Genomic DNA, 67,782 nt, shown 5'->3' with positions numbered 1-67,782 from the left:
GAGACAAAGTCACAAAAAAAAAAAAAAAAAAAAAAAAAAAAAAAAAAAGCCAATGTACCTAAGCTCTATGGTGTCCACCTCATGGAATGGCCATCTCCAACCAGCAGAGAGCTTTGCTTTTATTCTTTCTAATAAACACACACTTGGCTGCTCCCCACCACCTGCTGTTCACTGTTTTATAGGTTTCAATCTTCATTGCCCCAAACAAGGACCTGGGAGCTAGACGGATCCAGTTACAGTCTGAATCTTTTTAGATTATGTGAGCTTTTCCATTTTAAATGCCCATTACTAGTAAAATTTGTTTTACAGTACTCCAATTAGATTCCCTATGGATATCCTTATTATCCAGGATCGCTTGCCTTTGGTGACATGAGAATTTGGTTAGAAAATAATTCTCAGAGGTCAATGTAAATATTCAAGTTCGAACACCACACAAAACCCTTCAAGGATTTTAAAATGACATTTTGATGTAGCAAGTGTGGATATAATTTTCAGGTCTTGATGGTCATCAAGCTGGGTCGCAAGGTCTCTGATATTGAAACAAGGAACTTAACTCATGTCTTTGCAGTAGGGTCACAGGATCCCATCACAGAAAGAGTATTTCCAGGACATGTTAGTTAGGGCCTTGGGAATGGATTATTAAACAGAGATATAGGACGTACTCAAGACAGCAATGTAGACACTGAAAAATGAGATGTATTACAGTTTAGAACTGGGAGCATTTATACCTCTCTTGAAGGGGTGGAAAGGTCCAAGAGAAGGTGCCTTCCCAAAGAGTATTCACCCATTTTATCGGTATAGGAAGGGTTTTTAAAATAGGTAATATGAACATTTTTGGGGTTCGCTCAACCTGCTCCTTTATCTTGGGGTCAGGCTTCCATTCTTTTTTTTTTTTTTTTTTTGGTACCAGGGATTGAACTCAGGACCTTGTACTTCCAAGGTAGGCGGCGGAACCACTGAGCTACATAGCCGGATCAGGCTTCCATTCCTTTTACTTTTGAAATTAGGACCATTTGTGGACTTTTAGTATTCCTAAAACATTTTGGGGTGTGATGGGTCTGGTAGACTAGGAGTCTAAATTTAACCAAAGGAATCTGTTACACATTTCTTTGGGTAACTTCACCTGGTTCCTAGATGTCGTGGCCTTCTTAAAATTTTTAATTTTTTAGTTATGATTTCCTTGTCACCTTTCTACATATCTTTTATGTCTTCTGTCCTACCTCATTTCCCTCCTGAGACTTTGCTCCCTTATTCCTAAGGAGGTGAAGAAGGCCCAAAGGCCCAGTTCCAAGCTGAGGAGGGGCACCGATCCTGCCTTCCCGGGAACCAAGTCTTGTCCTGACTGATCTGCAGCAGACATAGGAATATTGGATTCTGACTTTGAAGAACCATTACTTTTTGATGGTCTGAAAGACAGAGAAAGGGCATACAAGACAGTAGCCCACAACAATGGATCACACACACAAAATAATTCCAATGCACAATATCATTGCCAGAAAAATAAGAAATTTTTTTTCCACCATGTTGTTCCAGAGAACCAGGATGTAGTCAGTCACTGAAGGGCAGGGCAGACTCTGACATTGCACCAGTTTGTGATTGTGGATCTTGTAATGCAGAGGAGACATTTGCAGAGTTGTCAGGAATGGGATACAACCTTCTGTTTTGATAATAGCACTTCTGTTAGAATATCTAGAGCTATTCAGTTTTCTAGAATGGCTTTTCTCATCATTTTTTTTCTTCTGAATTTAGTAATAAAATACCCTCTGCAGCATCATTTAGAGCTTTTTGTCTACAGTTAGTAAGAGATTCAGTGTGAACCATTACATTCTCAAATCCTATTTGGGGGATAAAGATAGAAGCCAACAATCATACCAGTGAAAAACAGATTTGGTCTATCAATGACACGAGCCTGAGAGTTAGCTGGTTGATCTATGGTTTTACTGCAGCACCCTTATACCCATGGGTATCCTAATATACATCTTTTTATCTATCTGGAGGCAACCAAGGCCATAGCTTTGTGCCACAGAGACATTGAACAGAATTTGGGGCTGGCATCTTATTCCAGCCCTTATTCTCCAGTAAGTGGCAAACAAGTCAGTATCTTCTACAGAATAGTGTGACTACAGCCTTGAGTAGGAATCCATCCCATATTTCAAGTGGCTCTGATCCACTTATCATAAGTACATTTTTTGCTATTCTCAATGAAGGAGTGCTAGTTGGCCGAGTTGCCCACAGTAGCTGTCAGTGGATGAAAGTTTATCTTCTATTATGAGAGTTTTAGGAGTATAGGGTAGATCAGGGTCTCTGTATTTCAAATCTGAGTATGAATTGTCACTACAGAACAATTTTCCCATGGCCCTTTTGAAGGAGAGTTTCATTTATTGGACATTGACAGACCCAGTAGCAAGCTTTAAATTTGTCACCGCACTTTGTTGCTGTTCTATACATTTTTGAAGCTTTATCCAATCATCTTCCTGTGCTGGAGATGCCAGCCATGATGGTCTAGAAGCACTAGAAGTGAGCAGTGTCCACAAACTCAGCATGATCTTTGTTGTTTTTCGCATAATGCTGGGCCCAGTCAATAAGCTTTTATTTTAGCAGACATAGTGTGACTGTGAGAAAATATACTTAAGATGAATAAACTTACCTAATTTATCCTGAATCAGTCTTTTATTTTTTTCTGAACATGGTAGTATCCAGAAGTCTTCTGAAGGCTTGCAAGAATTTTGGTCGCAGGTCTTTGTTTCCTTGACATGTCAATTCTATAAAGTCTTGCTGGGCGTGGTGGTGCACACACCTGTAATCCCAGCACTCGGAGACTGAGGCAGAGGGATTGCCCTGAGTTCAAGGCCAGTCTGGACTACATAGGGAGTTCAAGGCCAGGCTGAATTATAGATTAGATGTCCCCCCAAAACTTCATGCAATCATAGCTGGAGCTATTTTAGAGGTGGCTGAATCTAGAGTGTGTGATTGATTCATGCTGCAATGCTAGGATTGAGAATGCTAGGATTAAGGGTGGGTGATTACTAAATCAGTCCACTGATTTATTTGGCACTGCCCTAATCCTGGTAACCCAGATGGATTATAGAAGGGCAGAAAAAAACTGCTTAGGTCCCTTGCTTACTTTGCTACCTTCTGCCCACCATGAACTGTTTCTCCTCTGCAATGTCCTTCTGCCATGCCATGTGCCTTGGAGCCAGCTGACTATGGACTGAAACCTCCACAAACTCTGAATCAAATAAACCTTTCCTCCCATTGGGCATTTTGTCTCAGCAATGAGAAAATTAACTGATACATTCATTGACTTTATTTCTGCATCTGTGATGTAGTATTTGACTGCTTCTTACAGCTGTACAAGCTTTAGACTTCATTAACCAGGGTTCTGTCTGAATTCAAGATAAAATAGACTTTGTATTTTCATCAAGTAAGTAAACTTTTAGGTGTAAAAAAACTATACAAAAACTTTTTCATAAGCGCTTTCCCCCCAAAACTCTCTAGACATTGAAAAATAACTTGCCTTTCCTCCTGTCAGTCACTGTAAACTCCTTTTACTTTCTGCTTTTATCAGTTTGACAACTCTAGGTACCTCATATAAGTGGAATAATACACACATTTATCCTCTGTGTCAGCTTGTTTCACTAAATGTAATCTTTTAAGGTCTGCTTATGTGCCAACACATATAAAAACTTCATTCATTCTTATGTTGGAATAATATTCCATTGTATGTGTACACCACATTTTGCTTATTTATTTGTTGATGGACATTTGGGGCTGATCCTACCTTTTGGCTATTGTTAATAATGCTGCCTTGAACATTAGTATACAAATATCTATTCACCATCTTGCATTCAGTCCTTTTGGATTTACACTTAGGCATGGAATTATTGGGTCATATAATACTTTTATGATTATGTAATCTTTCGAGAATCTGCTTAACTCTTTCACAGTGCCTGCATCATTTTACAGCCCTCTGTGTAATCTGTGAATTCAAATGTCATAAAGATTTTCCTCTAACATAATATATAAAATAATAATTACCAAATTACTTCACTTGAACCATTAAAATTTACAAAATAAATGCCTCTATCGACAAGCTCTCCTTGAAAGAACAACTACAAAATGAGTCACTAATCTGAGTCCTTTCACATTACAAAGCCAAATGTTTGGTGGTTAGAACTAGCCAAATTTATGTTCAAATAGCCACTGTACAATGTATTTGTTCTATAACTTTGAAAAACTATTTAGCCTATGCAAATTTCAGTTTCATAGGGATATTCACACCAATCTTTTGCAGCTATGTGAATGAGAATGCAAAGGGTTAAACAATAATGCCACACAGAATAAATGCTCATTGGTAGCTATTATTATTATTACTATTATTTATCATCATCATCATCAAAACCAATAATAATGACTATACTGGGTATCTTCCCCAGGGGCTCGGGCATGGCAAGTAAGCACTCTTTCTCTCAGCCACATCACCAACCAACAAATTAATGTAAGAGTAGAGAGAGGCAACTTTGTGGAAGATGAAGAATATATATAGTATTGGAGAAGTCTGACTGATTAGTGGATCATCTCCAGTCACTGTTTTAAAATCAAATCTGTTTGCTTCATCAGAAATGTCTTTCACAGGCCAGCGATTTAGCTCAGCAGCACAGCACCTGCCTGCCAAGCTCAAGGTCCTGAATTCGATACTTGGTACCAAAAAAAAAAAAAAAATGAAAGAAAGAAAGAAAAGGTTTTCACAATCTTGAGAAAAAAAATTTATCCCAGAAACAGTTTATTGAAGCTTGTATTTGGATTCACATGACGGTTGATGTTACTACCCTTTACTTTTCAGAAACCAAGAATCAAGTTACATGAACAATTATTAGATGTAAGTAAAAGATACAGTAAAACTCTTGCAGAGGAAAATAAAAACACTGGGGGTGTCCAAAATGGTGCTTCTGTGGCAGGATATACCCTGATCTGATCAAAACAATTGCTGTACTTTTGGATGACATTTTGCAACACTTGGTGAAGCTGGAGAAGGGTCGATCACATGGTTGCAAAGGGCTCAGTAAACCAACATCTCCAGCTATGTTGGTGGGAATTTGGGGCCAGAAAACACAAATAAGAGGGCAAAGGCATCGAACTGCATTGGACAGCACTTGCAGGGCACCTTGTGCTCCCACATCCACTGTGGCTTATGTCCTACCAAAGAAAAATTATTGCATGGCTGGCTAGGAGAGAGTAATACTTTACAATAAAAGCTTAACCTATTTTCAAAGAATTTGCTGGATTCATGGAATGCTTATTTCTTACGTAAAATTTTAAACATTATCTTTTCCGGCAACTCTTCAATGTTGTAGTATAATCTCAAAGGGAACTTAGTAACACAGTTACTGGCATATGCAGACAGGTGATCTTGTTTATATGTATTGTGTTTCCGATGAAGCTGAAACAAGCAAACAAACAAACAAACACTAAAAGATATAGATTCACTTCTATAAAATAGTTATGTATTTTTTCAGGAAAAAAAAAAGATTTCCTGGAAATACACAACACGCTTATGAAGGAAGGATATTTATTCCAAGTAACTATGACAGAAACAGATTTAGAAGACTACAAAGAAAAAAAACCCCAAATTTCCACCAAATATTACCTCACACTCACACACGCACAATTACACCATCACCACCACCCTTCATAATCTTTTTATTTCTCCAGAGAAAAAGTAGAACATGAAGTTCACCCTGAACAACAGATAGAGGTCAACATCAGTTCACTGGGATAAAAATCCATCAGTGTTTATAAACACACAGACCCACACATAAGCCTAAACTTCCACGTACACAAAAAACACACACAGTCACGAATTTTTGCATGATAAATTAGTAAATACTTTGATTTTAGTACTTAGATAATATAAACGAATGAGGTAGGTGGGAAACCCAACCATGTGTGATGACCTCAAGACTCTCATCTCCTCCTTACCCTTGAAGGTTCCTGAGGAACAGTCCAGTAAACACATTCCACACTGTACAGAATCCATAGGCCTCGGAGAGAGATGGAGGGTGGTAATGGGAGGAGAATGAGGAGAGAGATGGAAAAAAGGAAGGAGAGAAGAAGGAAGGAAAGGAGGGAGGGAGGGAAGAAAAAGAAAGGATGAGGCACACTTGGGGTTAGGGTTTGAGCTGGCAAGCTGGGTGAGTTTAGGAAAGACACATTTTGCCCACACAGAGCTTTCCCAGACTTGCCCTGAGGCAGTGTTGCAAAGTGGGTAATCATTTCTCTGCCAGGCATTATTAATGGAATGAGTGAAGTCCCAGATCTGACTAATGTTTTCTTGGCTCTGTTACTTTTTTAGCACAAACATCGACATTTGCAGTTTTAAGTGTGCTCCTCAAAGAATCTTGAAATTCTTGCCCCCCACAATTCCTTGATGTTTACTACCATATTTAGGAGTTCTTGACTTCTGCCCCATCCAGCACTAACTCTGGATTTTAAAACCTTATAGCTTTCAGAACCACATTCCAAGTACAGCTACCCTACTGGCATAGAGAGTCTGGAAACTGGAATCTATAATCTAGGCAAATCCAGCAGCACTTCCAGAGCTTCTGAAGCAAGTATCTCAACACTTGAGGCAGCCTGTGTTCGGGGACACTCGTCATCAAGAGAAGAAATGGTTCTGAGCAGTCACTGGGACTTAACTGATCCTTGGCATGGTAACGGAGTAAGTGAAGTTCTGAAAGGGTTAGTGATACAAAGAGCGCTGTGTGTAATTAAACTGGAAGAAACATCTAGTGAGGCACCACTGAAGACTGATACTGACCCCAGGAATGTATAAACAACTAAAATCAAAAAGCGTTATTGCTAAACATCTAGTATCATTTCATTTTATCTACCTGTTCACATTCTGTACCTTTCATTTTACATATTTACACATGAAATTGAGGTCTGGAAATTCTAAGTAACTTTCCCAAATTAATTGACAGAAATGGAAACGAACATTGTATAATAGGTCAGTGGAAACCCAATGAGGTCAAGAACATTACACAAGTTAGTAAAGATTTAATGATGGAATTTAACATTCCCATAAACTAAAGATATGACTGTGGGATCGAAGAACTACTAGAAAGGAATATGCTTTAATGTAAGAAGCAACTTCCTGTGTCTAACCAGAGTTGGAGCGAACACTCCTCAAAAAACGTCTGTCACTACTCAGAGCTCCCCAGGAAGCTTTCCAATTATAAAATCAAGTTCCTAAATTCCCTGAGATTAGAACTGGAGTTCTCTGATAACAGAGAAGACTATTCTAATCAGGACAGACTGATCATTTATGTTAAACTGATAAAACTGGGTTTCTAAAATTATATATTTTTGGGGCCGGGGATGTAGCTCAGCAGTGCCCTCCACCTGCCTGGCAAGCTTAAGGTCCTGAGTTCAATCCTTTGCACCGCAAAATAAATGAATGAGTAAGTAAATAAATAAATGAAATTATATATTTTAGGACTCTGGACTCAGAAAAATAATCCCTCTTCTTTTCTTTCCCTCCTTTGAAACATGTTACTAAACATGTCTGTATATATATAGCTATCTTAGAATGAAGAAAAAATAATGAAGCTATTAATAATATATAAATTAGTATATGTAATAGAGTATGCTTGTAATCATTTAAGGAATCCGAATATACTATTATAACCAGCTAAAAAATGGTTCCTAGAATTTACTTTATTTTATTTTTTTGGTACCGGGGATCAAACTTGGGTCCTTGTGCTTGTGAGGTAGGTGGTGGAACCACTGAGGTAAATTCCTGGCTAGTTCCTAGAATTTAAATGCCAGGGAGGTTACCAACTTATCAGTACCTTTCTTAAGCCAAAAGTGGAAGCTTTAAACTCACTCAAATTGCAATGATGGCAGACAGCCACCCCCAGTAGCACTTCTGATGGAAGCGCTGATCTCCAAGGAGGGTGAGCAGAAAAGGTCAACAGCCCTGTTAGTCTAAGGCTGTAGTTAAGAGCAAATCTAGGTAGGGTGGGGATTTAGCTCAGTGGCGCAGCGCCTGCCTCGCAAGTGCAAGGTCCTGAGTTTGATCCCCAGTACCAAAACCAAAACCAAAACCAAACAAAGCAAACCTGGTTGTTCAATGGTGGTCAATGTGCCCAATGATGGAGCTATGTGCACACGCAGAGAAAAGGATGAGTGAAGTGTAAAAGCTGGAGCTGGGCCAGATTTGAAATCAGGATTTTATTACTTGCTCATCTGGACTGATCCTACAACTGACTTTCATGACCTATTCTTTTTTTTGTTTTGTTTTTTGAGACAAGGTCTCACTATGTAGTGCAGGCTGGTCTCAAACTCACGCTGCTGATCCTCCTGCCTTGGCCTCCTGAGTGCTAAGGTTACGGGTGTGCACCACCATGCCCAACCTATCTATCTTATTTTTCATCAATCCCAAACACATCACTCAGATTAATACAGCTAAAACACCTCTGATCATCTCCCTGTTAAAATAAAAACAAGAAAGATTTGGTGTTTTTCTATGGCTCATAATATAAAATTGGAATCTCTTGGCAGAACATTCCTTTTGAAACTGTATTTACTACCTCCCTACGCCAACCCAAATTCCAGATGAGAAACAAATGTGTAGACTTTTTTCAATTCAATTGAAATAAACCATGAAGTATAAAAAAGAAAGAATGGAGGAAAAAGATTACTACTTGTGGGTGGGTACACGTTCCCTGACAACTTGTAAATGTTCTAAAAATTAACATTATGTAAGTTCTTGGCAGCACAGAGTGGCCACATCAGCTATTGGAGATGAAAAGTTCATTATACGTAGTGTGGTGGCCAGATGGGCAGGACGTGGTGAAGGAGGTTCCACCCTGGACTCTTCCAGCCACTTACAGACAAGAAGACAAACTAATCCATCCACTGAACAGGAGCATGTTACTGATAAATGGACCCAGATGGACAGAACTCAGCACAGAGTGTCCAAGACAAAGACCACTGCAGACATTTGTGAAATACTCAGTTTTGTTATTTGAAAAAATAGAGGAACTTGTAGCTCCTGATGGACTTGGGCAAGGACATCTAGGCCAGCCCTTGGGTCCAGAGACTCTTGACAATGGGAAGCTGGAGGATCCTGATTCACTGGGCACCAATCTGCTTTCTTTTATAAACAGGCTGCTGGCTGTACAGTGCATGCTGAAAAGTAGAAAAGGCTTTCTATTATGCTATCACTTTGCAAATGGAATAAGCTTATGGTTTTGCAAAGTAAGAAACCAAAATGGCAGCAGGTTGGGTGTGGTTCAAATGAGTTAGCTAAAGCCTTTCCCTCTCTGTGTAATTAAACCAAGGTAATTTGGGTTCAGTGTATGAATTATAATGAGTTCTGAATTAGTAAGATCCAAATTGAAAGCATTTTATGATGAAAGGATGCATATTAAGGTAATTAGAGCCAAAACACAAAAGCTAATTAGAACACCTGAGGTATGAAGCATACTAAAGCTCCTCTTAGAGCAAAGAACTCATGAAGTCCATTGCTGTTTTTTATTTCTGTCTCTCTCTCTCTGTCCCTCTCTCTGTCTCTGTCTCTCTGTCTGCTCCCCCTTGTCTCAGAGATGGTCTCATTGTGCAGTTCAGACTGGCCTTGAATTCACTGTGTAACCTGGGCTGGCAGCGAAATCACAACAATCCTGGGCCAAGGGATGTGGCTCAGTGGCACAGTGCCTGCCTGTCAAACACAAGATCCTGAGTTTGATCCCTGGTACCAAAAAAAAAAAAAAAGAGGAACACAGCAATCCTCCTGCCTCAACCTCCCAAGTGCTGGGATTACAGGCATGCACCACCATCCTTGGCTTGTCCTTTCTCTTACTAGACAGAATCAAGGCCACTACAAATTTCTACTGCAGTTGCTGTAGTAATTGTACCAAGTTACATAACATTTCCTCCAAACTGCCAACAGCATTACTGAATAAAGGAATAAAAAGTCAAAATGCATCAGAATAGACTGAATTTTTTATAATCTCAAATAATTTCCAAATAACCTAATTTCACAGAATATTTTTGCTTACTAAAAATCAAAAGAAATGTATGCAAAACCACTTTATTCTGCTATATCTGAAATTAAATCTTTATCAAAACATTTATAAATCTGCACCTTTTGTTTGAGCCAAGACTTTCTGCAATTGTGAGCAATACCAGTGCTTTCAGTTTATCTTGATTAATTCTGCAGTTACAGCATTTTGGATTTTAAATTATGAATGTTACTACAGTAGAATTTGGCTAAAGCAGGTCCTGTGTAAAGCAGCTTTTCTTTTCTTCATGTGTTTTCCTCATATAAAGGAGATACTGGATTATGATGGTAAGGAGCCAGGGTTCTGGAATTAGCTTCTTATTTGAGCAATAGGTTGGCCACTGAACTTATACTGATTACTGTCTGTGCTTCAGTTTTCTTACCTGTAAAATAGCGATAATGCTAGTGCTTACTATCATTCACAGGGCTACTGCATTAAAAATACACCCTGGGCATTGTCAGTAAATCACTGTCATTATTTGTTCTCCTTATCCTCTTGTTGCTTTTCGTTTGCATCTTTAATCATGCAGTCCGATCTTATAAATACTGCCGAGTTAATACAAGTATTATTTAACACTTATGATTGTGGAGAACTGACTTTGGTAAGAGTAACATTTTTACAAGAAAGACACTGAACTTACTTCAGTACATAGTCAAGTATTTTGAGTACGATATAATTACTCTGGCAAAATTTGATATTTTTGTTAATGCATATTAGGTGTAAAAATTAATGGGCTGTGACATTTGCATATATATGCACAGTATGACTTTATTGTGCCAGGGTGGGATTTATACATCACTGCTCTGCTCGAACACACAACTACTGGGATTGTAACCTCTAGGCAGCAGTAAGGAATCAGAGCAGTGGCATTTAAAATGAAGGAAGAAATAAGTGGGGGTGTGGCTCAGCAGCACAGTGCCTGCCTGGCAAACGTGAGGTCCTGAGTTCAATCCCAAGTACAAAAAAAAAAAAAAAAAAAAAAAAAAAAAAAAAAGAGACAGTTTATTTGGAAAAGGGAAGAAAAAGAGAAGATAGACAGCTATCTCGGGAGAGTATGCACTAGAAAGGCAAATACCTCCAAGCCCTCGTCCCTGGCTTTTTAAATTTAGGACTGATTTTTTTCCATCTCCCACGTGGCACCTGGAAATTGTGGCCATCTGATTGGCTCTCTAGCTGTCTTTGACCCTAACTCAGACACCTCAGTCTGCATTTTTTTTTTTTTTGACCATTTGATTCCTTCCTGTCTCTTTGTAATGGATAAGGGTGTTGAGGGAAACCTCCTAGAAAGGTAGTTTAGAGTTAATGATAAGTAAAGAGGACATGTGTGTATCTGGTATAGTATGATGCTAATTTGAGAATATACATACATTTACACAGTATAGGTGTGCAGTGTCTTTTTTGTGTTAAATAAGGGTCCTTAGGTGCCTGCCCCTTGCCTCCTTTGCATGTTATCAGCGGTGGAGAAGGAGCTGGTCTTTTATGTTTCTGGCTTCCTCCGTGCTTTATTAACTCTTTCTGATAAATGCTTATGGTGATTACATTACCTGGCACATTTCTGGGCCTGGTTTCTCTCTCCTTCTTTGTCTTTCTATTTGCTCTAACTGTAGAGTGTAACTGTAGAGGCAGAAGTTGCTTTTAGTCAGACTCCCTATTAATTTTTTTAAGAAAGCCTATTTTGCCCTGCCTAGGAGCGGTCTTTCCCTATAGTCTCATTGTATCCACTCTTCCTACTAACTACCCCCACCTTTTAAACAAAATATAAAAAGCAAAATATATTAGAGCACGTCACTCAGGTAATGTTAATTTAAAAGTCATTCATCTTTATTTTAAAGATAATTTTTAGAAGCTATAACTTCATTCAGATAAGCAAGACTTGCTCAAATTAGCCAGCATTCTGTAAGACAGGGTATCATTTTGACTTTTCAATTGTTTAAGTTCTCTCTCTAGGACATCACGAACCTTTACAACAGGAATGTATGTTCTGCTGACATACCATAAGATACAGATTCTTAAATTCTTCTTCTAAAACCAATTTTTTTAAAGCTGTATAATAAAATATAGCCAAAATAAAACTTTTCCTGGATTCCAAAGGAGTCAGTATCTGACTACAAATGTGTAGTAGGGACACTAATATGCTAAACATAATCCTAAGAGAAATGTTTGTGACTAAGTATTAAACAAGGGTTGCGGGAGGCTTTTTGTTTGGACTGCCCTCCTGTACTGGGCCCCCGCAGGCCAGGTGGAATGGAGCCACACCATCAAACTGAAACTTTAAGGAAGCAGGTAGATTCCCAAACAGAGCAGTTTTCCCTGAAAATGAGAAATTCAGAGCAACAAATCATAAAGAGCCCAGTCTTCCAAAATCAGCATAATAAAGAGTCCTTAGTCCTTGAACCCTCACAGGAAAGTTGACCTAGGATGGTCTGATGTTAACCATTCTATTGTGGGGGGGGTTGTTTTCTCGTTCCTGGTAAGAGAAGATGCATGAGACCTTACTTCAGTGTAATAGAAATTAAAATTGTGGCAACAGCATAAATCTACAGCCAAAAACTTGAAGAGAGGCTTAGGAAGAAAAGGGAGGTGGCAAAGGACTTTTGCTTGAAGATCTACAGGGGATACAGTCTTAAAATGGATTGGTCCATTCTATCTCTCAAAAATGAGACTAGCTTTTGTGGCATCACTAGTGTGAGATAAGGGGCTGGTAACTTTCCATTGACTCCTGAGAATGGCATTATTTTGAGACATCTTTCTCTTTTTTGGTATGGGGGATTGAACTCAGGACCTTGCGCTTACAAGGGAGGCAGTGGAACCACTGAGCTAAATCCCTAACCCATCTTTCTCATGTTTTAAGGGATCTGTTCCTAATGTAAGATATGGTTCTTTGGCTATTTTCATCCTTGTGATACAGGGGGAATAGATAGATGTATCTCCCAAACTTGCTAGATATCCAAAATGCATGCTCCTGTTCTCTAAAATCGAAGAATGAATTCTAGGAACAACAGAGATTAAGTTTAGGAAAATTTTATTGAGAGAAAGACAGCTTCTGTCTAACAGAGACAGAAGAGGGATGGAACCTGGGTTGCCTGGGACCCTATTTCCTAGGGGTTTTTTAAGGAGTAAAGCCACGAGGTGAAGCAGTTCAAGGTGGGACAAAATTATAAGGTCCAATAGAAAATTATAAAGTGGGCATGACATGGGACAAAACCACAACCAACCAATGAGATTATAAGTACAGTCACCCAGGTCATATTGATTAAATGGGGATAAAATGGGAAAAGAAGTCACATACAAGGATTTTCTCCATTTAGAATATCAATCACTGCTATTCATTTCTAGGAAAAGTAGTACATTTTTTAAACACTTTTTTTTTTCTTTTTTTTTTTGGTACCAGGGATTGAACTTGGTACCTTGCACTTGCAAGGCAGGCAGCAGAATCACTGAGCTAAATCCCCGGCCCATAATAGTTTAAAAAAATAATTCTAACCTCTTTAGTTTTTATAATACTAACCAGTAAATGTGCCTCAGTTGTTCTCCACTCTGGCTCCTTGATTGTCCTCCATGTTGGCTCTTTGAGGGTGACCCTGTCTAACTGCCTACAAGATATCTAATTAATTTACCTATCTACAATACTTGGATACGTCATAGTGTCACACTGCTGTTAAGGTACATGGTCCTTTAGATGATATGGGGAGAATGTACTACATAATTTTTTTAACAAAGGAGTATAGGGAAAAAGACCATATTTTCACATACAGTGGGTAACCGGTAATGGATTAGAGTCCAAGAATCCCTTCATTTCCTATTTCAAGAAGGTACCTGTCCTATTTCATTCCCACCTTACAAAAAACCAAACATTCTGTCATGCCTATTTCATTTTATAAAATAAATTGTTATTGGATTGATTCTAGAAAGACAAATGAAAGCCAATGAGATTTCTAAATTAAATTTGTCATAATGTTTTTCAATAGTATTTTTAAATAGAAATGCAAAAAAAAATCCCTTCAGCAAAGAAAATCTTATTCTCGATACAGTTTGTGAAATTTGAGGCCATATGTAAATTAGGAGGCCAACAGGAAGTGGAATTTGTGAGTCATTTAAAATGGAAAAATGAAGTGAAACCCTTTATTTCTCAGAATATGATTTGGCTTTGATTCTGCTGGAGATTAGCAGAATGAAAGTGAAGACCTGCCCTGTTACCTACCTTGTTTGGAGTAGACAAGTCCTTCTTTATCCTGCTTATAGAAAGCTTGAAAGCACTCTGCTACTTTCCGCTAGAATTAAAGCCAAATCTTCAATAACACACACACACACACACACACACACACACACACACACAGGCTTGCATATGTAATTTTTTTTGGTACTGGGGATCAATAGCAGAACCACTGAGCTAAATCCCTGGCCCTGTAACATATTCTTTTGTCTTTAGTTTGACTATTTGTCAATTAAAGGTATGTTTTGCTAAACAGGTTCTTAATTTTAACAAATTCTACATATTAGTCTATTCCTTTATTGTTGATACATTTTGTGTTCCAATCTTACTGCCACCTGCTTTATTTTAAAGATGCACCTTTTTCTAGACTCGGACTTGTACTGATTTTTGGGGGGAAGGTCTATATTTACCCCTATACTACAGTAACTTAAATTATTCTAGGCATGTAAGTAATAATGTCCACTAAAGCTAGTCCTCTTACCTTTCTCTTCCTCTTCCTCTTCAACACTACATTGCTCTTCCTGGTCCTTTGAATTCTGAAATATAATTTTATAAACATTTAAAGTCTCTTTCTTTTCTCCTCTCCCTTCCCCTCCCCTCCCTTTTCTCTCTCAACACACACACACACACACACACACACACATGCACACACTTAATCACACATATAAACCAGTTAGGACTCTGATTGGAATTTTATTGAATCTAATGTTTTGTTTAAGGAAAATTTAACATTTTAAAAATGCTGACATATATGCATATTGATATAGGGCAGTAAGTAATCAAAAATGATATAGGGCACCAAGTAATCCAAATAAGCAAAAATAATCCAAACAAGGGAAACGTTATAACTCCCAATGTGCTAGATATCCCAAACTCGAGCTCATTTTCTCTAAAACTGAAGTATGAATTCTAGAAACAACAGAGGTTAAGAGTAGAAAAAATTCACTGAGAGAAAGATAGCTTTTGCTGAGAGAGACAAAAGGCAGACTAGAAAGTGGGTTGCTCACCCACCCCACTAATCAAAGTTGTTTCACAGGGGAAAACCACGAGATGAGGTGGGTACAAAGTGGGACAAAACTGTAAGATTCAGTGGAAAACCACAAGGTGGGCATGAGGTGGGGCAAAAACCCTGACCAACCAATAAGATTACAAGTACAGTCACCCAGGTGATAGTAATTAAATGGGGATCAAATGGGAAAACATGTCATAGAGGAGAAATTTCCAGAAAGGAAATGGGCCAGGGAGATTGACATCTATCTAGAATATCAATCAGTGCTTTCCTCTCTAGGGGAAGTAGGTAAGTGCAGTCCTCTTCTTTTTATTAAGCAAACCAGGAACGTGCCTCAGTTGCTTACGCTGAGGGCCCAGCTTTGTCTAACTGCTTTATAATAATTTCTAACTAACTTAGCTGTCTGCAATCATGTGATACAGGCTTTCACGAAAAAAACAACAGCCTATACAGATAGGAAGTCTTAAAAGTATAGATATTTAGCAGAGATTCCTAAAAATTCTACTGTAGGGAAGGCAGCTCCAAGACACAAAAAGGATAGGCATTATTAAACATTCAAAAGAAATCTTACTAAAAGCAGCTTTTGCCTCTACAATTAGACTCTACAGTTAGAACTAAAAAAGACAAAGGTAAAAAAGAGAAAAAAAGGCACCAGATAACACAATTACCATAAAAATCTATCAAAAAGAGTTAATAAGGAGGAAAAAAACCGCTCAAAATACAAAGGACCAGAGTAATCAGCCCTCCCACCCACCTCTGATAAAATGCAAAGGAGACACGAGGAAGACACCTGAAGACTCCTATTTAATAATACACACATGTACCCTTTACTCAGTCATTAACTCTAAGCTACTTTCCTATAAGGCACCCCCCACTTATCCCTCACACACAGAGAAAATTAAATGGCCAAAAATGTATCTGTAGGCAGCCAGAGAGCCGATGGGATGGCGATGATTTCCAGGTGCCCCCAAGGCGGATGGGAAAAATCGCTAGTCCGAAATAAAAGGGGCCAGGGCCCAGGGCGGAGTAAACCGAAGTCCTTTACTTTAAATTCCACCCCCTTCATTCCTTACTGGTGCTGAGAGTTTACCCTCCGGTAGCTGCGCACTCCGTCCAACGCCAACTCCAGGTCACAATCCAGTCCAGAAATTGGAGTACTGTGACTTTGTTTCTAGCGGTTTTCAAACATCTCTGCAACTGCAAAGATTTCCACTGAAAGCGCTTCACCAAGCTGGGCATAGTGGCCCCAGCTTCGGGGCCAGACTGGGCTACAGTGAATCCCTGTCTCAAAGACTCCCCCTCCCCCCAAAAAGAGCGTCATCAAAGAATACATTTTAAATTTCTATCATGTTTGGTAAAATTGTCCAAAACTTGTAACGAGTCTGAATTATTAAAGCTTGCCTCGAGTCAGCTCGCAGCTCCAATACAGTCGTACTACATGGTCGTGTCGAAGCATTGATTCAAAACAAACAATTATAGCAGTGATTATAAAAATTAAGCAGACATAGCAGCTTATTCTTAAAATAAACAAGTGTAGCTGAGTCCATGTGCATCTGGGAGTTAGAATTATTTCCACCTGGACTGCAATGTCTATTGAAGGAGAAGAATTTTAAAGTGGCAATACTCCCGCTGCCTGCCTCACAAGCGCAAGGACATGAGTTCAATCCCTGGTACCAAAAAATAAATAAAAATAAAGTGGCAATATTCATGTGCATGTCACATTTCCGTAACTGCAGCAACTGGTTAACACTTGAGCCAAGAGAAGTGTTGCTTTTGTTTTCCCAAAGAGTAGCAGTACCACCGAAGCCGCTTGGGATTGTCAGTATACAGTGATGCTAAACATTTTATTGTTTATTCCTTTTCAGTGTTCAACACACAAAGCACTCCCGCGTGGCTAGGCTCACCATCCAGCCTAGGTGTGGCACTGCCTGGAGAACAGCCAGGCAAGCTGAAAAGAACCAATCACACCCTCTCAACCAGCAGGGACGAAGAGATTACAAAAACTGTAGGAAGAATAGAGTGGCTTGTTGATTTATTTCTAGAAATATCCATAAGACGTATACATTATGGTCCTTAAGATTCCTCCTGCTCCTTCTGTAGGCTTGCTTGAATCCTTCTGTATGTACCTCATTTTGTTATTTGCCAATACTGGCAGTGGGATATCTTACTCAGGCATTGCGGAATGGAGACCAGCGGAATTACCAAATTGTACATGTTGTGTTTAGACGCATGATTCTCTACAGTGAGTACCATTGGAGTGCTTCCTGGGATGAAAAATACCTGCTCATTCTATGCACATCCTCTTCAGTCTAGAAAGGAAATACCTAAGAAATTTAATTAAAGTCTAACTGACTCATAATGTAAATGTTAAAAGACTGCAGCAAATGTTACATTTCTGGCTCATAGTTTTAAAAAAGGAGTAATAAAAGCTGTAGTTGCAAGGTTCCAGTATGCTAAGGAATTGTTTAAATTATATTAAATAAAATAATTGGAAAAACAGCATTTAATCTTTTAGAAATCAGACTTTGCACTGACCAAAATATCAAAGTGACTGCACCCGGTATGTTTTCCACCGCTTCCTTCCTTCCTTCCTTCCCTTCCTTCTTCCTCCACCTCCTCCCTCCCTCCCTCCTTTCCTTCTTTCTTTCTTTCTTTCTTTCTTAAATCCCCAGTATACATTTTTTTTTGTACCGGGGATGGAACTCGGGTCCTTGCATTTGCAAGGCAGGTGGCGGAACTGCTGAGCTAAATCGCAGGCCCCCTACATTTCTTAATAATCACAAAATAAGTAAACTAAGCACCCATCTGCTGATTCATGTTTGCTTCTGTTGGTGGACTAATGTTGTCTCCTGCTGTAGTACTCAGAGATATTTGTATTCCTGACTTCTCTGCAGGGAACCAGGAAAGAATCTGAACTCTGAGGACTTGTTGTATTTCCAGCCTGTGACAGAAGTTCACCGTGCAGAGAAACAAATCTCAACTTACACCAAAAAGTGAGGTTGACACTTAGCAGGCACATCACCAAGTTTACTTGTGTAAGAACATAACTTGTCTAGTAACACTCATCTCATACAATTCTCAACTATTCTTAAAATTAAGAAGAGAGTATACAACAATGTATTTTTGTTGGTATGTTTGTGATACATAATAATGATATTAATTTTGGGGAGCTGATATATAAACATATCACATTTTAATCATATTTACTTCCACCTGCATCCCAGCCTCCCCACTCTCCTCTTCAGATTTTCTTCCCACTTCTAAAAGTCTGTTTTCCTGTGTTCTGTAATCTTTTATTTTACTCTTTAAGTTATTTATATTTGGGGTTTCTCATATAAAGAAGACCACGTGATATTTAATTTCTGTGTCTGATGTATTTTACTCAACATTATTGTCTCAAGATAAATGCAGGGCCCGGGATTTGGCTCAGTGGTGCCGCTGCCTGCCTTGTAAGAACAAGGTCCTGAGTTCGATCCCTGGTACCAAACAACAATAACAAAAAGGAAAACTGTCTCCTGCCTCAAGATACTTGCATTTTCCTACAAATGGTTCAAATTTAGCCTTGAGTACTCCACTCATATTTACTTCATCCATTCATCGGGGGATGGGCACATAAGCTTTTTCTAAAATTTATCTATTATGAATTATGCTGCTTTTTTTTCACTGGGTCTTTTATTTTGGGGGATCTGATTTCTTTGAGTTCTTTATATATTCTAGATATCGGTCCTCTGTCCAAGAAGTAGCTGGAAAATTCTTCTCTTTCTTTGGGTTGTTGCTTCATCTCATTGGTTATTTATGTGCTGGAGCTTTTAAATAGATGAATTAATTAATTTCCCCATACTGGAGATTGAAGTCAGGACCTTGCACTTGTGAGGCACAACTGAGCTAAATCCTTGGTCCTAAAGAGCCTTTAAATTTAATATAATTCCATTCATTGATTCTTGGTATTATATCTTGTGCAATGGAGTAGGGGGGAGGTTTATGCTTGAGAAGTCCTTACTTATGTCTGTCTTCAGGATTTTAAAATAAATTCCCGACCCTCTAGATTTTTTTTTTTTAAGAATGGCTAAATTGTATTGCTTTAATGGTTTAAAATTACAGGTTAAAATTGCCATTTTTAATAAGGAAATTGTCATTCACAGGAAAATGGGTGGATCTGGAGATCATCACGTTGAGCCTTCAGAAAAACAAATATCACATGTTCTCCATAGTATGTCGAATCTAAAAAAGATGACAAGAAAATCGAAAAGATACTATTAGACAAGAGGGCGGGAATAAGGGGGAGGAGGGGGCTTTGGGAGAGTGAGGGCTGATGGTATGATCAAATTATATGTATGCAATGCTCCCAAAACATGACACTAGGGAAGGCTGGGGAAGGGGAGAGATGGGGAGAAGATGAACAATGTGCTATGTGCACGTAGAATACTGTGTGCCAAAATGAGAGCCATGGATTTGTATAACCAATGTGCACTCATAAAAATGTTAAGCAGAAATAAATGCTAGCCAAAAGTCTTTTAAAATGATGTGTTATAGGAAGAAAGACAATCAGATAGAAACCTAAAAACCATTTCACATTTACTCGTTTCAAAGCTCAGGTTTACTTACTGCTTGGGAGCAGTACCATAAGGGTAGTGGAGAAGGAAGCCTTTTCCAGTCTCCACAGCAGAGGCTCTCCTCCCTGTCTCCACCTCTTTCCTACACTCCTTCCTCACTTCTGCTATGGGCTGAATTGTGCCCCTCACAATTCTTATGTTGAAACACTACCTTAATTACCTCAGAGTGTGACTTGTTTTGGAGATAAGATCTTTAAAATAATGCCATTAGAGTGGACCTTAATCCAGCTTGATGGGTACTCATATAAAAAGAGGTCAATTGGATATATAAAAGAGACATCAAGAGCCAGGAAGGACAGACAGTGTATGTCCGTAATCCTAGCACTCTGGGAGGCTGAGGTAAGAATTGAACCCAGCCTGGGTCTTACTGAGTTAGTGAGAATTTGCCTAAAAATAAGAAATCAAAAAGGGTTAGGGATAGAGCTCAGGGCAAAGGCCTGTGATCAATCCCAAGAAAGAAGAAGAAGAGGGAGATGAGGGGGAGGAGGGGGAAGAAGAAGGAAGAGGAGGAGAGAGAATGGATGAGAGAGAGCAAGGATGAGTATATACAAAAAAAGACCACGCGAAGAGATTATAAGGCCATATGCAAGTCATGCAGAGAGGTGTCAGGGGACACTAATCCTTGCAGTATTCTGACCCTGGACTTCCAGAATGGAGGATGTGAGGTACTAGGGATCAAACTTGGGACCTTGAGGTTGCAAGGCAGGTGGCAGCACCAAATAAGCTAAATCCCTGGCCCAAGAATATATATTTGTATTGGTTACATCATCCAATCTCTGAGTTTTCCACATGGAATCCCTAGCACACTAATACACCCCTTCCCTAAAGAAGCACAATTCCTTCACCTGCCCTAACTTGAAATTTTCTCTCCTTTGTTTTGCTCTTCACTGATTCCCAAATCATATTTTATTTTTTATGACTCATTTAACATTTATTCAATTCTTTATCTAGAAAGACATCCTAGACTCTTAAGGATTGAAAATTTGACATACTCTCATGTATAGACCCCTTTTTACAGGTGGAGAAAGCAAGATCAGAAAAGCCCCCTGAGAACTATCAAAGCACACCTCTGATGTTGGGGTTAACTTTTGCAGGGCACTGTGCAGCTGAGAGGTATCATCCCCTAAGCAAGCAATGCTCATACAGGTTCCTTCCCTAAGGTGCTGTGGGTGAAACTGTCTGTCCTTCCATGGTGTCTGGTGATGCGATCTTTGGGCAGAAACCTGAATCCACAATTGTGCAACAAATACAGAGTGAGGTACTGGGCAAGGACTGGGGAGTTGAGCAGACACAGATGGGGAAAGCACCTGGGCTCTCTGGCCAAATGACTGGAGTAAAGGGAGAAGGGAAAGAATCAAAAGAAGCAGGTGAGTGCCAGATCAGCAGTACCCAGACTAAAGTTACAGGTGTTACACTCACTTGAAGGGTGATAAGAAGAGCACAGTGGGATTGGAAGTAAGATTAGGTATGAGGAGATTCACATTTCACACTGCATTAGTCCTCTGACAGCCATTAGGGCTTCTCAGCAAACACTGCCATTTCACTTCTCTTCTGAACTGCACCTCCCTGTTGTTTCCTTCCAAATTAGACCCGGCAGCAACCCTGTGACTTCCTTCAGGCAATGTATTGTCAGTAAAAGCTTTAAGAGCCTCCTTCCTCATGGCAACTGATTGGTGAATCTGAAGGTCTTGGCTGCTCCTGAGCCCCTGCCCCGGAACAGCTGTGGCGACAGTGACAGTCTCGCTGCTTGTGGATATCTATCAACCGCCCCAAATAAAAGCTTGGTTGCTAATTCACTGAGAGGTGGGAGCTGTTGGTGCAGCATAATCTAGTTTCTTTACATTCACTTGTCTGTGAGAAACCCCTTGTTAATCTATCCATTGCACTTTTTTACTCAAGGAATACCTTGAAAATAAACGGATAGTATTGCCTCAAGGTGTTTAGAAAAACTGAAGAAAGAAAACTGTCTTAGAACTCGAAAGAGTTTAGAGGTGGCCCACTGTTTCTTCAACTTGTAGACTGCACCACTGAAGCACTGTTTGGGGCATTCTGATTTCCATAGCATTTCCATATGCTAAAATGTATCTATACAGTTTACTTGAAAATATCTGCCATGTGCTTTTTAGGATACCTTAACATGATCAGTAATAAGTAATTAACATTACCAGTAATAAACAACTGGAAAAGCAACTTTATTTAATTCATTATTTGAGTATGTCCTCATAAAGTATTTTTATCTCCCAGTTTTTCTTTCTGAATTAACCAGATAACTTGATGCTTAAATTTAATTTCCTCCCTTTTCTTCCATACATATGGGGGGGCGGGGCTGGAAAACAAGAGTAAAGCTTTGGTATTGGTCAGTTGTCAAACTGCTAATTTTATCACTTACTAGTTGACAGCTGGGGAACAAGTCAGTATTGCTTGTTGAATTTCTTTCCCCGTCTTTGGTAATGTACATAATGACATTTAAGAAGAACCACTTCCGCCGCAGTGCCAAGGTGGAGGCACAAGTGACAAATGTGGGGTAGTCGTAAGCACAGTGCACATGCACCTGAACAACTTTACACTTTGTTTAGATAGGTTACACACACAGCCCACAAAAATCCCTGAATGGCATGTTACTTATTATGTCTGTATAACTATGCTATTTGCAAACACACATTCACACACTAACACACCCCTTGCTTACCGTACCTCTTTAGAAGATTTTGAGAATAGCAGTGAACTTCATGCTCTTAAATTACTGACTGTCCTCACTGAAAATTATTTTATGTAACTCAGGCAGTTGAAGATAGGACTGATAATAACCAGGTTAATGAGTAACGGAAATTCTGCTGGAAAGGACGCATCTCAACAAGAGTGAAGAGTAAATTCTAGAGCCTCTAGAACATTATGTCCATGTAGGAGGACATGAAAATGTACCTCCCAGGTATTCTGAGCTGGGAACAGAGCTGACTGAGGTCCCAACTGCTGTGATGTGGAAGCCACTAAGGCCATTCTCTTCAGAGCCTGCTCCCAATCACTGGCTCTGTGCAGCGGCAGGGTAGCCCATTCCTACGAGACAAAGGACTCTTCCCATAGGTGCAATGGCTGGAGAATCACATAACAGCCCCATCTAACTTTTGATGGAAATGAACAGCAGCTGAAAATATACCCATCATTCTTCCTCTACCCTTGATCCTTTCCATAGGGTCAGACTTGCATTAGAAGTCCCCCCAGGCTCTCCATTTCTCAGCATCTACCCTAAATACCTTCTGTTCTGTAATTAGGGTTAGGGTCAGGAGGTCATCTACAGCACAACCAATACCAATCTTCTGGGGCTAAGTGTAAATTTCAGGTCCTTTAGCACTGAGTCAGTCCCACTGCATCACTTCTAGGGGTAATGCTTTGCCAAAAAGTGTTTTATTTAATTTATTTACACCTAGTATAATGGTGTTCATTAATTGAAAGCTAAGAAAAAACCAGTTTATTTCCTTTTTTTAGAGACCGGGTCTCACTATGCAGTTCAGGCTGGCTTTGAACTCATAGTAATCCTCCTGCCTCAGTCTCCCGAGTGCTGGGATTACAGGCGTGCACCACCATGCCCAGCAACAGGTTTCTAAAATCTAGTGCCAGGGTAAGTTTAGATTGCCCACCTACTGTTAGACAGTCATGTCGGAAAGTTAAGTATATTTTTGAAATTAACTTATTTTAAGGAAAATCATGATAGCACTTTCTTTTTTACTTGTATATATTTGAGGTATATGACATAATTTATATATATATTGTTTATATATATATATATATATATAAATGACTACTACAATTAAAACAACTAACATATCTAGCACATAGTTACCTTCATGATAGCATTTTCTATGAGACTATGTATTGCTATTCCCTTTCTTACTAGTACATTGCAGTGGTAGTGTCATTTCTTTCTCGGTGCAGTTATTACATTCCTTCCAGGCAAGGCATTTACTCTATCCCAGGAAACAAGAGCATTGGATAGATAGTTACACCACTGATTTTAATTTATGAAGAGTACTATTGGTTTACCATCAGCTTGCACTAGGTATATGAGTCACATATATGAGTCACAGTCCCATTCCTACCTAACATTTTGGGTGAACTGAAAAATCTTTTTAGAAGTATCTGTGAACCCAACCACAAGCCTGAGTCAGAGCAGTTTCTTGTCCTGCCATTGCTGTGCATCTCCTCCCAGTTTCCAGGCTCAATCCTAACTCCTTTCAAAGTAAATTTCCAAGACATAAACTCAAATGATTTATTGAGATCAACTTTTATCGACAGATTTAGTTCAACTGGGAATTTTAGGACAAAATGTGGTGACTCCCAACTTACCAAACCCCTTCAGAGCATGAAGTGGTAGGGAGGAAGGGACAGCAGATGTTTATTTTTAAGCACTATATATGACTATGATGCAAAGTCCGAACTATGATCCATGCCTTGGAAGTCATCAACTGCTTAATTTTACTCAGTGTAACACTGTGCTTCAGAGGCTGGGATCTGGAGATGAACAACCAGAACAAACTCCCATCTGTGCTCCTGTACACTGTCAGGAAATTACCTGATTTCTGAACCTCATTCATTCAGCATCAACATCCAGCTACAGTCAAAGAGAGCCAGGCTCTGCTCTAAGGTGTAATATTAGAGAACAAAACAAAAACCCTAATAACACTGACATTCTAGAGCAAGGAGATTGAGAATAAAACAAAAACAAAACAATCTACAAAAATAATACATCAGAAAGTGATAAGAGAATGGGGGAAATCAGGGTAGGAGGGACAGGACAGTGCAGGTGTTTTGGATCTTCCACCCTCATAGAGTTGGGAAGATTACATTTTACAGGTAAGGTGCCTAGCAGTGTAACTGGCATGTGTGCTGGGAACTGTTCACTCATTGTACTCATGAAGGTACTGATAGCTACAGAAGAGGTGAAAACTACCCAAGAAACACTGAGAGTCAGGAAGTACATCAGGCCCAGAACACTCCTTATCTCTCTCTACTCAATTTGCTCTTACAATTTCAGTCTGAGCCTAGAAGACAGAGGGTCAAACAATGGGGCCTCGGCCAACCTCCAGGACATATGTTCCTGTACTGGAGTGTAGGTCTGACTGGTACCATATATCAGAAGCAAAACTTCCTAAATAGAACTTTGATATTTCGGAGGGTATGGACCATATAAAGGGCTAAAGGAACTCATCTTGCCTATGGCTCTAGTCAAATCCTTAAGTATCTCTACGTAACATCAGTCAGATAGGAGGCTGCCTTCTAGTCCCCATGTGTATCACAATAAGTAAACAATAGCTAAGAAAAATGCAGAAGGAATCTATAAAATGAACTCTTGACACAATTTAATATAATAAATGCTTATTAGCCAACATGGTGGTACATTCATATAGTTTCGAGGCCAGCCTTGGCAACATAGCAAGACACCATCTAAAAAATAATTATTAAAATTTTCCTCAATAAAATAACACCGTCTTGTGAGTAATGCAAAGCTGATCATTTCTCCAGTCATACCTAGGCCAGAGAAATATTTTAAAACAGTTTTAGAGTCAGATGGAACCTGGAAAATCTATAGTAGATCAGAAATCAGGAAAGCAAAGCTTAAAACCAGTTTTTGAGAAAATGTATTACTGGAATAGCTTATCTGAGCCAATGTCCTATGAGATGTCCAAACAGTTCTTCTAACCCTTTACCATATGACTAACATTTGTTTGAGTTACAAGATAACTTGCCTGTAGCAGTTTATAAAGATTAAAGCTCACATGATGTGACCAAGCTCACAGTTGTTCCCATGACTCTGAAGTTCAAACAAAAATTTGAATCAATAAAGAATTTGAGGTTGAATAAAGGGATTAATATAAACATACTTAAAACAATTAGAAACTATTTGAAAAATATAGTTTACACTCCTTATAGGCCTGCAGTATGACAACACAGCAAAATCTTCTTTTATCTTTATTATGAAAGCACATGGACCGGAAAAGACAAAGACTAAATAGCAATCTGTGGTTTAGTATAAGAGATTACACTGACGGAAAAAAACAGGAGAAAGGAAACCATTAAGGCAGTGGCTGAGAGCCTTAAAAACAAAGATAAATAAAGTGAAACAATGTACAACAGCAGAGAAATTTGCTATGTATCTAGGAATGTATATTTATAATTCTTCTCTCTACAAATTTTATCTGATTCAAGATATGAGTTAGTGAGGTAGGACAGATAATGAACCCTAAATTTATCATAGTTAGTAGGCAAAATAAATGACTCTGTGACATGCATGTTTGTGAACTGAAAGCCAAAAGAGCTAAAATGTGTTCTTTGTAAGGATGTAGTAACTAAATCATTTGCTTAAATATACATAGGAGTTGCAGCTTCAGTGAAAAGCAGAGAAGAAAGCCCGAAGAATGACCTTTTCATGGGAAATGAAGACAAGGTATCTGTGTCTGATTCTGCTGGTGATTCACTCAGTTTGTGATGTGAGTTACTTCAACTCTGCTTCCAACTAATTTATAAAGGGTTTGTGTCCAAAGCATTTAAAGATTCTCACATTTATAGGTGCTATGTGACCAATCACTACTAATCAACAAAAGCATACATAAGGGTTTAACGAATTCACCAAATTCTCACAGACTCAGTTACAAGGTAAAATGATGGTTTATTATTTTGGGCTTTCTCAAAATTGGATTGTAAAAGTATAGTCTGCGTATTAGTTTCATAAGGCTGCCATAATAAATTGCTACAAGCTGAGCGGCTTAAAATACTTGTGCGGAGATATTTATTACCTCAGTTCCTGAGGCCGAAGTCAGAATCAAGGTGCTGGCAAGGCCACACTTGCTCACAGCCCCTGGGGCAGGATCCTCCTTGCCTCTTCCAACTGCGGGTCACCCAGGATTCCTTGGCTCCTGGTTGCACAGCTCCAACATGTGTGTCACATTCACACTGCACTCCGCCTGTGTGTCTCTGTCTTCTTGTAAGGACACAGTCATGCTGGATTAGTGACCCACCCCACAGGGTGACTGTGTGTAACTAATTATATCTGCAACAACCGCACCTCCTACTAGTAGTACACTCTCATGTACTTGAGATTAGAGTTTGAATATATCTTTTTTAGATACACAATTTGATCTATAATAATCCACAATAACTGTGTGACTTATATTATCTGTCTATAGAAAAAAGATTATCTTTAAAACAAAAAAAAAATTGTTTTAAGGGAGTAATCTCTCCCCTGCAGGTTGTCAAGAGCTACAGGGCAATGCTCCAATTCTTATTTCCAACACTGTCTGTATTATCAGTGATTTCCTGTTAAACTTCATCTGTTTCTCAAGGTTTCCTGCTAATACCTGGGTGCCTCCCACCAATCACCCCTTACCCCTGCAATGCTTTCCTGAAATGCTTCTTCTCAACCTTTGCCATTCCTTTTGTCCTTTAACTTCCTTTCCCTCAGGAAGTTTCACAGTGACTGTGCTCACATAACTGTGAGATTTATCTTCCTCTAAACCCTAGAGTGCTTACTTTCACTGATTTTTAAAATATAGTCATCTAGCTTTATTTAAAAATAAGCAACACATTATATAATTCTCAAAAAGTAAAAAGTCAACCTCTTACCCTTAAGCTCCACGCTCCCTGAACCTCCACATATCACCTCACTCTACTCAGTCCACTCTTCTGCTTTGTTCTAGATGATCTCTAAGGTCCTTGGCAGCTAAAACACCGAGGTCCTAACACAGAGGTTTTAAAGATGAGGGGTAGAGTACTGTGATGATGTGATGTACTCTCGAATCCAACAGAAGCTGATTTGGAAACCCAGACCTATTTCTCCCTTACTCCAGCCACTGCTGTGGGTCCTGGAAATGCAGCAGTGAACACGACTGTCAAGGGTGCTGCCTTGATGGTGTTTATAGTGTTACAGCAGAAACTGACCCTGTAACATACACACACCTGAGTATCTAGTGTAACTGTGGGCAGTGACAAGTCCTATGCAGAAAAATAAAGCCAGGCAAGAGACTGCAAGGGAGGAGGGTATGGAAGGTGTGAGTGGTGTGTTGTTGCTGGTGTTAGTGGTGTGTTGGAGAACACTCTCCAGGAGGTGCTATTTGAGTGAGACCTGGAGAAGGGCATAAGAGACAGAAAAGCAGTTTCTGCAAAAGTCCAGAGGCAGGAAGGCAGGTTGTCTGAAGCACTTTGTTCCACGACATTTTCTTTCCATTTTACTTTAGAGACAGTATTGGGCTGGGGATTTTAGCTCAGTAGTTCTGATGCCTGCCTCACAAACACAAGGACCAGAGTTCGATTCCTAGTGCCAGAGAGAGAGAGACAGAGAGAGAGAGAGAGAGAGAGAGAGAGAGAGAGAGAGAGAAAATAGAGACAGTATTGCATGATCTTTGTTCTTTTCCACAGGTGGATTGTATTGTATTATATGTATGCTCCACGATTTATTTGCTAGACCTCTTTTGCTAGAATCATAGGTTTTTGCCAGTGTTTTGTTGCTGCAAGCAAAAAAAAGCAAAAACAAAAACAAAAACAAAAAAACCCCACACATTTACAGTGAACAGTCAGCACAACCTGGTGCAATCAAACAGATTTGGAGCAGGAAATTCAACTCATTTTTTTTTCTCATCTCACTCTGATTTCTATGATTTCTCACTGACTGGTTTGAGTTCTAGAAATACAGCAGTAAACAAAATAACTGAGGTCCCTGTTCTCAAGATGTTTACATACTGGCAGAAGAGATGGAATAATAAGAAAAGAAGCACATATGTAAAAAGGATGGAGTTTTGGATTGAACAAATGCTGTCAAGAATTATGTAGGAGAAGGGAACAGCAGGGCAGGTGCTGTTTCCGATATGTTGGTGGGAGACAGCCTCTGAGGAGGTGGCCGTTGAGCAGGACATGAGCTATGGGAAGGCCTGGGAAGTGTTCCAGACAGAAAGAGCAGGATGTGTGGAGACCGCAGGAGGAGAGCTCTTGCACAGAACAGTCAGGCAGCAGAATGCGCAGAGTCTGCTTGACCAGATGGAAGGAAACACTGATGTGAAGGCACAGGCAGGTCAGGACCCACAGGCCCTGTAGCTACACAAGATAAAACCTGTTTATCTGTGTGCCGTGGGAAGCCACTGGAGAGCCACAGGCTCTGATTTCCTGTTTTGGGGAGCTTACTTGGCTGTATGCAGACAGGGGACTATGGGAGGATCCGTGGACCCAGGGAGAAGTCTCTGTAATTCCAAGGCTCTATGTCATAAATATGGTGAGAAGTATGCAGGTTTGGGATAGAGTTTGAGCCAAAAGGAATTATTGGTGGCCCAAATGCAAAACAGACAAGCAAACCAAAACAACAGAGGAAAGAACAAAGGGGAGAGAGAGAGAATGTAGGATGACTACTCTGACTCCTAGGCTTTTCCTGGATACCTGGTTGAAAGTGGAGCCTAGGAAAGTAGGGTACAAGGAGCGTAGCTGGCAGACACCAGCAGGAATACAAAGGAGGACACAGTCAAAGTTAGAAACCTGTTGGGCATCGGGACAGAGATTTTTGGGAATGCCTGGTTAAAAAGACAACCTCACTGGCTATTTAGAAAAAAAAAAAAAAGGATTCTTTGGACTACAGATGATTCATCAGTACACTTAAAAAGAATTTGAGTAGATAAAACGACCCAGGGAAAGGGCATGCCCAGAGAAGAGGTTCACGGCCTGGCCTAGAACCCTTCTACATTAAGAGATTGGGAAGAAACGAAGTAGAAGAAATAAGAAACAGCTGTCTGAAAAATAGGGGTAACCCCTAGAGAATGTGGAGTCTAAGGCTCTGCTGTACAGCAGGGTTCACCTATAGTAAGTAAGATTATATGCACATGTAAAGATCCTAGCAGGAAATTTGGCCATAATTAATATTCAGGAAATTCTGAGCAGCCAGGAAACTTCAGGATCTTCCTTGCAGGCATTACTGCAATGGTTTGAATGTTCTTGTCCGCTCAGAAGATGTTGGGACTTTTCCCGCTGTGAACGATTGCAAGGTGCCCACTTTGGGAGGTGACTGGGTCATGAGCACAACTAGGGTAGCCAGCCTTATCCCATGGGAGTTCTCCCATTTACCCTCTTTCTCTGCCAGGGGCAGACGTTTCCCTCCTCTACCCAGAATGCAGGATCCAAGCGCAGACTGACCACATGCTCTCCAGACAAGCTCACTGCTGACCTCTTGATCTTGATCTTGGAATTCCCAGGCTCCAAAACAGTGAAAACTAAATTCCTCTTCCTCATAAATTTCCACTCTCAGACATTTTGTTATGGCAGCCCAAAAGGACTTAAACAGTGACTGCTGGGCTATTTTCATATCTGAGGTAAGACAAGGAAAGGTGATTATATTCATTTATAGCATTACCTGAAGTCACATAGTAGCAATAACAGGATTCATCCTACACAATAGGCAAAATGGGGGATTAACTCTTCATGTTAGAGTGCGGTATGTGTTTGTACATCTTTGTGCTCCAAATAATATATGTAGTGACTAAATATTATGGAAGTTATTTCTTAGATCATCTTCAAAGAAAAATTCCTATTAAAGAGAGTTGCACTGATGGAGGTTGGGAAGAACAGAATAAAATGAGTACTTGAGAGCTAATCTGCTATATGTCATACAGTATAACTGATGATTCTAATTTATTTAAATTTAGTCTTAAAATATTATGAGAAAATGAAGTAACATTTCTGAACAAAATTTAAAATGTTATTAGAAGCAGTATCAGTAAGACGTTTTAATTACATTTCCGTTTCTTACGTTGTCCTCTTGTAAATCAACATTTTTAATTATAAGAACTACTAAATATTAGCTCTTCTCAAGGCATCATAGCAGATAATTTATACACACTTTTCCATTTTCAAAACAATAGTACAGAATGATAGGTGATATTATTTTACAGAAGATGGTACTTGAGGCTCAATGTCTTTATATAAATTGCTTAAAAATATAACTAGTAATTCATAAAACAAAAACGTGTTGGACACAGGTCTTTGCAAATAAAAAGCCCTCATTTCATTTACTATTCTATGCCATTATCATAATATTTTGACATTTAGTCTTCAAGTCCAACATCTTTGTTTTCATATATGTTATAAGCAAATATTTTTTCTGTCTACATAACTTGTTTCAAAACATACAAGGACAAGGAAGGTTATGTCCAATTTTATGTCACCTATGCATTTACAAGATTTACAAATCCCTTCTGAGATTTAAGCAAATACAAAACAAACATAAAAACTTCCCAGAATTCTGAGTCTCATGCTCACTGGGGAGCAACTGGCTTCCAACTCTTGCAATGTACAGGATGAGGTCAGGCCCTGTCAGCCAAATCCACAGTAAGTAGAAGCAGCTAAGTTGTCTGACAGCCAACAAAAGAAATGAACCAACTTCATGACACAGCTGACACAGAGCTATAGTAATAGTAAGTTCAGGATATTCGGAATTGGCCTAGCTAATCCTGCAAAAAACATGGGCAGGTAGTGATGGCTTTGGTACCAACCAAAGTTTAGTCACTGAATGTTCTAGGACCTGTACTGAATGAAATAAAAACAAAGAAGACAACCAAAAGTGATCTCTTAGTTTAGAGATTGCCAAGGAATGACTTCAAATTAAGGAATACATTCATTTTCATACTTCTGATTCTTCCTTCTAGTTATCCTACTTATGTATGATATAATCAAATAGTTCATATTTTTGCAATATGTCTCCAAGTCTTCATGTGGAAGTTATGTCTTTCCCCTTGGAATGCTATGTACACACGTCTCCATTATACAGCAAGGGCCGCTAGTTTTGTCCTCAGGAACATATCTGCCGAAATGCATGTGAATGAGGGAATAGGGAGGGGGTTATTTAGGAAAAATGCTTTTAATAAAAATGAGCTGGAATAAAGGTAACAAATAGAGACCAATAACCCCACTGTTACTTAGCTTTATACCATCTATAGAAGGTTAATTTGTTTTCAGTATATGCACTGCTGAAGTAAGCACAATAATTTCTTAATTATAATTTCATTAATATTCTTTTCTTTTAGTGTCAATATGTGTTGTTATCTATAGCTCATGTCCATATAAAATGTGTGAAGGAAAACTTCTTTTCAGAATAATAGCCAGGGATGTCGCTCAGTGGTGCTGTGCCTTCCTGGCAAGCGCAAGGTCCTGAGTTAGATTCCTGGTACCAAAAAAATGGCAGAAAAATATTTTTCAATTAAATCATTCAAAGTTCCTTCTAAAAGTCTTTGAGGTCATTGAAATCCATCATTGGAGATATAGGAATAGTAGGTAGGGCAGCATACAGGGTCTTTGCTACCTCTCTGTGTCAAATTTGTCCAAGAAAAGTAATGACCAATCCACATTCAAACATTACGATTAATGAATGACTGCAATGGTCGTGCTCACACTCTGCCTCATTCTTTTGGCAAACTGAGACTAATGGTCCCTGCGCAGGCCATGTGTTGGGACAGAGAGGTGGCTCACATAAGTGATGCCCTCCGGACTCAAGATTCATACATACGGTAAGAAAGTTCTGTCAACATCCAATATAATACACAGTCCCAACTGCCAGCTTTTTTCTCTGCACGAAGCACTCAGTTCTTAGAGGAGGTACATTGTCTGCTCAGGCTGCCATAACAAAATTCCATAAACCTGGTGACTTAAAAAGCAGAATGTATTTTCTCCCAGTTCCGGAGGATGGGAGGCTGAAGATCAAGATGCTGGCCAACACCATTCCTGCAAGGTCTCTTTCTCGCTTGTAGAGAGCCATCTTCTTGCTGTGTCCTCAGGAGAGCTGGTTTAGGCTCATGCCCTTGTGACCTCATCTGACTCTATTCCTCCCAAAGGTCCTGTCCCATACTATCACCCTGAGGGCTTGCTCTCCACAATGGCTCTGGAGAGAAGGGCCACCAAAATATGTAGTCGTTCATGAGAGGGAAGAGGGCTGCAGAGAAGAGCGGGATGGAAGTGACACTTGAAGTCAGCCTCAGAGGAGTGGGGGTCACTGGAGAAGTGGGGCGGACTTCCTTACAGACAGAACTGGGAACCAGAGCACAAGAGGGCCAGCAATGGTGAGACATGCCTGGAATCCCAGCTACCTGGGAGGCTGAGGAAGAGCATCACACCTGGACACCTTAGCAAGACCTGGTCTCAAGATAAAATCAGAAAGGACTGGAGAGCTGGGGATTTAGCTCAGTGGTTCTGCTGCCTGCCTCGCAAGTGCAAGGACCTAAGTTCAATCCCCAGTACAAAAAAAACAAAACAAAAAAGTGCTGGAGATGCACATCAGCACTCTCTCTGGGTTCAATCCCCAGTACTGCAAAGCAAAAGAAAATGGTGACACATGAAGAACACCAAAGGCGATAGTTTCAGCACATGGAAAGCAAGGAGGGGTTGTACGGGAAGGAAAGAATGAGGCAGAAAAATTAGGTCGGTCAGGACCAGAGGTTACAAAGTCCTTTAGCCTGATGTTGACAAGTTTAAATTGTTTTTATATGGCAGTGCAAAGCTGCTAAAATTGTGTGTGTGTGTGTGTGTGTGTGTGTGTGTGTGTGTGTGTGTGTGTGTGATAATAAATTTAGTGCTTGGGGCTGGGGAAGTGGTTCCCGTGCCTGCGTTGCAAATGCAAGGGCCAGAGTTCAATCCCCGGTACCAAAAGAAAAAAGTGGGGGTGGGCAAGAAAATTTAGTGCTCTGCCTAACATTAATACAGTTGAATATTTACAACAGAATTTTCAAGTTTTTCTGTTGGAATAATTTCAAGCTTACAGAAAATTTGCAAGAACAGTATAAAGAACTCGTATACTTTTTACTTAGACTGACTAGTTATTTCTCTCGTTATGTTTGCTTTATTATTCTACATGTGTGTTTACATTACATATACATTTAGAACCAGACCCTATAGACATGCACAAGTGTGTATACTCACAAATATACACACATGTACATACTTACATGTATATGTACACAACCATTTCTCTGTACTTGAAAGTTAGGTTCACACATCAATCCCTTAATCTTTTAATAATTCTTTGTGTATTTTTCAAGAATAAAGACCTTTTATTTGAGACAGGGTCTTGTTATGTAGTTCAAACTGGCCTTGAAGTCACTATGTAGTCCAGGCTGGCCTTGAATTTGTAGTAATCCTCCTGTCTCAGCCTCCCTTGTGCTGAGATTATAGGAGTGCACCACCATGCCCGGCCTAAAGACATTCCTTTGTATAACCATGGTACATATCCTTTATCATCTGAAATGCTTATTTTTTTGAGTTATCATTTACCTGGTATTTCATTAAAATCAGGGTTTTTATTAATATGCTTTATCAACTAGGTTAAAACGCAAACTGTACATGTGTGAAATTCAGAGACACAACATCTGATTAATAACACTGTGTCTCTGAAAGGCTAAATCCTTGGGATTTATGGATTTAGAGTATCAGAAGAAACACACAGGCCAAATTTACAGACTTACTGCATCTGTAAGGCTCTGAGGACTCCAGGAGTGAAGAGCTGGAAAGAAAAATAAGCCTAAGCTCAAGGAGACATTGTAAGCATGAGTAACTTGGTGTCCTGAGGCTACAGTTTTCTTAAAAACACAATTTAAAGTTCAATAACCATGGTAGAGTTATCAAACTCAGGAAATTTCACACTGACATACTTTTACCTATTGCAGTTTTATCAGTTGCCGTACTAATGATCTTTATAGCATAATGATTTCTTTCTTGGGTAAGACTCAGTCCAGGACTGTGTATTTCATTTCATTTTCTTGTCTATTCTGTCTTCTTTAAAATAGAACAGTTCCCTCAGGCTTTACTTTTCAGAATACTGACATTTAAAAATAGCTAAGATTTCAAAAGAAAACAACAGTCTAAAAATCTATTACTGAAAAACAACTGAGGTCAGTGAAGAAAAGATGGATAAGAGAGCGCATAAAATCAGGGAAAAAGAGAGGATTGTGCCATTAAGCCCAATGAATGGCGAAAGCCTATTGAGAGGGGAGAGAAAGGCACCTATGCAGATTCTGTTAAGGGCAAGAAGAAAGGAAAATGAAAGTCTGTATCGCTGAGTGGATGGTGATAAGGATTGTAGGACAAGCTGCAGAGTTTGTTTTTGCCTAACTGTAGGTTGAAGGAAGATAAATAGTTGGACTCAGTGAATCTCAGTATTGTACAACTGGAAATAAAACATGAAGTTCAGGGAAGTGTCTAGGATAAGACATAATATAAAGAGGGTTAAACAGTACCGTGGGAACCAAGGCAGGAAAATTGCAAGTTTCTGGGCAATTTAGTAAGTTAGCAAGACCTTGTCTCAAAGTTAAAAAGGACTGAGGATGTAGCTTATTGTGAAGTCTGTGGGTTTGATCATAAAGAGAGAGAGACAGAGAGGGATAGGCGGGGTGAGGGGAGAGGAGGAAGAAAGAAAGATAAAACTAACCTATCTTCTGCTTACTCAGTTCCAAATAAGCTCTGAACAGCAGATTTTAAGAAAAAGGCGAGGAGCAGCCAAATTCCCCTCTAGGCAGATCTCAGCCTGGGGATTTCCCTTGGGCACTTCCCTGAAGAACTGAGGAAGTCCTGGGTCTGCACTCTAGTTCAGCTCCTCCCCTCCTGCTAGGAATCTGTCAAAAAGAAACTGACAGAGCCGGGTGTGGTGGCGCATGCCTGTAATCCCAGCACTCAGGAGGCTGAGGCAGGAGGATCACTGTGAGTTTGAGACCAGCCTGGGCTACAAAGTGAGTTCCAGGTCAGTCTCAACTACGTAATGAGACACTGTCTCAAAAAAAAAAAAAAATTGACAGGACTCTGGGAATATACAATACTCCATACCAGGGCCATATTCTCTGTCCAGAATTTCAAAATGCTCCAGAAGCATAAAGCATTTTGCACCTCATTTGGCAGCAAAACCTGACCTGGAAGAACATGACCTCCTAGGGGAGTTCACTAGTCCCAGTCACGGAGATAAGCATGTTTCACTCCACAGCCATTAGTGTGTTTGATACAAGTGCTGCCTCAGAACTCACTGGGACTGCTACTTAGTAACTGATGATTAATGGACAAACTTTCCCCTTTCTAAAATCCAAAACCTTCTGAATTTCAAACTCATGTGACTGAAGATTTCACATCTGGCCCACGAACATGCGGGTGGAATTCAAAGAGTTTCTTTAGCTGCTGGCATTTCACACTCAAACCACCCAGAAGGCCTTCACTTTACTGTGACCTGCTGTTTTTAATGTCAGGGCCTCTGGGTATCCGATCCTGTCCTATAGCGGTCATCACAGAACTGGCTTACCAGCCTGATCCAAAGTTCTCATCTTCGGGATGTGGTTTTTCCTATTTTGTATAGGGCCTTTCTGAACTGCAGCAGACTCCAAGAGAAGGGCACATCACTGTCCTCCCCTCACTGGCCCTGCAGTACTCTGCCCACGTGCCACGGGACTTCTCTCTTTCATGCTTTCTGCTGTGCTGCTCTGAGCCCAGGGCTATGAATGGAAGTGGAAAAGGAATGAAAGCAGCTGGGCTTTCAACCATCCATTTGGTCATGTGTTTGTTCATCATTTATTCATCAACAAATACATCCTGATCATCTATAGTGGGCTAGATGTTATGCTGGGGGAATGAGATACACTCATTAACAGATACAGTCCAGGTCATCCTTGAGTTTACAATCTAGCAAAGGAGACAGGCAGCAAACAAACAGCTAATATTAAGCAATATGGGCTGCGAATGGGGAGGCAGTGTGCGGTGAGTGTGAAAAGTGCAGAAGGGACCTCGCTTGGTGTAGAAGCTCAGGGGAGACTTCTTAGATGACAGTTTCTGAATTGAGGGGAGGACAAAGGCTAGGCGGTGGCCAGTAATGATGGTTAACTGCGGGTAAGAAGAATTTCAGGAAAGCAAACTGTAGAAACACAGAAGTGGGAAGGAGACCAGCCTAAATGTGGAAGTGAAAGCCATAACTGTGGTCTAAAGGAAAGAGCACAAGCTGAGATAAAAGAATTTTTCTCTTTATCCTAAGAGCACTAATCAGCCCTTGAGGGGTTGTAAGTAAGAATGTAACATCATCAGATAGTGTCTATCAGATCACTCTGTGATGTAGAGAAGGGACTGGAAGATCCAGAGTATCTGTAGGAAGAAATGACTGGATCAAATGGCCCTGAGGGCACATGCAAATCTAACAGAAGACAACCCTGATGTGACTTCAAACTAGACTTGCCCTCCTGCTCCTGGACGCGGGTTCCAAAGCTGAGGTGCACACAGAAAGGCCAAGGCTTCCAGCAAAGCTGGAAGAGCCTCTGGAGAAAGTAACAGTCGATCTGACTTCACCATTTAGTTTGTTGCCTCTTAATGCTGATCACTTAAGACTTCTAAGGAAAGATGGCCACAAACTTGCATTAAAAACTGTAATCATATGTTACCCTATCTAAACGACTTCGCTCATACTGAGCAGAATTTATTCTGGCTTTCTTCCATACCCTAAGATTTCTCTGCTGCCTGCTGGCATGGAGAACATTACTGGAATTCATTCTTGAGCAGAAATTTTCCTGACCTCAAACTCTACACTAAAACACACAGGAGAAAACTTGTCACATTCATTTATTTTGTACTTGGATGCGAGAGTGGGAGGAAACAGGGAAAGGACAATAGTCCTTTGACACTAGCGCTACTAGGATTAGTAGAAGGTTAAAAATCCCTCCATTAGACTTGATGGTCTGAGGCAGAATAGCCAAGAAAATAATTACACAAAACAGAGAAAGATAAGACAATATAAAGCTATTTCCAAACATTATATGTGGTACTTCTGAATCCTAAAGATTTCCAGTTATTCTACTACTGTGGAATTTTATCAACAAAGTTGATAAAAGTACATGTTCAGACATTAAAGTAACTCATATAGATGAAGCATGGATTTTAAAAATTTTTTGGCATTTATTTAAAAATAATATCCAAGGCCAGGGATTTAGCTCAGTGGTTTTGCTGCCTGCCTCGCAAGTGCAATATACTGAGTTGGATCCCTGGTACCAAAAAAAAAAAAATCCAATTGTGAAAGAAAATGAGCACTGCATTCTTAAGGACTATTTAGTATTTAAAAATAATAAGAATCATGTAAAATGTACTACTTGAAACTATTATTCAAACATGACTACTATTTGACTCGTGACCTTGTACCCAAAAGGGTTGTGTGTGGTACCCTCTGAAAGTACAAGCTTGGTGTTTAGAGCTAGTTGCTAAGAGAACAATGTCTTCTGGAAGACAGCGGGTCAGTCCTCTCTACTCTCACTGCTGTATGCATCTTTGTAAGAAACATTCAGACTTTTTTCTGAATACAGCACTTTGGATGATTCCTAAATATTTAAAAATAGCTGAAGTAAAAGTAAACTATTAGCAGACTGGCAGTTTACTAAAATCCTGAAACCTTGTTTCCATCTAATGCCACCCATTATGCTGGCCACAACCAACCGTCGCCAAAACACTAGACATCTCAGATGCAATGTACTGAGTAGTGTTCTTTGGGGCCATATTGATTTTCCTATTTTACTGTATGCTGTGGAGATATCCATTTCAACATTAGTAACTTTGAAAGATATATACTCCAGGATTATCTTGTATCTCTTAAGTGAGAAAAACAGTCAGTAGTTTTGTACTTGTTCTGGTGATCACTTCCGGCACAGCGTGAGTGCATGGCGTGAGTGTACGGGAATCTCCCTCCTCTATTTCTATGCTTTATCCTACCTGTGTTATCTGTTCCCTTCCATCTTGGCTTACAAGCCCAACCCCGCTTGTACCTCACCTGCACCTCTACTTGTATCTAGTCCATCTCTCTGTGTAATACACATTTGGATGCGTTCCTTTCTCCAAGTGTCCTCCTGACTATGGGAAGGAGGAAACAACCTACCCACATCCTTCAGTAACTTAAACACAACCTACCCACATCCTTCAGTAACTTAAACACACTGCCATGGCAGCTGCATCGGCTACAAGACTTAGCAACACCAGAAGAAAGACTCAAATAAGAAAGACAACCTCTCCTGAAGATGACATTAGATTAGGGTTGTTTTTGTGTCTGTTATGTTCTTTCTAAAAATGCTTGTGGTTAATTCACTTATACATAAAAAAATATACCCAGAAGTAGAGCTAACATAAATACTGTCTCAGAACTCTGTTTACTTCTACTACCACCTCCTTCCACTGACTTCAAATGTGGCACATGTCTCTTCTGCTCTTTTCCTTCCTCATTCTGATCACTATTAGAGTCAGGAATTCAAAAAACAGGAAGATTTTGAAGCAGCAGACTCTATCACACGGACCTAACATGTCTTCCACTCTTAAAGGTTTAGGACCAGAATAATGAAATATTTGGTTATAATAGTCATAAGACTTATGAATTTAAATTCTATGACACTAAGGATTTTTTTTTAATGCAAACAACCTTTTAGGATAGTAGCTTGCTTACATTTCTAGTATACTATAGCTTTGGACATTTATTTCCCTCATAGCTTTCTAAGGATGTAATTATAAGTAATTGGCTCAATTTTTTTTTTTTTTTTGGGTACCAGGGATCAAACTCATGACCTTGCGCTTGTGTCCCTGTCCCTCAAATTACTCTTAAAATCAAAAGAAGGGAAATTTCTAATTGCTTCTCAATATTCTTCCCCAGCAGTATATAAACTAGAGACTGATTTTTCCTTTTTTCATTGCAAATGAAGTTTTGCCACTGGGCATGAAAGTGGAATTGACTGTGTAGTTCCCAGGTAACAGCAGGAAACTACTTGCTTTTATTCCCTCTTTTCCTCTTTATTTATACTAAATAATAATATTTAGTATACATTACCTACTTTATACAAATTGATGTCATTCTGGGAGCAAAAAGTTAGTAAAAATTGTTCCCAAGTTCAACTTGTTTCCAAACTAAAAGGGTAATAACTCAAAACAAGATAAAACAAAATAAATCTAACAGATATATGAACAATGCCAGATGGTTCAAAAGAAAAAGCTCACTGTCCAGCCTGAGGTGTTCCCAAATGGTTTTATCCATTGTTTTCACTCAGTGATTTATTCAAGAGAAGGGTGCTAATGAGTAGGAAGAAGAGGAGAGGATGGCTTCTCTTCCCCTGGCCCACCTCTCAAAATACAGAAAAGCCAAACACTTCCTGTGAGTCCAGTATTGGAAATGAGGGAGCTTAAAGTATTACATGAGCACGGTATGTCTAATAATGTTAAATGTTTCACATTTTCAGCTATTTACAGCTGCTATAACAATTTAATACAAATTCAGCAGCATAAAACAACAATTTTAACAGAACTTATAGTTCTGGAGAGCAGATGGCCAAAAATGGCTTTCAGTGGGCTAAATTTCTGGTATCACAAGGGCTGCATCCCTTTCTGGAGCATGGAGGGGAGAATCTACTCCTTTACCTCTCTAGCACTCCCTGGCTAACAGCCCCATACATCCCTCTTCAGAGCCAGCAACGGCAAGTTGAATTCTTTCTTTCATACTGCATCACTCTGGCTTGCCCTTTTGCCTCTCTTTTAAACTTCAAAGGAACTTTGTGATTACACAAGTCCTCTTGAATAATCAGCTGATCTATCTCAAGGTCATCTGATAAGCAACATTAATTTCACTGGCAAATTTAATTCCTCCTTGATGTATAACATATTTACAGTTGTGATGATTAGGACACAGATATCTGCATACCACATACAGATAAGGTAATTTAATCTTCATATCAGACTTGCAAATTTGTTTAGGCATTAGCTTCAGAGATAGAAATGAGAAAACAGAAAGGTTAAACAATTTGATTGTGATTGCCATGCCAATAAGTGGCAAAGCAGGAATTAAAACACAATATTTCTCACCTGATGGCTTAAATCTGACAGTGACTAACAACCCCCTCCTTTTTGTTTTTTCCTTTACAGGCCTTGTCTGGATTAGTATCCACAGCAACTGCACGATTGCATGCCCTTGCATGTAGTTTGCCTTTACCCCAATTTGACTGCCAAGAAAAATCAATGGCTTAGGCAGGGGATTTAGCTCAGTGGTTCCACTGCCTGCCTCGAAAGCACAAGGTCCCTAGTTTGATCCCTGATACTGGGGGAAAAAAAAATCAATGGCTTAGACTAATCACCAACATTGCTAGTTGAGCAGCACTGGCCATCCTGGCTCCCCATTTTTCTGTCTCCTTAGTTGTTTTTTTCTTTCAGCCTTGTGCCATAGCACCAGGGCAGGAGATTGGAACCTATTGTACAGGTCTCTGACAGGAAAGTTGCTCCTTTTATCCCTAACACAGGAAAAGCAGCAGACCTTTAAACTCATGGCTGAATTCAAAGGCTTATGATCTATCATTGTACACTAACTCAAGTGTCGCGATGAGGGGGGTTGGTGCATTGCTGAGTAAGTTAGAGTGAAAAGTGAAGGGTTTGGAACAAAAAGTTCTTATGGTAAGGAAAGGGGCTGCTTAAAGAGAGAAGACATGGTTTGGAATACAAAGCTCTTAGTTCTTTATCTTGGAAGCCAGCTGTGTTCTGGGAAAAGGTACATAGTCACTATTGCCTGGAGCACAGGATATGAACAGGGGTGGGGTGGTAGTGAGTAGACAGCCAGGTCATTTAAACCTGACATGGAGTTGCTTTGGCCTTGACAGAAAAGACAAAGCCTATTTCTCACACCACTGCCCTTCAGAAACTCCTGTCCCTCCAGGTACCCATGTCCACACTACTACCCAGTTTGGGAACTTTCCTTCCCAGGCTCCTGCTCACCTGTCACTGAGCCACTTGAACACTAGTTTCCTGAGGTCTCTTTCTTCTTTGCCTTTAAGGGCAAAATTACCTTTTGGTTCTTTTCCTACATTTAAAGGCTACTTCTCATCTCCTCTTCTTATGCCACCTCACAGGTTTCTTCATGTCAGTGTTTCCCAGAGTTCTATTCTGGGCTCATTTCTTCTTGTTTACATATCTTTTTGGTGTATGTCTGTAATCCCAGCACTAGGGAGGTAAAGGCAGGAGAATCATCACAAGTTCAAGGCCAGCCTGGGCTACATGAACTACATAGTGAGATCCTGCCTCAAAAGACCAAAAACCAAAAACAAACATGCATGTCTTTCTTTTCCATAAATGGTTTTAACTGCCAGCTAAACACTTATGATTTCCCCATATATCTGTAGACCACACTCTTCTGATCTGAAAATGCTCAAATTTATCTTCCAAGAGCTTCCCCAGGATCACATGAAACTCTGTCTATTACTGAACTTGAGATCTCTCCCCTCCCATAGCTTGATCAACTTCCTACACTATAACTTAAATACATTTGTATCCATCTTTTAGTTACATAAACTAAAACAAGTCAGTCTTCAATGCCTATTGCCCATTTTTCTCTCCAGCTTTTAATCTGTCCTTTAGCTATTCCTCTGAAATATTGTTGTCATTAATCACACTCTAAAGATAACACTCATCACTCATGCCTGAATATTTACTTTTCCCAGCTAATATCCCAGCCTTTAGTCATATAACTTTGAAATAATTTTCTTTATGGTACTTTATTTTTTATATAATAGTTATCAATTCTTGTTTAAAAGCCTCCAAATTCTTGTAATGGGGATTTAGCTCAGTGGCATTGCACCTGCCTTGCAAGTGCACAGTTGTGAGTTCAAACCCTGGTATCAAAACAAAACAAATTCTTGAAATAACCACAGAGTTAATAAATTCATTCATGATAATTATATTTAATAGACTCTAGTTTATTATATACATATAATAAATCAAATCATAGACGGTCCTTAACACTCCATTTTTCCCCCAAATAATCATCTTGTCTTTCAGCCATCTGCCCAAGGTGGGTTCCTCCTTGTGTTTTGGTCTTTGCTTAGAGTGTTTTTCAGCAAGACCAAATTCACTCTTGCTTCCTCTTCTGTTACAAATTTACTCTTACTTATCTCAAAATTATCTCCTGTGTGAATTCTTACTGAGCTGTCATTATAGGCATACAAAACTTCCTCCTTCATGCAATTAAAACCCTTTGCTCTCATCTCTTTTGTAATTATCATCTAGCATTCAAATTGTTTCTGTATCTATGTTTTCCTCAATGACACAAATCCCCAAAGAACAGAGTCCATGTCTTTTGAATTTTTGTATTGCATCACATCTGTGTCTTGTAGTAAACATCAACAAATATGATTACAGTTTATAGTTTGGAAACAATGGAGTGGTGAGGTCCTCAATCTGTCTCTAATCCGGGATCTTGAAGATAACACTGCAGAGCAAAGAGGTGACTATAAAAGCAAGAAAACCTAGAATGGGGTTTCCGCCTACTATTAGTACTAGAATGTAATTCTGGGATGGAGATTTAATCAGCAATTTCACTAAGGTTGTGCTAAGCAAAGTTTCTCCCTTTAAGAGAGGAGTAAGTTGTCCCTCTCAGCTTCTGGAATTAGGAGAATGTTTAGAATAATTAAAGACTTCATATAGGTACATGAAATCCTAAATGAGAAAGATTCAGATCCTACTCACTTCTCTGGAGGAACAAGAAAGTTATTTTGATATTAGAATTCATGTATTTCCAGATTTCAAAAAACATACTTAATTTTCAAGGATTTTTCCTGAATATAGCACAGTACAAACAACATATGTATTTCCTGCTATTTATCCTTGCATTAATCAGCAAGTGAAATCTATGAACCTCAAATATGAGAATCTAGAAATTCTGTTAAGTTATAAATATTAACTTTAGCAAGAAGATACTGTTCGTAGTTTCTGTTCTCCCTTTTTGGCCGTGGTAGGGCTTCACACATGCTAGGCAAGGGTTCTACTACTGATCTGCTCCCCAGTACTCTGGATACTGTTTCTTATAGCTGTCTCGAATTCAAGCAGTGCCTCCACTCAGGGCACTTGGTTCCTAAAAGCTATATATTCTGTTTAGATCAATATCATCCAGTAAAAGTCTTCTAGACCGTTTTAAACTAGCCTTCCGGGAGGAATCTTTCTATCAATGCAACCAACACTGCATGGGAGTCTACCGGGTGCCAGGTACTAAAGATAAAAACCCGGGAAAAGATATCAGGAAAGAGCTGGTGCTTTTCTTCAGATTCCCCAGTTATTACCAAAGGGGTCAAGAAACTCTAATAGTAACTTAGGATAGTAGGAAGACCTTTGAAGTTGGGCAAACTGGGTTTATATCCATGCTTGTTGTATGTGACTTTGGGCATGTGATTTTTCGCTAGGTCTCTCTGAGTTTAATCTTCACAACAAGGTGACTATTATCTATGTCAGTGGAGAGATGAGACGAATACAATACTACATGGGAAACATTTAACACAGTACTTATTATATGATAATCCCTTTTCACATTTTAAAAACCAGCTATGCACAGAATGGCTTGCTCACAAACCAGTGAAAGTTGTAACACAGTCTTGGAGACAAAGAAAATTCACAAGGCAGAGTTGACGAAACTTACCAACAAGCTAGATGTCATAAAAAACTTGGCATATTGAATTTATTTTTATTTAGAAGATAGTAAATGACCTTGGTATAAAATAGTAAATGACCTTGCTTTAAATAAGGTTCATGAAAAGTCTGGTTTTCTGTCATTTAAAAAAAAGCTTAGCCAGGCATGGTGGTACATGCCTGTAATCCCAGAACTCGGAAGCTGAGGCAGGAGGATCACTGTGAGTTTGAGACCAGCCTGGGCTACACAGTGAGTTCCAAGTCAGTCTCACTACATAGTGAGTCCCTGTCTCAAAAAACCCAAAAACAAACAAACAAAAAAGCATGTTCTAAAAAGGTTCTCTGACCTTGGGTCAATATTCATATTTTTTAACGTTTTCAGTATTTTTCTAAGATTATATATGAGTTTTGTATTTTTTTTTTGTTTTGGTAATTTAATGAATGGCAACTAATACAGATTCATGGGAGCAGTGCTTAAAAGGTTTTAGCTGTTCATCTAAAATTATACAAAATTTCTTAACCTTAGAATTTTGAGATGCTTTCAAATATAAGAGCCATATTTATTAAGAGGCTTGACTGTCAACTTTTAACATTACAACAGACAAATCATTGATTCTTGACTTTAAAATACTTGTATAACTATTTTTGCTTCACACACATTAATTTCTTTTGAATTACTTTGCTGTACTATTTTACTTTACCAAAAAATACAGTAGGGAGTTGTCCCACCAGTCATACATTTTGTTTATTATTTAATAACTAGTGTCATTCCACAAATTTTTCAACTAGCACTTTCTAAATTTGATACGTTCAGCTTCATTCCTCTCTGATGACTAAAGGATTGGACAAGTTTGTGATTTATTTTAAATCTGTAAGTTTTATGTGCAGGAACATCATATTTGGATTATCTTTTGATATTATGTGTCAGTAGGTAAGTACTTCAAGTGAGAATATTTTCTCCCAATTGTAAGTATGCACAATTTTTGGTCAAAAACTACTAACTAAAAGCATCAATTTCCCAAAGTTGTTTTCTCTATAAAGCACTTTGCAAAGTGTTCCCTTCTGTCTCTGTTGTATGGCGTTTTAATTCCAGCAACCCCATTTCACTAGCACCAGGAGATCATGTCTTGAGCAACGATGTCAGTAGAACAGCCATGATGAAGGCTGGCATGCTCTTCAACACAGGCACCATGAGCTAGCGGTAAATAAAATTAGTATGACTGAAAAGCTCAAGTTTTCATTTTATTTAATTTTGATGAAGTGGCTACATGGAGCTCATGACTAACATATTAGCACAAGTGTAGAATGCATGCTGAAGTAGATGGCACAGTGAACAAGTATGATTACTATGTCCTCCTGCCCCATTTTTTTGTCAAACTATTAAATTCTTGCCCATAGTAGGATTCAAGTCCAGTCTCATTTTCTCCATGAATCTGTTCCTGATCACTCTTGTCTACATGGACATCTTTCTTCTCTGAATGCCTAAAGACTTAACTATATATACGAAATCAGGAATTTAATGTGGATCTTATCTTGTAATTTAATTTTTGCCCAAGTTTCAGCACATACAAGTTATAGTACCATCTTCTATTCATTAAAAACTTGTAGTGATATTTTATACGTCTTCATCTTCATAATAGGCCTGTAAGTACAAATTAAAATTCCCATTTTATCTAGGATGAAACTGCCTTAGTGCAATGAACTGGCTTATCAATGTCAAACAGCTAGTGAGCAGCACAGCTGGAGCATGAACTGGAATAGGAGACTTGCACTGAGACACAGTGGTTTGAATTGATTATCAAAAGCCATTAATAAACCTAAGCCTGCCTGAGAAAAGTACTTGTAATAATCATAGATTAGTTGAAATAAAGGATTGATTCCATTTCAATTACAAGAGTATTCTTTCAGTTACCATTAGGCAGGTTCATCATTTTCTTAAAGATCAGTTGCTCCCTCTAGAGAGTGTCAGTGGGAATAACGTATGTGAGTCTTTTTAAATGAAAATGTTTTTCTTATAATGGAAGGTAGCATTTTCTTTCTTTTTTCAGAAATTAAGCAAGATTGGGTTGCTAGCAGAAAACCTATAACCAGTGTATATAAACTACAAGTAAGACATTCTCCATGCATAGTGATTTTAACAACAGGTGTAACTTTCTAAGTCCAGTAAAATCTTGGTTTATGAGGGTAATTCATTGTGCTTATAATCCAAAGCACTTGTACATCAAAGCGGAGGGCGGGGAGAGAACCAGTTATGATCAGGTGATGTTTGGTGTAACATACTATGTGTATTGCAAGACATCACTGGTTTAAAATCTGTTAGAAGTGTTTGCTCATCTTGCAGAACACTCGCAGACCAAGTTACTCACAGTTCAGGGTTTGACCGTGCTTTGCTGTTCTGATAGCGTAGGCATGTTAATGTCACTACACATTAATACAGAAACTCCTATAAATTATTTTATTCTTATTCACAGAATTGTCATTATTTTGAGTTTTTCTATTTATGTGTGTAGGTGGATTATATTATGTATGAATTTCATTTCAGGAAAGTAAAGACTTTTAGAAATGTAGTCATAAAAAGGTAACAGCCTGACAAGGTTGAAAAAATACTAAATTTTGGAGTTATGTGTAATTGCTTTTCCTTTATTTTTTGGTTTTTTTGAGACAGGGTCTCACTCTGTAATCGAGACTGACCTAGAACTCACTATGTAGCCCAGGCTGGTCTCAAACTCACAGCCATCCTCCTGCCTTAGCCACCTGAGCGCTGGGATTACAGGCATGTGCCACCACGCCTGGCTGTTTTTCCTTTAAATAGAAAAAAATAGTTGGAAATTTCCTAACTGTTAATATGCTTAAGGACAGGAGAAAAGGAGAAGAGGCAGAAAATGTGTATTAATTTGACAATATAAGGATGATTTTATGCTCTCATCTTGAGTGACTTCACGTTGTATTCAGAGAACACAGATTCCTGAGACAAATTTCCTAGGTTCATCAGTCTGTCCTTTTTTAAACCATTTTGGGTAAGTGACTCAGTCTCTCCTAGCCTCAGTTCAATGGTGAGTAAAATGCAAGTTACAGTGTCATTACTTCACAGAATTAATGTAAGAATTAAATGATATACTATATGGAATGGTATTTATAACAGCAGCTGGTACCCCAGATGCAGAAAAGAAGTAAAAACTGTCATTAGTTAAAACTAGAAAATATCTTCCTGGAAAAAGGAAAGTCTAAACTTCTGCTAAGCTCTTTGCCTCTTGAGAAATCATTCCCTGAAAGGTGTGACTCATTAATATGGTGGAGAATAATTTCTTGGTTTTCTGTGGATATTTCCTATAAAACTACATTAAGAAAAACTCAGGGCCGGGGATTTATCTCAGTGGTTCAGTGGCCTGCCTTGCAAGTGCAAGGACCAGAGTTCAATCCCCAGCACCAAAAAAAAAAAAAAAAAAAGAAAAACTTGAGCATCTTTTTGGTAGTGAAGTTTATATCCATTTGCCAAATGTTCTGTTGTGTCCTTAGCCACCACATGAGGAAGGATGCCGCCTACCACTGGTGGCAAACTTCCATCTCCCAGCAGGCTTTACACCTTGGTTTCATTCCCTCAGCACAGGGAACGCTGGTGACTATTAAACAACTGACCTGATCAAGAAATAGGCCACCATCTCAAAGTGGTAAGCCTGCCTGGAAGAGTTGGGTGCTTCATGGAAAACAACAGATAGGTCATTAGTGCTAACCCCAAGAAAAGCCCACAGCCAGTGCCAACTAAAAACAAACAAACAAAAACAGTGTACAGCTTTACTCAGAAAGTAACTTCTTCACGGTGGGATAGAATTAGAGAAAAGTGCAGCACCCACCATACTGTCAGGAGTTTAAGCAGGAGCCATTTGGGGCAGAAGCTGATCATGTGGGACTGAGTCACAGAACACCTACACTATAGCTTCACTCCAGGACGAAGTGTTACCCAGCCACAGTGACCAGGTGGTAACAGCCATGGGAGAGGGTGACAGACTGGGAGAGAGTGAGGGCTACACAGTTTTCAACTAGCAATAATCGTGCCTCAAACAAGCCTCACTGGCTAGATACTGCCACTAGCACAAAGCTAGAGGGCTCCACAGGTTCTCCCATCACATCTTGTGAGGGTAAACATTATTTATCTGGGGATTATCAACTTATATAAATAAAAAAATCACAGATATGCTTCAAAGGAGAATAAAATCACTTTATTGGAAGGGGAGAGAAATGGAGGTAGTCAGACACCTGTTAGGAGTAAGGCAGGGAGCCTGGAGCTCGTGCTTGAGGATCTTTGTTCTTAACCCCTTTTATTATATTCCCCCCTCCCCGCAAAGACTCTTCCCTTTGGAATCTTTTATACCTGGATTGGCTTCGGCCTCCGAGATCCCTGATTTTGGCCACTGACCCTCTCCATTGGCTATACGCAAATTCTTGGTTATTTGTCCTGCCAAGGTGCTAATTCTAAAACGTATGATGGGCCTTACAGGAAATTAGTAAAGGGACACACAGACATTTTAGTACAGTAACATGGTGAGAGTATAGAGTGTGTGTGTGTGTAAGTGTGAGTATACACTTTACACTCAAGTGAGTTTTCTATAATACAGCCCCTCCCTACTTTGTCTCCTTTGTACTTACCTGGAGGTGGAGAGGAGTGAACTGGGACCTGACTGGGGCCTTGAGCAAAGTGAAGCCAGGCTGCTTACCAGTTCCCTGGTTTCTCTTAATTGCTATCTCTAGCAGAAGTTTTAACTCTTTCTAGTCAGGATTTGCCAGAAACCTTACCAAGGATCTTATCTTTTCCTGCCTGTCCCCTAATTTTCCCTTCACTCCCACATCCCCTGAAAAGCTCAAGGTCAGGCCAGGAAAGACACAGGGCCTACATTCTTTGGTGGAAGGCCAGGTTCAGCAGGTCTGGCTTTTGGAAGTGGCTGGATCTGAAGGTGATGGCACCAAGTCCAGAAGTCTGCTCGAGCACCTGCCTGGCTGCCAACATCTGGAGGAAGCCAGTGGACTGATGGCTACCCTGTTCACCAGTGTGAGTGGGGATGAGTTTCAGGGTGGGCAGTTGCCAATGACTGCGGATTATAGATAGGGGACCTCTGCAGTAGAGGGGTCACTTCACAGAGCCACAGGCTATAAAGCTGCATGGAGAGGACTGCAGCCTGCTGGAGTCCAAAGACTTGCGGTGGTCCTGGAAGGGAACCACTTATCTGGAAATACATACGATTTTTCTTTTGACTTATTTTTCCTCCTTTGGTTTTTTGATGGATTTTGGAGTTTCATCTCCCATTTTCTTTCTCTTATTTTTTAAGAAAATTAATATTATCTTTGTTTCACTAGTCCTCTTTATTCTTTTAATTTTGTTCCTTATTATTTTTCTTTTTTCCTTTAGTCTCTATTTTTAAATTTTTATCCTTCTCCTTTTTTGTTACTTTTATCTGATGCTAATTTCCTTTTACTCCTTAATTCAGGTTCCTAATTCCCACTACCTCTATGCTTACAAATATAACTCTTAAATTTTAAGAATCTGTAGATAGTTAAATATATCTTACTACCCATGAAAACGATTCTATTGTTCATGGAGATAAAACTGTTTTTTTTTTTTTTAGTAGATATTTATTGGAGATCAATATGTGGTTGGTCTTAGTATTTATACTATAATTGTAGATGTCTTTTCTATGGTTGAGGGTGGTACATTATTGGTTCTTAAGATCTGTCAATATGTAGTAGTATTTGATACACTTCTTGATTTTACTAAATAATTTAGCTAAGGTGACACAGTTGTTGATATCAGCTGGTTTTTTCTGTATGCCATTATGTAAATTGCAGTTTTTTTTTTTTTTTTTTTTTTTTTTTGTACACGGGATTGAACTTGGGTCCTTGTGCTTGCAAGGTAAGTGGCTGAACCATTGAGCTAAATCCCTGGCCCCTCACTGCCCATTCTTGCAACTGGGCCAAATAAGCTGCAACCTCCCCTCCCAAGTAAATGGAGGTGTCTGGATTTGGGGACAGAGGCAAAGGCCAATACTTAGCTATCCCCACAGGGCAGCTCTGAAAAGCGGACATTAACTAAAGTGGTCTCTATACTAGCAACAGAGCTCCCCGAGGTAATTAATCTATAAGCTTTAACACAAGACAAGCAAACAAAAATAGAAACATCAGAAAACAAAGCAATAAAATGCCCTCAAAATTCCCAAATGCAACTTGAGCATGGCCAAGGCCAAAGAGGGAGGAGCCCCAGGGCCCACCCCAGCCCGCCAGTAGCCAAGCCTCTCTCTTCTTGCTCAGTAACAACTCCCTGGATGGGGCCCTCAGCCTGGGACTCCCTGGGCTGTGTGCCAAGCCTGCGTCCCAGGGCTGGCTCAGCTCCACCAGAGGGCTTGAGTCTCGTCCCACTGCTGCTCCCTTGAGTTCCTGGAAGACACAGTGGGCTACATGTCCATACAGAAAACCAAACATGTGTCTAGGTCACCTAGAAACCATGGCCTGAAGACCCACCTCATCAAGAATAGGAGGCAGAATGACAGAGGAACAGCAGGATCGTGCTCATCTGTGCCAAGGGGTCCCTGTGCACAACCTTCTCAGTCCTGCCCTAAGGAGAAGACCTGCCTGTGGATCAGTGACCTAAGGGTACTCGGCCAGAAGCAGAGGCATCTGTCTGGTGGCTTATCTGTTCTTCTGAGTTGGTCTCTGAATTGGAAGACACTGAACTGGGAGCAGATCAAAAGGTTGTCTCTTACCCAAAGTTCCTGTACCCTACCAATGCCCTGTCACAACAGTGATGCCATGGCCTGCTGCCCCAGCCTTGTCCCAGCATCCCTGGGGTGATGCCAGGGTCGAGACACAAACCTGCCATTGCCAAGGCACCATGGGTACGGAACTAGAAAGTGATGGGGGAGACACCCTGGAGTACAACCCCAACCTCCTGGATGACCCACAGTGGCCCTGTGGAAAGCACAAATGTGTCCTCACCTTTGTCATCATACATGAGCACAGTGATAGAGTACGTGAAGCCCTCGGACCTCAAGAAGGACATGAACGAGACCTTCAAAGTTTCCACACATCACACTGACACTACAAAATCTGGAGTTTGAAGCAGGAAATGTGGAGCCTGTATGAAGAGTGCAGCCTAGAGCCTGTAACTGTGTCCATGGCCTATGTATACTTTGAGAAGCTCTTACGGCAGGGCAAGCTCAACAAATAGAACTGCAAGCTGGGCACTGGTGCCTGCATGCTACTCGCTGCCAAGATCAGCAGTGACCTCTGCAAGAATGAAGTGAAGCAACTTCTGAAAAGCTGGAAGAAAATTCTGATTCAACAGGAGATTTCACTGGGATTGAGTTCATAGTGCTCATGGCTTTGGAACTGGCCTTTTATCTTCCAAAGAACCAAGTGTTATCTCACTACAGATGCTTCGCACAGTTCTAGCCAGGCCACAGGCTTGCAGGAAGTTAATCAGCAGGAAGTGGTGTCCCTTGGCCCCAACACTGAGGCCTCCAGCATCTATGTGTCCATCCCACCTTGACCACCACCCTCCTCTACATCTGAGCTTCATAGCCAGTGCACCGCATTTCTTTAATCTGTGTTTCCTTAGAAAGAGATATTGCTTTTGTCCAAAGTGCACCACACCTCCAAGGGTATATCTGAGAATTTTTCTGGAGCTTTAGCTAAACACATGCCCTGCCTTGGAGGCAGCTGATTATGGACTGAAACCTCACAAACTGTGAGTAAAACAAACCTTTTTTCCTTTAATTTTGAGTGTTGGATATTTTGTCTCAGGAATTAAAAAGTAACTAAGACAGGAAAGCCTTTTCAAATGTAAAGGGGAACGAGATGGAAGGAGGGAGGAAGGGGAAAGGGATAAAAAGAGAACTGAAGAAAATGGAGGGAGCAGGGAGAGATGGGAGGATAAGGGGAAAAAAGAATACTTTGTACATGTACAAATTAACCAGGATTAATGTAATCATTAGGTTCTGCAAGCATGTACTAATAAAAAAGAAAAATAATTGTGTCACATAACACTATATTGTGTTCAAAGAACAAAAAGTTAATTATGAAGTAAGACTGAGGGCCATCACAGAAGAGAAGTCTGTGACTCACAGAAGACAAAAGGCAGAAGGCACCAAGCAAGCGAGCTAAAAATGACAAAGGACCACACTAACACTCTTTCTGTCCCTTATATTTTTATCCTCCTAAGAGCGGGTAGCACTCATACCTAGGGTGGGTCATCCTCAGTCCTACCCAGAGTTATGCCAAACCAATCAGTAGACTAATTTGCTAATCACACATCCTGAATCCCAGCATCACACACTCTAGTTCCAGCCACCTCTGAAAAAGCCCACCTATGACCACATGAGGCTTTGGGTGGCTATCTAGACACAAGCCATAACATCTCCCTACTTCCTATTATGTTATTTTGTTCTTTCTTTTTATTTTGAGTTTCTCATGTAAGAAAAACCATGTGGTAATTAAAGCTGTTTGATTTATTTCACTTAACATTATAGCACATCCATTTACGTACAAATGCCTCGTTTATCTTTTCATGGCACTGTGTATAAATACATTTTATTTATCCATGCATTTGTTGATGAGCATATAGGTTGTTTCCAGGATTTCGTTATTATAAAATGTGCTACTATAAATATGGGTATGCATATATCACTGTAATATGATGATTTTTCATTATTTAGGGAGGATAACTAGAAGGGAAATAGCTAGGATGAATTAAATTTCTATCTTTAGTTTTTTGAGGAACCTCCATACTGATCTTGTAATCCCAAACCTGATGGTCATATAAATACTTTCCTGCTTCCCAAAAAGCCTTGGAAAGTGGTACCTGAGACATTAAAATGTCCGCCTCTCCCCAAGTTGCTAGTATTGTCAATAAAGCCTCTTTCTCCCAATACTCCTCTCAGGCACTGGTTTTCATGCAGAGCGAGAGTGGGTTCAGTAACAAATCATCAAACGGAAATATAAACCTTCTCAAATAAACTCTATGAGCTGACTGCCATCATATTTCATGAAAGCCATTTTTTTTTCTTTTTACCTTATAGAACTAACTGCACTATTAACAAATTATGGGGCTGGAAATACCTGGAATTTATTTGCAGTGAGGAGGCACGAAGCTGGACTTAAACCAATCCTGGCTTAATTCCTGCCGATATTATGCACCACTGGTTCTTATCTGATGTAGACTGTAAACTGAGGAGCAACAATGAATAATATAACTTTAGTAGTAAAACCCAGTAAAGTCAGAAGGTAGAGTGATACTTTTATGTCACTCCCACTTAGGTAAAGGGATATATCTCGCTATTCACCTTAAACATAGACTTTTGCTCCTAGCTGTGTGGAGTAACAGGGAATACACTTACCTCTCTGCCTAAAACACTGAAATCCAGAAATACCTTTTCAGCATCGGTCAGCAGGCAATATAAGGGCTATGACCCCTATAACTGCTCCAGATGGGGGAAGTTTCCAGAAGCACTGGAAGCAGGGTCGTCACTGCTTTCACTATATGGGGCGACCTGCGTCGACTTACGTGAACACTTACAAATAACAGCTTCAACTGCTTACAGACGCAGAAGCGAAACAGAATTCTCGGGGCTGGCAGGCAGCGGCAGAACCAATCACGAGGCCCAGCCAGTTATCGCGAGGTTATGAGATCTGCGGTGTGACGTCACCGCCCCGAGACGCTTGCGAGGGTCTCTGTGATTGGCCGCTCCCCCGAAGCGCGCCTCCTAACGTCACCTCGCCGCACACTGGCGAGACCTGCGGTCTTCGGCATCCGGGCTCTTCCTCACTAGTGCGTCTCAGAGAGGAAAACAGACATTTTTCCCGCTGCTAGGGGGAGCGGCCTGGACTGGTTGGAGCGGACTCCTCTCCCTCGAACCTGTAGCCTCATCGTTCCTGGCCACGCCCCGGGAGACCCGGACCAGTGCCTGACGCTGCGCGAGGACACCGAGGCGACGCAGGTGATGGCGGAGACCGGTGAGGGGAGCGAGGAGTCGCCGCAGCTGTCGGAGGAGGCGGGCGTCCCCGGCCGCGCTCCCCAGTCCTTGCTCGGCGGGGATCGCGATCGCGCAGAGCCCGAGGGTCTGCAGAGGGAGGCGCCGCCTTCCCCTGGAGGCCCAGACGCAGTCGCAGAGGTGCTGGCCGCAGACAGCAGCCTGCAGACTGGCGCTCAGGATGGGGAGGAGGCCCTGGAAACCTGGGGCACAGAGACGACCGCGTCGGAGGTGACGGGGAAAGGCAAGGGCGAGGAAGCAGAGGCTGAAAAGTGCGTCATCGATTCAGTAGCGGTGGAAGAAGAGGTGGGGTCTGGAGTGGTGATGGCGGAGAGCCTGGAGGAGGAGGCGGTGGTGCAGAAGGAGTCGCCAGGAGGTGAGGAGATGGAAATGGCGGAGGGAGACAGAGTGATGGGGGCGGCGAAGGAGCCAGGGCCCTGGCCCTTGAATATGAATCTGCGCATGGATCCTCTGGAGGCCATCCAGCTGGAACTGGACACTGTAAATGCTCAGGCGGACAGGGCCTTCCAGCAGCTGGAGCAGAAGTTCGGGCGCATGCGTCGCCATTACCTGGAGCGAAGGAACTACATCATTCAGAGTATCCCGGGCTTCTGGATGACCGCATTTAGGAACCATCCCCAGCTGTCTCCCATGGTTAGGGGCCAAGACGCCGACATGTTAAGGTATGTAACCAATTTGGAGGTGAAGGAGCTCCGACATCCTAGAACGGGCTGCAAGTTCAAGTTCTTCTTTAGAAGAAATCCCTACTTCAGAAACAAGCTAATCGTCAAGGAGTATGAGGTCAGATCTTCGGGGCGAGTGGTGTCTCTTTCCACGCCAATCGTATGGCGTAGGGGACATGAACCCCAGACCTTCATTCACAGAAACCAAGACCTCATCTGCAGCTTCTTTACCTGGTTTTCAGACCACAGCCTTCCAGAGTCTGACAGAATTGCTGAGATTATCAAAGAGGATCTGTGGCCGAATCCCTTGCAGTACTACCTGTTGCGTGAAGGCATCCGCAGAGTCAGGCGTCGACCAGTGAGAGAGCCAGTCGAGATCCCGAGGCCCTTTGGTTTCCAGTCCGGTTAACTTCTACCTTAGGTAATCCTGCTGCTCAAATTCCCCTCCCATGTCCTGCTGGTCTTAAGCTTGGACAAAAGCAACGGTATGCCATTTTTTGTTTCTTGACTGAACTGTCTGTGTTCTCTCTCCTCTGAATATTCAGTTCTTTCAACCGCAAGATCAAGACTTACGGACATGCTTCTTGAAATTAATACTTGGCTCTCATGCTCTTCTATGTTAATATCCCATGCTGCATGGCAACAGTTCACACTACTTCGAAGACAAGTCAGTGATGTTGTAAATTGCATTACCTTTACTCTGTGTAGACGCTGATATTTTGAGAGCCTCTGATTTTTACTACCGCTTGGATTTCTAGCTTGTCTTGGAGCCTAGTCTGCTCATCCTTCTCTGCATCCAACTGTTTAGGAACTCGGTCTGTGGATAATTACTGGGCATTAATGATGCCAAGGGAGCGTGACAATGGACCAATTTTTCTGTGATTTCTGCTACTTTGTGACTTCGCCTGTACCACTTGTTACCTTCGGATGTCGCCAGCTATTCGCTATGCCAGCTCCTTTTGAGTGTTGCCAACGACTCTTATCTCCCACATTAACGTTTTTCTCCTATTAACAAGAAAAACTTTTTAAAAAAAATTTTAGAAACATCTGAAAAAGTAGGCATTTGTTGTTTTGGCTCTTATTTCCAGAATAGAGAGGTTACCATATAAGATAGACTTAGAAGATCTGATTGCTCTCACCCCTTCCTTCATGACTCCTTATCCTCTTAAGAGGTGTAGAGGGTGCAAAGGGAGGCATATTTACTTGGAAAGAAAGGCAACATCTGCTTTAATCAGTGGAACAAACAGGCTATGATGGGTGCTCTAAGTTGGGGAAACTGAGCAAAAGATTAGAGGCAGAAATGAGCCAGGTAGAAATTGGGTTGAGAATGAAGACTGGGCTGACAGAGCTATCAATTTTATTCTATCAATGGTAATGGGAGGAGATATTTTCTCAGGTTTGAAATAGAAAAATTGCAGGGATTTTGGAGTGTTAAATATGTTGCCTGGAAAGGGTTCTTTATAAAGAAACTAATTTTGAATGCTTTTCTTGTTTTATGTTATGTGAACTACATGGAAGATTAATATTGTACTGTTATTTCATTATTACTAGTTATTTTCAGTTAATGCTTGCTGGGAAAATTCAGCTGTATAGCTTGTTTTCTTTGTTTCTTTTTTTAGCATTTGCTTGGGAACATTTGGAAATAACAGTTGTACTTTCCTGTATGGTATTGAGACTTAAGCAAATATTCTTAAGAGTTTTCAGCTTGTTCTTCTTTCTGTTAAGCTGTATTTGCAGTAACATAGTTTGGACAACTTGATCTTTATCAAACTTGTCAAATTATTGTCTTCATGGAAAAATAATTCACAAAAATATGTGGCTTGATTGATTTTCTTAATATGTCTCTTCCTTAATTGCATTAAGTACTTGTGAGATTACTGTGTTAAACTAGAAATTTACCACTGGCATATTTTTCTTTATTTATGATGGTAGAATAAAAGCATGTGACTCTGCTAGATTTACTGTCTCCAAATGTGCTTTAATGAAATTGCTCATACAATTTTTTCAGTTTGGTAATGACAGATTTTGGACTCATTAACCACTTACCAGTCCAATTATTTAAATACAGGATGACCAAAAATTGCATATTTTTTGTTAATTTTTATAATATAACAAGGAATATAAAAATGACAATTTCATCAAATTTATTCCATACAAGAATCCACTAGTTGAAATAACACCTGCCCGTCCCACTGATGCTAGGGATAATATGTAGACAAACACACTGCCTGAGTGAAGCTCGGGGTAAACTCCTAGTGCTTAAATTTCTTAAATGGGCACAATGGCCATTGTTCCAAAAGTGAGAAAATAGCACAGTACTATATTTTCCATTTTGCTTTAAAATATTAACATATGCAACTGCTTATTCACGATGTCAGATTTTTCCATATACTTGTGCAGCCCCATCATCTTTCCTCATATTCTTTATTTCTGTATTCATAAATGATATCCTTAGGTCATTTAGGCTGTCTTTTTATTCACTTCTACATTTAATAAACATCCATGGAATACCTACCATATGTGATGTACTATTCCCACTACCTTATAGGGTATTCATAAATTATTAAAGTGTTGTAGGAACAAATGAGCAAAATAGTTTCTTTTGCTTGCACCTTGACCCTTGGGAAAATGGGAAGCACACGAGGATTGTCACTTTGTAATATGCAACTGGAAAAACAGATACTGGTTTTCTTTACTCTGAACTTCCTCACTACTCTTCTGTCATATCCTTCAAGACCTGTCCTGGTAACCACCTTGTAATTTTTTTGTTCCCATTGGGAATATGAAATTATTTTTAAAAATGTAGTCAGTGCACTTTGTTGATAATTTATGTTCTAGAAAATAATCCAATTATTTATTATAGAAAATTCCACCACTTGTTATTAAGGGATTCTATTAGGCCCTGAGAGACAAAAAGAATGAATAAATTCCCTTCACTGAAGTGGAGAAGAACTGATAGGCAAACAAATAATACAGAGTGACACAGTAAAATAGAGATAAAAATTTTCTACATTTTCACTCTTCCTTACTAGTTTGGAAGCTTTGCTGATGTAGAGACAGTGACTTTTTCCATACTCAAAAGTACCTAGCATAATGTTTTGCATGTAGTTGTTAGCAGATAATCAGTGACAGAATTAACAACTCAGATAGGGAAGAACAAAATAATCCAGTGCTCAGAAATACTTGGTAAAAATACTGTTTTGTAAAGATAATGTCAAAAAGATTTGCAAAGCGATTGTAAATAATGAAATTTCCCATTTTACTATTAGAAAAGGTTCAGACATTTTAATAATTCACCTGCCATTTTAACATTACTTTGGATCAACTTTTTAGTAACTTTTGGGGGTACTTTTTAAGTTAACTATTACATTGGTGATAAGAGGTTAGTCTCTAGACATATGCCATCCAACACAGTGGGAGCCTTGTGTGGCTATTGAGACCACTTGAAATGTGGCTGGTCTAAAGTAAGAAAGGCTGTAAATGTAAAATACTAGATTTTGAAGACCATGGAAAAAATAAATATCTCAATTTTTTTCATGTAGATTGCATATTGAAATGATACTTTTGACATTGGATTAAATATATCAATAAAATCAGTTTTTCCATTGTTTAATGTGACTACTAATAATTACTCAGGACAGCCTGGCTCTCAGCCTCAGGGAAACAGCCCTGAGCTGTGACCTCTGTGGTTACTTATTTGTGACCCACAGACATGAGAAGAAAGGTAGAAGAAAAGCACTTTGCTACACATTTTCTAGGAGTTTTTGTGGGGAGCAGGTCTAGAATGGGATGGTTTGTATGTAACACATGTGGACCTAGATTAGGCAATCTCACCAGGGCAGAGGGAACACAGTGGCCATAGCACCCATTTCTGAAAGTAACTTTTAATTCTGCTGACTGTTGTCCTGCAGATTCTGCTCTGAACTCTTATCTGTGCATTCCAAGAGTGTGAGGACTTTTCATTCCCCAAGGTCCCTTCCCTAACACAATGAGGTTCATTTGGCCAGACTCTCCCCACACTATTATTTTCTCACAGTGAGTTTGTGTGTGTGTGTGTGTGTGTGTGTGTGTGTGTGTGAGTGCGTGCGCGCACGCGTATATGTGACTCCTAAGGATTATCTGCTAAAATTCAAAATGGATAAAGTAGAGAGAAAAACCGATGGGTAGAAAGAGGACAAAGTGTAATAAACTTGAATACCTAAGATATACTAAATAGTTTGCAAAGTGTACTGTGCAACACACTTTCTAAATATAGGTAGGGTAGATTTGAATTCTAAAGTGTAGGAGCCACTCAGGGAGTTTGTGGGGGGGGATTTAAAGACAAAAGACACAAAGGTAATTTGGAAGAGGAGGACCCGGTGACTTGTGCCTCTAGTGGACAAAGAGCCCCACACTGATAGTGCTCTTCACTTTTAATGAAGAAGCAAGCCAGATCTAGGGTTCAGGGAAAGTTTATCAGCTTATCATAATTTACAGGTTACACCCAAATGTTTATGTTATTTAAGCAGACTTCAGCTGTAGTTGATTTTCTCCTTGGAACTTGGCTGGTGCCTGCTCGCTGGTGCACAGCCAGGGGTGGGATGGGGTGGGTGTGGGGGTGTGCAGGGTCAGGGGCCTTGCTATCTCTTCCCCTGTGGTTCAAGGGGAGTTCAACCCAAGCCTTGGACTTTACACCTGGTTTCCCACACTAAAGTGATGGTTATATTAAATTTCTGACAATACTTAAGACCTTTTTATATTTGTATTTTTCTAAAATAAAGTGGCTGTCTGATTTACCAGAGATACATAAAGCCTAGAAAATATTTTCAGTCATTGGATAAACCGTTTTATATATGTAACATTTTACCCATTACCTAGCAACAGAAAGAAAATAATCTGAGTCTAGCATTGCATCATGTCAATTCAGTGAATTCAACCTATTCATTGAAAGGAATATACTTTATTTTTCAAAGTCCTTCTGTGGTGGCGATTGTTTTTTTCTTGTTGCATTACTGGGGGTTGAACCCAAGGCATTTACACTGAACTACATCCCTATCCTTTATATATTAGTTTTTGATTTTGACATATTTCTTATCAGATTGCTGAGACTGGGCTTGAACTTGGCGAACCTTCTGCTTCAGCCTCCCAGAGTGAAAGTACTACAGGGGTGTGCTGGATAATTGTGGTAATCTTAACAGTAATCATTGTTTACTGGGTACTATCATAAGGATTAAATGGGCTATTAAACACTGTCCTTGCTCTTGAGGAATTCATGCTTACTGAAGGTAGGGAGAACCATTTATTTGATGTTTTCTTTTTCCAGCAATCGTGCACATGGACACCATCCATCACCCCCAAGCAAACTCAGAGGAGACCAACCTGGCCAAGAGGGGATGATTAAGTCTACTCATCCCAGGGCCAGCTTCCCCTGTCTCAGTATTCATTTAAGTACGAGGCTCTGTAGAAGTGACAGGTATACCCTGTTAGTAGTAAGCTATTAGTCTTGATAAATACCCAGATGTCTTAGAAATGGCATTTTCTACATATCTTAGAAATGGCTTTTGGATGGGAAGACACTAGTTTTAAATTAGGTTTAAATCCCTGTTTTAGAATTACTATGTAGAGCATTAGCCAAAATAAGTAACTTCTCTGAGCTTCATTCAGTTTGCTTAGCGTAATGTAGACGTGATAGTGGGCATGACATTGGGAGAGCACATAGGGTTGTAGAAAGAGTAAATGTGCATGGCTGAAAGATTCCAAGGCTGGACTGGAAAATCCAAACCAGTGCCTGGGATACAATATGTAATCAGTAGTATCTCCACATATATTCCTCTAAATTGTAATATCTCATTTAATTTCTATCCAGACAAGTGTACATCTAATTTAATGATTCTCAAACCTGGCTTCTCTTTACATTTTGGAACATTAAATCGCCCACAAGACATTCTTTGAGACTTACTCAGCTCCAGTCTGCTCCTCTCCATTATTCTAAAGCAGTGTGGTCACAGATAATCTCCAGATTACCAGCATTAGTGCCATCTCCATCTTGGAAAAATGAGATTTTCAGGCCCCATGCCTACCCTGCTGACACAGAAACTCTGGAAGTGGGGCCGCTTGACCATATCTCATCACATTCGAGGTGATTCTGACCTATGCAGTGTTGAAACCACTGCCCTAATCTTGCTACTTTTGCCTCATCTCTAGTTTCAGTAGCCTGAATTAAGCTTTTGTTATAAAAAATAAAATCAGACATTTATATGTGCTCTTAGAAGTCCCAATTTGCACTCAGATATTAGGGCTTGAGGGTATAGCTTATTGGTAGAGTATGTGCTTAGCATGATCACCACCCTGGATTGGATCCCCAGCGAACGTACATACACACACACACACACACACACATACACACACACACACACGCCAACACTATTTTGTGTCAGGTACATCCTGCTGCATAATCTTTTAAGTAATTTACTTGATATATAGCAAGACCTTTATATATGCTTTCATTTTGTGATTCCATAGTTTATATATCACTATCCCCGTTTACTAGACAAGGAAACAGAAGCACAGCAAATGCTGATTTCCCCAAGACAGGAGTCATTTTGGCTGCATTCAGAGTTTTTCATTTCAAGACACCTTGTACTAAACTGCAGCAGCTTGTAACTAGTTTTCCATTTAAAAATCTAAAATCCTACATAAGTATAAACAGTTTGGCCTTAGTGAAGGTAATTCTTCATCCATTCAAGAATGGCTTCTAAATTTGTCTTTATAAAGACAATACAGGATCTTCAGACCCTACCAGATTAGAACCATTTTCAATATGTAAAAGTATAATTTTTGATACTGCCTGAATTAAAATTGCTTGATTGTACTTTCCCTCAGAACAGAATAGGCTGATTAGTTCAAATATTTTAATATTCTCGTGGAATTTGACTGCTCAGATATAAAGAACTGATATCACTAAGAATTAGAGATAAATGTGCCTTTACTGGAGTTTAACTTAGCCAATACAATGACTGCTTTTAACAGGCACTAAGTACTCAATTCTCATCCTTTTCAATCAAATTTCACTTAAGACCAAACAATTCAGAGGCGTGGTGCTTGTAATCCCAGCTGCTCAGGAGGCTGTAGCATGAGGACTGCGAGTTTGAGGCCAGCCTACACAATTTAGTGATACTCCGTCTCAAAATAAGAAGTTCTGGGGATGTAGCTAATTGCTAAGTGCTTGCCTAGTGTGCCTAAGGCCCTAAATCCATTCCCTCACACAATATAATATGTGGATATAGGTGCATAGTACTTTAGGTGCTGTTGGAGCCAATCGTTTTATGTAATGGCTGAATTCTGAGCTACTCTCAGGCCAGTTTTGATGAATCCTCCATTTTTACCAGCAATGAGGGAAATGTACTAAGTATATACAGGAAGAGGATTAGACGCCAATGTGTGTCAGGCAAGAGCGGACTTGTTTATGGCCTTACAGTGCCTAGAATTATCATGGTTATAATGTGTACGCATCTCAATTTTGCTCGTTTTTCCAGAATTGTTTCACTCTCTAGTTATATGTATTTATATATCAGAAAAAGATGTGTTTTTTTTAATCATCTCTCTTACATTCCTTTCCATAGTAGATGTTTCACTGCATTCAGACAGTGGCCATGTTCCAGGTTGGTCTCATATTGGTGAAATGAATTTATTAATCCATCATAAGCAAAGATTTTGAGATCAGACAAACTTGGTTTAGAACCTGTGCACTCTTGTCTTTCGCTGTATGATGGAGCAAGTAAGTTTGCTTAAAATTAGCTATTAAAAGTGACTTCAATTATTTTTTAACGATATCTTCTAAGGTATTTAATGTGATATTAAATGAAAGGAGGTGTTAAACACTTCAGTTTAAGCAGTATCCCCTCACCATTGTCCAGAAACAGCTGTGACTAGAATCATTCATAGAAGACAGGCATTATTACTGTGTCTTAATGTTTTTTCTTTCTTGTTATTCAAATAATATTATACCTGATCTAGTTCAACTCTTCTTTCACAAAATTTCACGTATTGCTTCATTTTACATGTATGTTGTTTCTGAACTGTACATTGGGAGTTTCATGATAGAATCTGACATTGATTTTATACAACCTGGGAAACAGTCGACTTAATGTAGGTAAATCTTAGGATAAAAATTGTAAAAATGAAGAAGTTGGCTTCTGTTTTTTATCCTGTGAGGGACTTCACAGGTACTTCTTGGTAGTCCCATAAATTATGATTTATTATGCTCATTTTATAGTCAAGACATTATGGCTCTGAGAGGTGATATACTCGCCAAACCAACTTGCTGGTAAGCAACACAACAGATGTGAAGCCAGATCTGATTCTAAAGTGTGATCTTTAACCAGCCAATGGATGTGTGAGATCATTTAGGTCAGGGACCTTGTCTCTGGTTTCCTTTATGATGGGAGAAAGCAGGGCCATATGAGTTTTTTTTTTTGTTTTTTTGGTAAAGAATTAATGGAAGGAGCCATTAGAACTAAACATTTCTGGGAGAAATTTTCCATGTTTTAAATCTTTATTAAGTTTATTGGTACATGTTAGGTATACAGTTACATTCATCATTGGGATCTTGTACCTTTCCATGACTCATCTTGGTTCTTACTTTTTCTCATTCCCCAGCCCTCTCTTCATCCCTTCACCCTTCCCTGTTTAAAAAGACATTGTTTCCATGTTTTTCCTTTTCACATATTTTTAATTTTCTCTTTTTACCTTTCCCCTACCCCTCCCACTTCCTCTACTCTTTTAGGCCTTTTCTTCCTACTACACAATATCAATTATATATATTTTTTTTCTTTTTTTGGTACCAGGAATCCAACTCAGGTCCTTGTGCTTGGGAGGCAGGCGCTGGAACCACTGAGCTAAATCCCCAGCCCTCAATTATACATTTTAATCCTTATTTATACTTTTGGTTTTTCACATATGTAAATTTACACAAGTCTGGGCTGGCCTTGAACTCACAGTGATCTTCCTGCCTCAGCCTCCTGAGTGCTGGGCTTACAGGTGTGCACTGTCACACCTGAACAAATTATCATTTTATAGATCACTTCCTTCCTCTGGTGACTAGCAATGGGAATATCATATCTATCAGCATTTGAACAAAATATTCTTTACGTCCACCTTTTAGTTGCCATCATACTTTTGGTTGTTTTAGTGAATGGGGGGACATTTATTGGAAGCATTAGGGATGTTCCACATCAGGACATTTCCCTATATAAAATAAAGGATTGCAAATTCTAGCCCAGTCTGGGCAACTTAGTGAAACTCTGTCTCAACATAAAAAAGGGCTGAGGATGTAGATCAGTGAAGGCTGATACTGGGGAAAAAAAAAATCTAATGCTAAACAATTATTTAGATTAAAAAAACTAGTATTAGTTAAGTCTAGAACCTGGCATTATTTTACACGTGAAAACACAAAAATTTACATGTTATAATACATGCTGCATTTTAAAAGTCATTTCTTGGGCTGGGGATTTAGCTCAGTGGCAACATACCTCCCTGCTACCAAAAAGAAAAAGTCATTTCTCATTTCATCTATTCCAAAACTATTATAAAATGTACCATTTCTTCACAATGTAAAAATTGTAAATTTAAAAAAAATTTTAGACTTACATAATTTTATCATATCAATTGTGAGTATATCTAAAAGGTAAATTATGAGTACAATTTTTTAATCTCATCATTTTCTCATTTAGAATAATAACGTTAATTTTTTAACTAAAATGTTTGGTGTTCAGTTTACTCAAATTTGTCCTCTACATCACCCCCTTCCCCTACTGGGGAAACGAACTCAGGACCTTGGGTTGGCAAGGCAGGTGGCAGAACCACTGAGCTAAATTCTTGGCCCTATCCTATACATTTTGAACAATTTTGGTAACAATATGTCTTAGTAGAAAGACCTGCAACTTACAAAAGTGTGCTGGTAGCTGGGTATGGTGACCAATGCCTGTAATCACAGCACTCTGTAATCTACAGCAGGAGGACTGAAAGTCCGAGTCTAACTTGGTGATTTAGAAAGATGTCCAAAAAGATGAAAAGGGCTAGGATGTTGTTTAGCGTGAAGGCCCTGATTCAATTCCCAGTACCAGTAAACAAAAACAAAGACAAAAAAAGTGCATGTGTGAGATAGTTTTCTTAAGGCACTCATATTCATTCTGCAAGTTTCAATGTTCTGCTCTCTTGATCTTACCAGAAAATAGCAGCAGGTTTTCAGAAAAAACATAGGACTAATTTTTCTACCTCAAATATCTTGCAAGAGGTTGCAGCTGTTTGCTCATGCCAGGAAGACCAACCAGGCTTCCATGTGTGCAGACAGTAACAGGGGTACCATGACTGGTCTTCTGCTAATTGCATTTGTAAGATGCTGTCGAATATATCATGGGATAATCATTTCAGAGATGCTAGAATATAAATAAAAAGTGCGTGTTAGAATTAAAGAGATATCTACTCTAGAATTGAAATTCTATACTTTTCTCCCAAGACTCTCATAAAATTGCTCTTTCAGAATATTTCAGTACGCACCATTGCTGCTTATGTCTCTAGTGTTACATACTTGTTTTGGGTTGCATCAGTAACTCCATACACTGGTTGTTCTGTATGTATAACTACATCATGTCATAAAGTATGTACATGCCCAAATATTTACATATGGATGTGATATTTTAAAAACAACTTCCCTTTTATTTCTCCTACATATTACAGCTAAGACCTTTATTAATTTCTAAAAAAAAATGATAAAAGGCTAGCTACCATTGAAATTTCAAGAAAAAGGGAGTTATAAAATATTTGTTATAAAGAAGACATTAAATTTGATGGATTGGAAACTAGTAAGGCATTGAAACGGAGGGTCATAAATTATTTTTTCTCCTCTCATTATTAATTAGAACACTTCTCAAACAATCGTGACTAGATTTTGGGATTGGCGGGGAGGGAGGATGACAGAGTTCCTGCTAAGATTGCTGTGTTGGAACTGGGTCTCCAGAGTGTGGCTACTTGGAGGCGGGGCCTCTGAGAGGCCCCAGATTAGGGCCCGCCTGAGACGGGGGCCTCAGAGAGATCCCTCAGCCCTTCCTTGTGAGGAAACAACAAAAGGATTGCCCTTTGTGAATCAGGAAGGAGGCCTGTATCAGATCCTGAATCTGTTGGCATTTTGATCTTAGACTTCCCAGCTTCCCAAACTGTGTGAAATAAATGTCTATTGTTCATAAGTGCCCCAGTCTATGGTAGGCTGGCCTTGAGCTCACCTTGCTCCTCCTGGAATTGCAAGTATGTGTCACTACACCTGGCTAATCTGATTTTCAAGGAAGCGCCTTCTCAATTTATATGTTGTATAGGTTTGCAGAACAGTATAATTAATGAGTGTACAGACCCTGAATTGGGTTCACATTGTGGCTCCATTTGCTGTGTGATCTTAAATTTTATTTGATTCAGTTCCTTCTGAGGCAAAGTAAATCGGAGGTCATATTATCACCTCACAGGGTCCTTGTGAGAATAAAATGAGTGAAGATACATTTAAGTTTGCAAGTGTCTGGTATACAGAAAGCACTAAATAAATGTAATATATATATATGAATGAATGTAGAATTCTGGAAAATAAACTTTTGGATACATTTCATACATTTTTCAGCATTTACTGTCATTAGTATTTGTATGAGTTTACATTTGGACTGTGTTAAATTTATCTCTGGACAAATAAAAATTACCTCATAGGATTTCATGACCTTTTTTATGGATTTTTTTCACAGAATCATACATTACTGAATCACAGAATCATACTTTTTTCTATGAAGTGAGTTTTATTGAAAACTGCCAGCAGAATAGGCTTTGTTTATACAGGTGTACCATATTCTGATGTACCCACATTGTAAGATATGTTTCATAATGACAGTCTATATATCTACCCAACTGATGCCAGCAGTCACATTATTTATTTTGGTAATACCTTTTAATGTTTTCATTTAAAATATAAGAAAGTTGAAATAATACATATTTATTATGTCTTCAGGTTGAGAGTTTTCCTTTCAGACTCTTCTATTTTTAAAAATCATGTCAGCATAGCAATACTTCACTTCTGTATAAAAATCAAATTGTTTATCTCAATTGTTTAGTAATAGCTACGAATTTGTATCTTAAAGGAAGGATTGGGAGTCGGTGAGTCCATTTTTCTATTCACGAGATGCCCTATGCTCTGACTTGACAATATCTAACTTTTTAAAAAGTATTTTAGGAGAGAATATCAGATACCTCAGAAGTTCAGAGGCCTAGAAATCCACATCAACAGTTTTTGTATGCTTGAGTTTGGTCTACCTTTATAGGTCAAAATTTTTTCCCAGATTGGTTAAATTGGTAACATTTTGTTATGACACAAAGGAATACGTTCCATTGGCCAGTGTAATGAGCCAAACAGCAAGTTATCGCGAGACTGCCCCTGACGTCACCGCTTGCCATGGTAAACCAGCGGAAACAGGGTCTTACTGGGGTGCTCTTTGCGGTACCGCGGGGCTTCTGCGGAGCGCAAGGAAGAGTTCTGTTCCCCTGCGGGTCTGACTGCAGCCAAAATGAGCGGCCTGGATGGGGGCAGCAAACTTCCTCCCGCCGAAAGCGCTCCTCCCGAGCACGCCTCAGAAGATCTGGACCGGAACCAGAGCCGGGGGCTCTGCGCAGAGGCGGAGGCCACCCGGGCTATGGCGGACGCAGGTGAGGGCCGCACGCAGGCAGCTGCTGAGGGGGGCGCGCCCGGG

The 67,782-nt window shown here is 39.7% G+C and overlaps 2 protein-coding genes and 2 pseudogenes across 2 annotated transcripts in view; 3 read left to right on the top strand and 1 right to left on the bottom strand.

The window, feature by feature from the left end:
* The first annotated feature begins 41,262 nt into the window (after nt 1-41,262).
* Nucleotides 41,263-51,768, top strand: LOC104855240 (annotated as a pseudogene).
* On the bottom strand, nt 48,271-48,429 carry LOC117286104 (annotated as a pseudogene).
* Nucleotides 51,769-54,059: 2,291 nt separating the features above from the next.
* Nucleotides 54,060-56,953, top strand: Tspyl1 (TSPY like 1). The gene has a single exon (XM_010614047.3). It carries the CDS (start codon nt 54,315-54,317, stop codon nt 55,434-55,436), a length of 1,122 nt encoding a protein of 373 aa, XP_010612349.1. The 5' UTR covers nt 54,060-54,314; the 3' UTR covers nt 55,437-56,953.
* Nucleotides 56,954-67,468: 10,515 nt separating this feature from the next.
* Nucleotides 67,469-67,782, top strand: part of Tspyl4 (TSPY like 4) — a 2,802-nt gene continuing 2,488 nt past the window's right edge. The window contains exon 1 of the mRNA XM_010614057.3: nt 67,469-67,781. Within this exon, the coding sequence (XP_010612359.1) occupies nt 67,600-67,781 (182 nt within the window). The 5' untranslated portion in view covers nt 67,469-67,599. The remainder of the gene's footprint in view (nt 67,782) is intronic.

The sequence above is a fragment of the Fukomys damarensis genome, unplaced genomic scaffold, assembly GCF_012274545.1.
Source record: "Fukomys damarensis isolate Sample0158 unplaced genomic scaffold, DMR_v1.0_HiC HiC_scaffold_14, whole genome shotgun sequence".
Classification (NCBI taxonomy): domain Eukaryota; kingdom Metazoa; phylum Chordata; class Mammalia; order Rodentia; family Bathyergidae; genus Fukomys; species Fukomys damarensis.
The sequence above is the reverse complement of the archived record's forward strand: the minus strand, read 5'-3'. Positions and strand labels throughout refer to the sequence as shown.

Excerpts from the sequence above, each read along its gene's own strand:
- Tspyl1 (XM_010614047.3), top strand. The coding sequence starts at position 54,315 with ATGGCGGAGACCGGTGAGGGGAGCGAGGAGTCGCCGCAGCTGTCGGAG.